Raw genomic sequence first — 72089 nt, forward strand, 5'->3', positions numbered from 1 at the left:
GCAATACGCGGACGACACTATATTTTTTGGTGAATGGGATAGGCGTAATGTGCAAAATCTTACTAAAATTCTTAAGTGCTTTGAATTGACATCGGGACTAAAAATCAATTTTCATAAGAGCTGTGTTTATGGACTCGGGGTCTCAAAAGTTGAAACGGAAAATATGGCGGCCTGGCTTGGGTGCGCAGCAGGTACACTCCCTATTACCTACCTTGGGCTTCCACTTGGATCGTCGATGAAACTCTCGAAGTCATGGGATCCGGTATTTGACAAGTTTGGTAAGAGGCTGGCGGATTGGAAAGCTAGATCCCTCTCGTATGGTGGTAGACTTACATTAATTAAATCGGTATTATCTAGTCTACCTCTTTATTTCTTTTCGCTTTACATATCCCCGTCTTGTGTTATTGATAAACTTGAGGGGTTGAGACGTCGGTTTTTTTGGGGCGGATCTTCCGAGGTCTCAAAAATGGCATGGGTTAAATGGGATACTTGTCTTAAGCCTCGTGAATTTGGTGGGTTAGATATTGCCCCTCTTGCGTTTAAAAATCGTGCCTTACTTGCAAAATGGTGGTGGCGGTTTAAACATGAGAATGACTCACTTTGGGTGTCTATTATTAAAAATATTTACGGGGAGGACGGGGGCCTTAACATTTCTTTTTCTCCCCCTTCCTCACGAGCTTCTTCTACTTGGGCGGGTATCCTTAAGGTGGGTAAAAATATCTTTAATGCAAACTCCGCTTTCGCTAATTCTTTCAAAAAAAGAGTCGTAGATGGGTCTAGTACATGTTTTTGGGATGAATTATGGCTTGGGAAAATGGTTCTTAAAGACAAATTTAATAGGCTTTATAGACTAGACACAAATAAATTTGGGGGGATGATTCTCACACACTGTTTTTTGATTCTCACACACCAATTTACTTGAACTCCTCCCTAATAATAGGGTAAAAGGGTGTGTGAGGATTAAAAAACAGTGTGTGAGAATCATCCCCCATAAATTTGCCACAATTCTTGACCGGGCGAGATGGGAGGGCGGGAACTTTCATGCCACGTGGTGTTGGTCCCGCGATATCTCGGGGAGATTGGCCGGGGACCTCACCACTCTTACTAATCTTTTATCTAGTTTTGTCCCGTGTAGCTCAGGTAAAGAAGAATGGTCATGGTCTTGGAGTAAGGATGGCTCGTTTTCGGTTCACAAGCTTACGGATATTCTGGTCCGGAGCAGCCCTGACATCGCAACCGTGAGCATAAAGTCGCTCCGCAACAAACTGGTCCCCCTCAAAGTTGAGTTGTTTATTTGGCGTACTCGACACAAAAGGTTACCTACAAGAGTTGAACTTGACAAGAGAGGTATGGACTTGGGTACGGTACGTTGTCCGGTTTGTGACAATGGTTTGGAATCAGTAGAGCACTCCATCATCTTATGCACTTTCGCTTTTGACATTTGGAATCGTGTCTATGATTGGTGGAAGCTCGGCCCTTTTACAAACTTGGGTATAAATGAATCTTTCCTTGGAAATGGATATAACTTCACCTCCGACTTGGGAAAACTGTTGTGGCAAGCTACGGAATGGGTTACGGGATACATGATTTGGAAAAGTAGGAACGCTTTCACTTTCACTAAGATAAAACCGACATGCGCAATGGTATTCAAAGACATCCAACTTAAATGCTTCGAATGGATCTCTAATAGGATCAAAGGCACCAATATTGAATGGGATGTCTGGCTTGCAAATCCACGAGGTTATGATTCGCTAGCTTTATCGTCTAGGAGATCCGGGATAGGTTAATTAATTGTTCTCCACGCAGGTTTTTTGCCCCACTCCTGGAGTAGTCGTTTTGGTCGAGAGAATTTGAGGTGGATCAGGGGGCTTTGTCGTTGAATTGCCAACACTGTGCTCTGTCCCCACTCCAGCTTGTTTAGTTAATTCTTCTCAAGTCCAATCTCGACCTTAATGATAATGAACGGACTACGGCGTTTTCCTGCACACTTGTAGAGTCTTACTATCTCGGTTATATATTTGTCGTTTTGTTTTCCTAGATGTAGTTCCGTTTTTGTAAGCGTGACATTATTGTAATTATTTCGTGTTGATATATATAATACATACTTCCTTTGCCGTTAAAAAAAAAATAAAAAATAAAAATAAAAATTAGAAAATAGCAGCTAGTGGATGACAAAAGATTTTGACCGTATCACTCCCCGTGTTTGATCCTTATATTTTCCATCACTGGCAAAACGAAGCCGATAAAAAACAGCCGCCCAAATTTTTTCACTCACGGGCTTGATTTACAAAAAACACCTTCTATTTATCTCGATTGTACATTTACTCCCTTTACTAGTTTACTTTACTTATGTTAAATATTCCACCTAGATATCATATTCCATAAGTTGACATCATAATCAAATCACGCACGAAAACCCAATTGAGACCTTTTTAAACCTTTTACGCTTTCTTAAGAAAAGTCAAGATCTTACATGCTTTATTCGCATATATAAGATTTTGTGATGTAAATAGATGTATGTGTTACATTTTCTGTTTTGTTGGTTGAATATTGCCAAAAATGATCCAAACATTGTTCTCAAAGTGTAATTGACAAGTATATAGTTAAAAGTCTTCTTTGGATCGCTATTAAAGGGCACTATTCACACGTTTATTTTGTTGTTCACTTGCAAGTTACAACCCTTTATACTTGATTAACAATGAATACGGAGTAGTAGAGAAGTATATGACGAATGAGTCATACTAGTGGGGTGCCGTCACGTGAGTCGGAAATGTTTGTTAAATTCGATTGTTAAAAGGAAAGGAAAATATAGAAGCTATTGGAAAAATTAAAGTCACCAAAAAATCAAACTTAAATAAGAAATTATACAAATATATTAGTTTGATAACTATTCACCATATTTGACTTTTCAAAATAGATAATAATAATAATAATAATAATAATAATAATAATAATAATAATAATAATAATTTCTGCTGCTCATATTTTTACTAGGATAGGTTTTGCTATTGCTAGAGGTGTGGGGGCCCAGATTGTCTCTAGGCTTCCCACTAATTTTTTGTAAGTTTTAAAACTTTTAAGTTTATTATTATTATTATTATTATAATAATAATAATAATAATAATAATAATAATAATAATAATAATAATAATAAAAGATTGGGAAGAGACAAAGTAGTAAATAGTGGTTCTGGAGTTGACTGTAAGAGATGTTTTTGAGTGTACAACTATGTAAGCAAGGGGTACAAATAGGTAAAGCATGTTAGAGGTTACTATTCATCATTTTCATATTTAATTAAAAGAGGTAATTATTGTTATAATTCAGTAGGCTTATAACTACCTTTAATGGTTATAAGAACAAAGAGAGAAAAAGAGAGAAGAAGGAGAGAAGAAATATTGATATTGATATTTCAAGAGAAATTGTACACCTTAAATGGCTACCATACATGTCTATTTATAGCATAAAATATTACTATGCAAGAAATATAATAATAATAAAATTAACATCCAATCTAGATATTTTATAACACTCCCCCTTGGATGACAATTTTATTAGAGAATAACTAGTACTGCCTCGTTAAAAACCTTGCTAAAGAAAACCCATTGGGATAAAACTTTAGCTAAGGGAAAAAGAGTGCAGCATAGAGTTGACTCCCCCTCAAGTAGGCAACGTCTGAGTTGTTACATCTTCTGAACATGCCTCATGTCAATATTATGAACGTGTGTTCTGAAAATAGCAGTTGGCAGTGCTTTGGTATAAAGATCAGCAGAGTTGTTGATTGAACGTATCTCATTTTAATCTGGTTGTCTTTTACGAGATCTTGAGTATATGAGAAGAATCTGAGGTTTTCATCTGAAACTGTATCATCTAAATCTTTTATGTACAAGTTTAGCCCCTGTGATTTGTCTACAGTCTCCTTCATGGTTTGCTCAAACCCTTGTTTCAATTCCTATTCCCTTGTAGTCTTTTTCTGAGCCTTACCAATATACCATTCTTTTCCATCAAACTTATGACCGTTAAGACCGTTTATAGCTTTAGCGCCTCGTCAGCATTTATGTTTTGTTCTGTCATTTTTGATACTCTTCTTTCATTTGTATTATGTAAGCTGTATTATCTTCATAGATAGTTGTTACGCTTTTATAGCGTTCTAGTCCACAAGAATCAATAATGATTTGTATCATTGATCTTAACTAAAATCATTCCCGAGTAGCTTCATGTAATGCAATCACTTCGGCATGATTTGATGATGTTGCAACAAGTGTTTGTTTTGAGAACGTCATGATATTGTGGTGCCTCCATTTAGGAATACATATCCAGTTTGAGATTTAGCTTTATGTAGATCGGATAAATAATCTGCATCTGTATAACCAAACAAATCTTGTTTCGAGTTGTTAGAATAAAATAATTATAAATCAGTAGTTCCCCGAAGGTATCAAACTATTTGTTTGATCCCATTCCAATGTCTTTTGGTAGGGGCTGAGCTGAACCTTGTCAACAAATTAACTGCAAAAGAAATGTCAGATCTTGTATAATCTATAAGATACATAAGAACCTCAATTGCACTAAAATATAGAACTTCCGATCTGTTAAAATTTTCATGATCTTCGCAGGGATGAAATAGATCAGTGTCAATATTGAGTGATCTAACAACAATGAGTTTGTCTTTAAAAAAAAATGTTTTAAAATCTTTTCGATATAAGTTGTTTGATGTACAAGTAAACCATTAGGCATATGCTCAATTTGCAATCCAAGGTAATACTTGGTTTTTTCAAGATCTTTCATTTCAAAATAATTCTTTAGAAGTTGAATGATTTCATAGATCTCTTTATTTGTTCATATGATGTTAAGAACATTGACATAAACAACTACGATCTCATATCCGAACATTGTTTTTATAAAACATACGTGCAAAATAAGTTTATATTTATACCCTTTTTTTATCAAGTAGTCATTTAATCGGTTATACCACATACGTCCCGTTTGTATAAACCCACTTAGAAATCTTTGTGATTTAATGGAATATATTCCCTTGGGTTTTAAATTAGATGCTTATGATACCTTAACCCTTTAGGTATATTCATATATATCACTATTAAGTGATCCATACAGATAAGTAGTAACAACATTCATGAGATGCATTTAAATAACTACCAGGTTGATTAAGTATCTAATAAGTAATTGTATCCATTACAGGAGGATAATTTTTCCTCCTAATTCATTTCTGGTCTTTGTGGAAAATATTGAGTTACAAGTCTAGTTTTGCCTTGTAACTTCATTTGCACATTTCTTTTCGGATAAAAATTCATTTGTATCCCATACGTTTCACATCTTTAAAAGTGATAACGATTGATCCGAAAACTTTTCTTTTATCGAGCGATTCTAATTCAGCTCGTATTGCTCCTTTCCATTGAGCTCAATCATGTCCATTTTGTATATTCAATGACAGATTTTAGTTCCAGATCATCATCTTTATTCATGATGTCATTGTAACATTATATGAAAATATCTCATAGAGATTTTAATTTCATTTCGGTTCCATAATATTGCATAGTTTATCGCAATTTTAGTATTTACATTTATCAATATCCTCTGCAGAAGGAATATTGATTTGTGGTTCTTCTTGGACACTTTCTTTTACCTCATTATCAGCTGATTTTCTTTTTCGAGGATTTTTATCTTCGGAACCAATTGATCTTCCACGTTTGATGCGTGGCAAAGACTCAACAGTGACATTATTGCCAGCTTTTGGAATTTCAGTTCGAGCTGGAGCATTTATCGCTGGTATATATGATTTAGTCACTTTTTTTATATCTGTAAATGCATAAAGTAATTAATTTGCAAGTTCTTGCATATGCATTATTTTTGAACTTTCGTTTCACATTCTTTTGTGCGAGTTCAATATACCTTAATTGATGTTCACATCATGAAGCATCATTTTATTTTTTAATTTTTTTTCTCCCCCTAATCTAGGGAACAATGTTTTATTAAAATGACAATCAGCAAAACGTGCTGTAAAAACATCACCCATCATGGGTTCAATATATCTTATGATTGAAGATGTTTTATATCCAAAATATATTATCATCTTTCTTTGAAGAACCATTTTATTGTGTTGTGGTGATACAATTGGAACATACACTGCACAACCAATGTTTTAAGGTAGAAAATATTTGGCTCTTGGCCAAAATCAAGTATTAAGTGAAAATATTTACGACTTCCACATGGTATAATGCGAATTAATGTCGCAGCATGTAAATTTACATGTCCACATATAAATATTGAGAGATTTGTACTCATTATCAATTGTCTAGTTATTAGCTGTAAGCGTTTATCTATTGATTCAGCTAAACCAATTTTGTGTATGCACATGAGCAACTGGATGTTCAACAATAATCCCTGTAGATATATAATGATCATTAAATGCTTGAGATGTTAACTCACCAGCATTATCAAGTCTCATCCTTTTAATGGTGTAATCAGAATAATGTGTTCTCAATTTAATAATTTGTGCAAGAAACTTTGCAAATGCCATATTACGGCTTGATAACATACAAATATGAGACCATCCGCTAGATGCGTCTATTAGAACCATGAAATATCAAAATGGTTCACATGATGGATGAATTGGTTCATATATCTTACCTTGAATTCTTTCAAGAAACATTTGTGATTCTTTTTCACAATATACTTTTCATTAATCACCATATGTGCTTTCCATTAATCACCATATGTGTTTTTTTTTTTTTTTTTTTATAAATCACCATATGTGTTTTTTTTTTATCATATATCCTTTTCACCATATACGCTTTTAATCATATGCGCTGTGTTTTTCACCATATGCGCTTTTAATCATATGCGATTTTCATCATATGCGTTGTGCTTTTCATCATATTCGCTTTTTATCATATGCTCTTATCATATGCGATGCGCTTTTTATCATATGCGCTTTTTTATGTAAATAGTAAATTAATTAATTTCGTTTTACTATTCATATGAATTAATTTAGATTTACTATTTTGTTAATTGAGTAATATATATATACATCATATACTTGTGACTCCGAAGGCTCAAATGAATTTGACTATATAGTTATACGTTGTACCTTGCACATTAATTTTCAGTAGAAGCTTTAGATGCATATTATTTTCAGTAGAAGCTTTAGATGCACTTTTTTTTAAGACAAAATTACTCCCGTCGTCCTTGAACATATAGTAAAATCATACGCGTTGAAATGTCCCGTTCTTATTGATTAAAAACGTTCCATATTAATTGATTTCGTTGCGAGGTTTTGACCTCTATATGAGACGTTTTTCAAAGACTGCATTCATTTTAAAACAAACCATAACCTTTATTTCATCAATAAAGGTTTAAAAGTTTTACGTAGATTATCAAATAATGATAATCTAAAATATCCTGTTTACACACGACCATTACATAATGGTTTACAATACAAATATGTTACAACAAAATAAGTTTCTTGAATGCAGTTTTTACACAATATCATACAAGCATGGACTCCAAATCTCGTCCTTATTTAAGTATGCGACAGCGGAAGCTCTTAATAATCACCTGAGAATAAACATGCTTTAAAACGTCAACAAAAATGTTGGTGAGTTATAGGTTTAACCTATATATATCAAATCATAATAATAGACCACAAGATTTCATATTTCAATACATATCCCATACATAGAGATAAAAATCATTCATATGGTGAACACCTGGTAACCGACATTAACAAGATGCATATATAAGAATATCCCCATCATTCCGGGACACCCTTCGGATATGATATAAATTTCGAAGTACTAAAGCATCCGGTACTTTGGATGGGGTTTGTTAAGCCCAATAGATCTATCTTTAGGATTCGCGTCAATTAGGGTGTCTGTTCCCTAATTCTTAGATTACCAGACTTAATAAAAAGGGGCATATTCGATTTCGATAATTCAACCATAGAATGTAGTTTCACATACTTGTGTCTATTTTGTAAATCATTTATAAAACCTGCATGTATTCTCATCCCAAAAATATTAGATTTTAAAAGTGGGACTATAACTCACTTTCACAGATTTTTACTTCGTCGGGAAGTAAGACTTGGCCACTGGTTGATTCACGAACCTATAACAATATATACATATATATCAAAGTATGTTTAAAATATATTTACAACACTTTTAATATATTTTGATGTTTTAAGTTTATTAAGTCAGCTGTCCTCGTTAGTAACCTACAACTAGTTGTCCACAGTTAGATGTACAGAAATAAATCGATAAATATTATCTTGAATCAATCCACGACCCAGTGTATACGTATCTCAGTATTGATCACAACTCAAACTATATATATTTTGGAATCAACCTCAACCCTGTATAGCTAACTCCAACATTCACATATAGAGTGTCTATGGTTGTTCCGAAATATATATAGATGTGTCGAAATGATAGGTCGAAACATTGTATACGTGTCTATGGTATCTCAAGATTACATAATATACAATACAAGTTGATTAAGTTATGGTTGGAATAGATTTGTTACCAATTTTCACGTAGCTAAAATGAGAAAAATTATCCAATCTTGTTTTACCCATAACTTCTTCATTTTAAATCCGTTTTGAGTGAATCAAATTGCTATGGTTTCATATTGAACTCTATTTTATGAATCTAAACAGAAAAGTATAGGTTTATAGTCGGAAAAATAAGTTACAAGTCGTTTTTGTAAAGGTAGTCATTTCAGTCGAAAGAACGACGTCTAGATGACCATTTTAGAAAACATACTTCCACTTTGAGTTTAACCATAATTTTTGGATATAGTTTCATGTTCATAATAAAAATCATTTTCTCAGAATAACAACTTTTAAATCAAAGTTTATCATAGTTTTTAATTAACTAACCCAAAACAGCCCGCGGTGTTACTACGACGGCGTAAATCCGGTTTTACGGTGTTTTTCGTGTTTCCAGGTTTTAAATCATTAAGTTAGCATATCATATAGATATAGAACATGTGTTTAGTTAATTTTAAAAGTCAAGTTAGAAGGATTAACTTTTATTTGCGAACAAGTTTAGAATTAACTAAACTATGTTCTAGTGATTACGAGTTTAAACCTTCGAATAAGATAGTTTTATATATATGAATCGAATGATGTTATGAACATCATTACTACCTCAAGTTTAGTAGGTAAACCTACTGGAAGTGACAAGAAATGATCTAGCTTCAAAGGATCTTGGATGGCTTGAAAGTTCTTGAAGTAGGATCATGACACAAAAACAAGTTCAAGTAAGATTTTTACTCGAATTAAGATAGTTTATAGTTATAGAAATTGAATCAAAGTTTGAATATGAATATTACCTTGAATAAGAAAGATAACCTACTGTATATAACAAAGGTTTCTTGATCTTAGATGATTACTTGGAATGGATTAGAAAGCTTGGAAGTAAATTAGTAAACTTAAAGGGATTTTTGAAGTGTTCTTGAAGTGTTCTTCCTATGATGATTATAGCTTGATTCTTGAAGTTATTTTTGATGAAGATGATGATTAACTACTGGAAAAATACGTTCATAATAGTGTGGGTGTGTTGAGAGAGAATTAGAAAGAGAATTGGAAGTGAAATGGAGTGAATGATGAGTGGTAATTGGTGAGTGTTGAGTGGGGTTAAAAGGAGTTCTAGTTAGTTGACTAGCTCATGGTAGAAGTTAAAATTGATTAGTCATACATGACATAATCAAGAGTGGAATCCCATGCTAGTTCCTATTGGTATATACTCATAGTAAGTACGTTTTGAAGCTGTGTATAATACGGGTAAGAATACGACTAGAATTCTTGATGAAAGAAAAGAATGAAAAAGTAACGGTAACCATTTTCGTTAAGTATGAGTGTTTTGATATATGTCTTGAAGTCTTCCAAAAGTATTTTAATACATCTAAATACACTACATGTATATACATTTTAACTGAGTCGTTAAGTCATCGTTAGTCGTTACATGTAAGTGTTGTTTTGAAACCTTTAAGTTAACGATCTCAATTAATGTTGTTAACCCATTGTTTATTATATCTAATGAGATGTTAAATTATTATATTATCATGATATTATGATATATTAATATATCTTAATATGATATATATACATTTAAATGTCGTTACAACGATAATCGTTACATATATGTCTCGTTTCGAAATCCTTAAGTTAGTAGTCTTGTTTATATGTATATAACTCATTGTTAATATATTTATGGAGATACTTACTTATTATAATCTCATGTTAACCATATGTATATCCATATATATATTGTCATGTCGTTTTTACAAGTTTTAACGTTCGTGAATCGCCAGTCAACTTGGGTGGTCAATTGTCTATATGAAACATATTTCAATTAATCAAGTCTTAACAATTTTGATTGCTTAACATGTTGGAAACATTTAATCATGTAAATATCAATCTCAATTAATATATATAAACATGGAAAAGTTCGGGTCACTACAGTACCTACCCGTTAAATAAATTTCGTCCCGAAATTTTAAGCTGTTGAAGGTGTTGACGAATCTTCTGGAAATAGATGCGGGTATTTCTTCTTCATCTGATCTTCACGCTCCCAGGTGAACTCGGGTCCTCTACGAGCATTCCATCGAACCTTAACAATTGGTATCTTGTTTTGCTTAAGTCTTTTAACCTCACGATCCATTATTTCGACGGGTTCTTCGATGAATTGGAGTTTTTCGTTGATTTGGATTTCATCTAACGGAATAGTGAGATCTTCTTTAGCAAAACATTTCTTCAAATTCGAGACGTGGAAAGTGTTATGTACAGCCGCGAGTTGTTGAGGTAACTCAAGTCGGTAAGCTACTGGTCCGACACGATCAATAATCTTGAATGGTCCAATATACCTTGGATTTAATTTCCCTCGTTTACCAAATCGAACAACGCCTTTCCAAGGTGCAACTTTAAGCATGACCATCTCTCCAATTTCAAATTCTATATCTTTTCTTTTAATGTCAGCGTAGCTCTTTTGTCGACTTTGGGCGGTTTTCAACCGTTGTTGAATTTGGATGATCTTCTCGGTAGTTTCTTGTATAATCTCTGGACCCGTAATCTGTCTATCCCCCACTTCACTCCAACAAATCGGAGACCTGCACTTTCTACCATAAAGTGCTTCAAACGGCGCCATCTCAATGCTTGAATGGTAGCTGTTGTTGTAGGAAAATTCTGCTAACGGTAGATGTCGATCCCAACTGTTTCCGAAATCAATAACACATGCTCGTAGCATGTCTTCAAGCGTTTGTATCGTCCTTTCGCTCTGCCCATCAGTTTGTGGATGATAGGCAGTACTCATGTCTAGACGAGTTCCTAATGCTTGCTGTAATGTCTGCCAGAATCTTGAAATAAATCTGCCATCCCTATCAGAGATAATAGAGATTGGTATTCCATGTCTGGAGATGACTTCCTTCAAATACAGTCGTGCTAACTTCTCCATCTTGTCATCTTCTCTTATTGGCAAGAAGTGTGCTGATTTGGTGAGACGGTCAACTATTACCCAAATAGTATCAAAACCACTTGCAGTCCTTGGCAATTTAGTGATGAAATCCATGGTAATGTTTTCCCATTTCCATTCCGGGATTTCGGGTTGTTGAAGTAGACCTGATGGTTTCTGATGCTCAGCTTTGACCTTAGAACACGTCAAACATTCTCCTACGTATTTAGCAACATCGGCTTTCATACCCGGCCACCAAAAATGTTTCTTGAGATCCTTGTACATCTTCCCCGTTCCAGGATGTATTGAGTATCTGGTTTTATGAGCTTCTCTAAGTACCATTTCTCTCATATCTCCAAATCTTGGTACCCAAATCCTTTCAGCCCTATACCGGGTTCCGTCTTCCCGAATATTAAGATGTTTCTCCGATCCTTTGGGTATTTCATCCTTTAAATTTCCCCCTTTTAAAACTCCTTGTTGCGCCTCCTTTATTTGAGTAGTAAGGTTATTATGAATCATTATATTCATAGATTTTACTCGAATGGGTTCTCTGTCCTTCCTGCTCAAGGCATCGGCTACCACATTTGCCTTCCCCGGGTGGTAACGAATCTCAAAGTCGTAATCATTCAACAATTCAATCCACCTACGCTGCCTCATATTCAGTTGTTTCTGATTAAATATGTGTTGAAGACTTTTGTGGTCGGTATATATAATACTTTTGACCCCATATAAGTAGTGCCTCCAAGTCTTTAATGCAAAAACAACCGCGCCTAATTCCAAATCATGCGTCGTATAATTTTGCTCGTGAATCTTCAATTGTCTAGACGCATAAGCAATCACCTTCATTCGTTGCATTAATACACAACCGAGACCTTGCTTTGATGCGTCACAATAAATCACAAAATCATCATTCCCTTCAGGCAATGACAATATAGGTGCCGTAGTTAGCTTTTTCTTCAATAACTGAAACGCTTTCTCTTGTTCATCCTTCCATTCAAATTTCTTCCCTTTATGCGTTAATGCAGTCAAGGGTTTTGCTATTCTGGAAAAGTCTTGGATGAACCTTCTGTAGTAACCAGCTAGTCCTAAAAACTGGCGTATGTGTTTCGGAGTTTTCGGGGTTTCCCACTTTTCAACAGTTTCTATCTTTGCCGGATCCACCTTAATACCTTCTTTGTTCACTATGTGACCGAGGAATTGAACTTCTTCCAACCAAAATGCACACTTTGAAAACTTAGCGTACAATTCTTCCTTCCTCAATACTTCTAACACCTTTCTCAAATGTTCACCGTGTTCTTGGTCATTCTTTGAGTAAATAAGTATGTCATCAATGAAAACAATGACAAACTTGTCAAGGTATGGTCCACACACTCGGTTCATAAGGTCCATGAACACAGCTGGTGCATTAGTTAAACCAAACGGCATGACCATAAACTCGTAATGACCGTAACGTGTTCTGAAAGCAGTCTTTGGAATATCATCTTCTTTCACCCGCATTTGATGATACCCGGAACGTAAGTCAATCTTTGAATAAACAGACGAGCCTTGTAGTTGATCAAATAAGTCGTCGATTCTCGGTAGTGGGTAGCGGTTCTTGATGGTAAGTTTGTTCAACTCTCGGTAGTCGATACACAACCTGAATGTACTATCTTTCTTCTTGACAAACAAAACAGGAGCTCCCCACGGTGATGTGCTTGGTCGAATGAAACCACGCTCTAAAAGTTCTTGTAATTGGCTTTGCAGTTCTTTCATCTCGCTGGGTGCGAGTCTGTAAGGAGCACGAGCTATTGGTGCAGCTCCTGGTACAAGATCTATTTGAAATTCAACGGATCGCTGTGGGGGTAATCCCGGTAATTCTTTCGGAAATACATCGGGAAATTCTTTTGCAATGGGAACATCATTGATGCTCTTTTCTTCAGTTTGTACTTTCTCGACGTGTGCTAGAACAGCATAGCAACCTTTTCTTATTAGTTTTTGTGCCTTCAAATTACTAATAAGATGTAGCTTCGTGTTGCCCTTTTCTCCGTACACCATTAAGGGTTTTCCTTTTTCTCGTATAATGCGAATTGCATTTTTGTAACAAACGATCTCTGCTTTCACTTCTTTCAACCAGTCCATACCGATTATCACATCAAAACTCCCTAACTCTACTGGTATCAAATCAATCTTAAATGTTTCGCTAACCAGTTTAATTTCTCGATTCCGACATATATTATCTGCTGAAATTAATTTACCATTTGCTAATTCGAGTAAAAATTTACTATCCAAAGGCGTCAATGGACAACTTAATTTAGCACAAAAATCTCTACTCATATAGCTTCTATCCGCACCCGAATCAAATAAAACGTAAGCAGATTTATTGTCAATAAGAAACGTACCCGTAACAAGCTCCGGGTCTTCCTGTGCCTCTGCCGCATTAATATTGAAAACTCTTCCGCGGCCTTGTCCATTCGTGTTCTCCTGGTTCGGGCAATTTCTAATAATGTGGCCCGGTTTTCCACATTTATAACAAACTACATTGGCATAACTTGCTCCGACACTACTTGCTCCGCCATTACTTGTTTCGACACCATTTGTTCCTTTCGTTCTGTTAACCCCTGGTCCGTAGACATCACACTTCGCCGCGCTATGACCATTTCTTTTACACTTGTTGCAAAATTTGGTGCAGAACCCCGAGTGATACTTTTCACACCTTTGGCATAGCTGCTTCTGATTGTTGTTGTTGTTGCGGTTATTATTGTTGTTAAGATGATTGTTGTGGTTGCTGTTGTTGTTGTTGTTGTTGTTGTTGTTGTTGTTGTTGTTGGGCCGTTTGTTGTAGTTGCGATTGATGTTGCGATTGTTAGGATAGTTGTTGCGATTATTGTTATAATTGCTGTTGTTATTGTATTGGTGATTCTTATCACCGTTTTCCTCCCACTTTCTTTTGACTTGCTTCACATTGGCCTCTTCAGCAGTCTGTTCTTTAATTCTTTCTTCAATCTGGTTCACTAGTTTGTGAGCCATTCTACATGCCTGTTGTATGGAGGCGGGCTCGTGTGAACTTATATCTTCTTGGATTCTTTCTGGTAATCCTTTCACAAACGCGTCGATCTTCTCTTCCTCATCTTCGAATGCTCCCGGACACAATAGGCACAATTCTGTGAATCGTCTTTCATACGTGGTAATATCAAATCCTTGGGTTCGTAACCCTCTAAGTTCTGTCTTGAGCTTATTGACCTCGGTTCTGGGACGGTACTTCTCGTTCATCAAGTGCTTGAATGCTGACCACGATAGTGCGTACGCATCATCTTGTCCCACTTGCTCTAGATAGGTATTCCACCATGTTAACGCAGAACCTGTAAAGGTATGCGTAGCGTACTTCACTTTGTCCTCTTCAGTACACTTACTTATGGCAAACACCGATTCGACCTTCTCGGTCCACCGTTTCAATCCGATCGGTCCTTCAGTTCCATCAAATTCCAAAGGTTTGCAGGCAGTGAATTCTTTGTAGGTGCATCCTACACGATTTCCTGTACTGCCAGATCCAAGGTTATTGTTGGTATATAGCGCAGCCTGTACTGCGGCTATGTTTGAAGCTAGAAAAGTACGGAATTCCTCTTCATTCATATTCACGGTGTGTCGAGTAGTCGGTGCCATTTCCTTCAAAATAGTTAAATGGAACAAGTTAATCATACAGAATATTAAGAGTAGTTAATAGTATTTCGTAGCATAATATGAACTCATTTATAAAAGCTTTTTCTTCATATTAGCGTTTTATAAGTTTAAATTCGGGTAGTACCTACCCGTTAAGTTCATACTTAGTAGCTAATATACAATTCAACTACTACAATTCTATATGAAAAACTGATTATAATAATATTTCGCGTTCAAACTTTTACACAATATTTTACAAACTTACAATACCGCTTATTTTACATATAGCATGAAATATAGCACACAATAAATTTGATACAAGATGGTTGTGAAGATAATTCTAGCTAGTACACAAGTCGTTCAGCAAAGGCAATAAAGACACGTAATTCATACGTCCAGAAACAAGTCATGCATTCTGGTTTTACTAGGATTACTTCCCATCCTTGGTCTTGTGGAACATAACCTTTATGGCCGTTGATAAGACAGCGTGTTGTAACGTCGTCAAAGGGACGAGGGTTACGTAATGACCAACAGTCTCGTAATAACCTAAAAACCTCATTTCTTACCCCAATTACCGACTCCGTCACTTGAGGGAACGTTTTGTTTAATAGTTGTAGCCCGATGTTCTTATTCTCACTTTGGTGAGAAGCGAACATTACTAACCCGTAAGCATAACATGCTTCTTTATGTTGCATGTTAGCTGCTTTTTCTAAATCACGAAGTCCTATATTTGGATATACTGAGTCAAAATAATTTCTTAACCCGTTGCGTAAAATAGCATTTGGGTTCCCCGCAATATATGCGTCAAAGTAAACACATCGTAACTTATGGATTTCCCAATGTGATATCCCCCATCTTCCGAACGAAAGCCTTTTATAAACCAAATCATTCTTGGAACGTTCTTCGAATGTCTTACAAACTGATCTCGCCTTAAATAGTTGTGCCGAGGAATTCTGACCGACTCTAGACAAGATTTCATCAATCATGTCTCCGGGTAGGTCTCTTAAAATATTGGGTTGTCTATCCATTTTGTGTTTTTATACTGTAAAATAGACAAGAGTTAGATTCATAAAAAAAATACTTATTAATACAAGCAATTTTTACATATATCATAAAGCATAAGCACACTATATTACATATATTACACCACACGAATACAACTATCTTATTCCGACTCGCTTGTTTCTTATTCTTTGGTTTTGGTTCGTTTTCCCAAGTTTCTAGGGATATATGATGTTCCCCTAATACGAGCCGTTATTTTCCACATTGGTTTAGAAAAACCTGGTGGTTTAGAGGTTCCCGGGTCATTGTTACAACTTAAGGACTTCGGGGGTTGACGATACATATAAAGTTCATCGGGGTTGGAATTAGATTTCTCTATTTTTATGCCCTTTCCCTTATTATTTTCTTTTGCCTTTTTAAATTCAGTTGGGGTAATTTCTATAACATCATCGGAATTCTCGTCGGAATCTGATTCATCGGAGAATTGGTAGTCCTCCCAATATTTTGCTTCCTTAGCGGAAACACCATTGACCATAATTAACCTTGGTCGGTTGGTTGAGGATTTTCTTTTACTTAACCGTTTTATTATTTCCCCCACCGGTTCTATTTCTTCATCCGGTTCCGATTCTTCTTCCGGTTCCGATTCTTCTTCTGGTTCCGACTCTTCTTCCGGTTCCTCTTCGGGAACTTGTGAATCAGTCCACGAATCATTCCAATTTACATTTGACTCTTCATTATTATTAGGTGAGTCAATGGGACTTGTTCTAGAGGTAGACATCTATCACATAATATCAAACGCGTTAAGAGATTAATATATCACATAATATTCACATGTTAAAAATATATAGTTTCCAACAAAATTTGTTAAGCAATCATTTTTCAAGTAAACACGGTCGAAGTCCAGACTTACTAATGCATTCTAACAAACTACATAAGACACACTAATGCAAAATTCTGGTTCTCTAAGACCAACGCTCTGATACCAACTGAAATGTCCCGTTCTTATTGATTAAAAACGTTCCATATTAATTGATTTCGTTGCGAGGTTTTGACCTCTATATGAGACGTTTTTCAAAGACTGCATTCATTTTAAAACAAACCATAACCTTTATTTCATCAATAAAGGTTTAAAAGTTTTACGTAGATTATCAAATAATGATAATCTAAAATATCCTGTTTACACACGACCATTACATAATGGTTTACAATACAAATATGTTACAACAAAATAAGTTTCTTGAATGCAGTTTTTACACAATATCATACAAGCATGGACTCCAAATCTCGTCCTTATTTAAGTATGCGACAGCGGAAGCTCTTAATAATCACCTGAGAATAAACATGCTTTAAAACGTCAACAAAAATGTTGGTGAGTTATAGGTTTAACCTATATATATCAAATCATAATAATAGACCACAAGATTTCATATTTCAATACATATCCCATACATAGAGATAAAAATCATTCATATGGTGAACACCTGGTAACCGACATTAACAAGATGCATATATAAGAATATCCCCATCATTCCGGGACACCCTTCGGATATGATATAAATTTCGAAGTACTAAAGCATCCGGTACTTTGGATGGGGTTTGTTAAGCCCAATAGATCTATCTTTAGGATTCGCGTCAATTAGGGTGTCTGTTCCCTAATTCTTAGATTACCAGACTTAATAAAAAGGGGCATATTCGATTTCGATAATTCAACCATAGAATGTAGTTTCACATACTTGTGTCTATTTTGTAAATCATTTATAAAACCTGCATGTATTCTCATCCCAAAAATATTAGATTTTAAAAGTGGGACTATAACTCACTTTCACAGATTTTTACTTCGTCGGGAAGTAAGACTTGGCCACTGGTTGATTCACGAACCTATAACAATATATACATATATATCAAAGTATGTTTAAAATATATTTACAACACTTTTAATATATTTTGATGTTTTAAGTTTATTAAGTCAGCTGTCCTCGTTAGTAACCTACAACTAGTTGTCCACAGTTAGATGTACAGAAATAAATCGATAAATATTATCTTGAATCAATCCACGACCCAGTGTATACGTATCTCAGTATTGATCACAACTCAAACTATATATATTTTGGAATCAACCTCAACCCTGTATAGCTAACTCCAACATTCACATATAGAGTGTCTATGGTTGTTCCGAAATATATATAGATGTGTCGAAATGATAGGTCGAAACATTGTATACGTGTCTATGGTATCTCAAGATTACATAATATACAATACAAGTTGATTAAGTTATGGTTGGAATAGATTTGTTACCAATTTTCACGTAGCTAAAATGAGAAAAATTATCCAATCTTGTTTTACCCATAACTTCTTCATTTTAAATCCGTTTTGAGTGAATCAAATTGCTATGGTTTCATATTGAACTCTATTTTATGAATCTAAACAGAAAAGTATAGGTTTATAGTCGGAAAAATAAGTTACAAGTCGTTTTTGTAAAGGTAGTCATTTCAGTCGAAAGAACGACGTCTAGATGACCATTTTAGAAAACATACTTCCACTTTGAGTTTAACCATAATTTTTGGATATAGTTTCATGTTCATAATAAAAATCATTTTCTCAGAATGAGAACTTTTAAATCAAAGTTTATCATAGTTTTTAATTAACTAACCCAAAACAGCCCGCGGTGTTACTACGACGGCGTAAATCCGGTTTTACGGTGTTTTTCGTGTTTCCAGGTTTTAAATCATTAAGTTAGCATATCATATAGATATAGAACATGTGTTTAGTTAATTTTAAAAGTCAAGTTAGAAGGATTAACTTTTATTTGCGAACAAGTTTAGAATTAACTAAACTATGTTCTAGTGATTACGAGTTTAAACCTTCGAATAAGATAGTTTTATATATATGAATCGAATGATGTTATGAACATCATTACTACCTCAAGTTTAGTAGGTAAACCTACTGGAAGTGACAAGAAATGATCTAGCTTCAAAGGATCTTGGATGGCTTGAAAGTTCTTGAAGTAGGATCATGACACAAAAACAAGTTCAAGTAAGATTTTTACTCGAATTAAGATAGTTTATAGTTATAGAAATTGAATCAAAGTTTGAATATGAATATTACCTTGAATAAGAAAGATAACCTACTGTATATAACAAAGGTTTCTTGATCTTAGATGATTACTTGGAATGGATTAGAAAGCTTGGAAGTAAATTAGTAAACTTGAAGGGATTTTTGAAGTGTTCTTGAAGTGTTCTTCCTATGATGATTATAGCTTGATTCTTGAAGTTATTTTTGATGAAGATGATGATTAACTACTGGAAAAATACGTTCATAATAGTGTGGGTGTGTTGAGAGAGAATTAGAAAGAGAATTGGAAGTGAAATGGAGTGAATGATGAGTGGTAATTGGTGAGTGTTGAGTGGGGTTAAAAGGAGTTCTAGTTAGTTGACTAGCTCATGGTAGAAGTTAAAATTGATTAGTCATACATGACATAATCAAGAGTGGAATCCCATGCTAGTTCCTATTGGTATATACTCATAGTAAGTACGTTTTGAAGCTGTGTATAATACGGGTAAGAATACGACTAGAATTCTTGATGAAAGAAAAGAATGAAAAAGTAACGGTAACCATTTTCGTTAAGTATGAGTGTTTTGATATATGTCTTGAAGTCTTCCAAAAGTATTTTAATACATCTAAATACACTACATGTATATACATTTTAACTGAGTCGTTAAGTCATCGTTAGTCGTTACATGTAAGTGTTGTTTTGAAACCTTTAAGTTAACGATCTCAATTAATGTTGTTAACCCATTGTTTATTATATCTAATGAGATGTTAAATTATTATATTATCATGATATTATGATATATTAATATATCTTAATATGATATATATACATTTAAATGTCGTTACAACGATAATCGTTACATATATGTCTCGTTTCGAAATCCTTAAGTTAGTAGTCTTGTTTATATGTATATAACTCATTGTTAATATATTTATGGAGATACTTACTTATTATAATCTCATGTTAACCATATGTATATCCATATATATATTGTCATGTCGTTTTTACAAGTTTTAACGTTCGTGAATCGCCAGTCAACTTGGGTGGTCAATTGTCTATATGAAACATATTTCAATTAATCAAGTCTTAACAATTTTGATTGCTTAACATGTTGGAAACATTTAATCATGTAAATATCAATCTCAATTAATATATATAAACATGGAAAAGTTCGGGTCACTACACGCGTCGTCCTCAAAGTTTTTTTTTTGCGTTCATCGTCACTGAACTTGCATTTTATAACTTGTGTCGTCCTTCTGTTAACTGTCCGTCTCTTTTCTCCGTTAACCTCTAGCATGTGCCAAACATATGAGGGCAATTCTGTCATTCACTATATGTTTAAGGACGACCAGTGTAATTTTGTCTTTCCTCCTTTCTTCCATTATCTTCATCCCCAATCCCCAATATTTTACAAACCCTAGTTTCATCTTCACAAGCTTCTCATTTTTTTCATTATAAAAATTATAAATATAAATCAATAAGCAATTTCATCTTGAAAATACCTATATACAAAATCAACAAATAATAATCAGTACTATATATTTTTCAGCAATTTCTTTTTTCAGCTGATGAACACGTACCAAATGAATTCCAAACTCCAAATCGAACAAACTGAAGCCTAAAATTCATTGTATGAGTCTCTAACGGTAGCGACTAACATAAAATATGAAGAATCAATGACTAAAACTACAACAAATTTGCAGAATTCGTGATGAACAAGCACAGTGAACTTGAAATTCACAAACGAAATCCGTTGCGTTTTAGTACGCGATTCCTTTACAAAATATGCTTCAAATCGAACGTCTAACAATCATTGATCAAAATCAGAAGCTGAAACATATCATACATCACGAATTTTATCATGATCGATACAGTTGACTTTTTGAGATGAAGTTTGACTTCATGAATTCATCCTTGATTTGGAGAATTAGGATTTGAGACTTTCCAGGTAGTTTCACCGTATGAATTCACACAACTTTGCACTTTTACATTTCGTTCTATCATTTTGATTTGGAGAATTAGGATTTGAGACGACGATGATGATGTTGAATCCATATCTGTAACCCCAAAATCGAAATAGCAACCAGATCTGTGACCCCATCAATTTGTTGATAGAAGAATCGAAGTGAAACTTTTTCATTTTCTGATAGTTGATTTACAGTACAAATTTTTTTTGTATAAATCATATTTAAATAAAGATTTAATTTTTTTTTTGTACAGAGTATTTTTTTTGTTGAAGTTGTGGATTTCACCATCTGGAAAATAAAAAGGAAAAAGGAAAAAAGAAAATGAGTTTTAAAATAGAAAAGAGAAAAGAAAAAATAAAAAATAAAAAAGAAAAGAAAATATCTAAATTATTTACGCCGGTAGTCCTTGAACTATAAAAGATATAAAATGACAGAATTGCCCTCACATGTGCCAGGTTAACGGAGAAAAGAGACGGACAGTTAACAGAAGGACGACACAAGTTATAAAATGCAAGTTCAGTGACGACGAACGCAAAAAAAAAACTTTGAGGACGACGCGTATGATTTCACTATATGTTCAAGGACGACGGGAGTAATTTTGTATTTTTTTAATCACCAAATACCACAAACACTTTGTTTGCGTTTGTTCATAGTCATCAATGAAAACCATTTTCTTTAATTTTATTTTATACAATAAAATTAACGCATCATTATTCTTTTAAAAAAAACAATAATCTATTGTTATTGTTCACTTGTGCCATGTTTAACAACAAAGGTCAACAACCTCTGTCTTGTTTGTTGTGGCAACCAAAAACAACCTTTGTTTTTGTTACCGAGAATCCAAGACCAAAAAAACAATTAATTTTCAATTAATCTTTTATCAAAACCATAAATGATTTTGTTGATCTACGTTGATATGGCCATAAAGAATTGACGGCTGACCTACTTTTGTAAGTGTATTTCGGCTATTATCCAGAAAACGCACGACGACCTTTTTTTTTTTTTTTTTTTTGATGAACTATTTGTTTCATATCTAGCTTAGGCAATTATTGTGAACATTTGGTCCCTATAAGAGCATTTATCTTTTAGACTTTTAGTTGATTTGTACTCGTCACAATTAGGGATGGCACCCGCGGGTCGTGGATGCGGATCCATTGGATCCATCACCCGTACCCGCGGATTTTTTTTTAAATCAAATAACTGGAAATTTGGAATTTTTTTTTAAGAAACATCCAATTGAACCCTTGTTCGTTGAAACAATTTGACTATATTTTTACTCCCCATTATTAAACGGGCCATTTTGATGCACACTCTTAAAAAAAATAATTTGTTTTTTAAGTTTTATTATTCAACCTCCTTTTTTCAACGGTCACGTTTTTAACAAAACATTTGACAAGTTTTGAAAAAAAAGTTTTTTTTTTTACTTTGCTTTCCCCCTTTCTGTAAAACTCATTTAAACACTTTCTTTGTTTTTTAAAAAAAAACTTCCTTTTTTTTTACGTTACCTGTAAATTATAAATATATAAAAACTTTTTGTTTAAAAAAAAAACTTTCTAGTTTTTTAAAAGGCCACTTGACTAATTTTTTTTAATTCTTTCACAACACCCGATATCGTGATCGTGACCTTTCACCAAATCAAGAGATATTCTTGATAAACTAAACACTGACTCGTGTTTGGAATTGTCGGCCACAAAAAAAAATTCATTTGATGAAAGTATATTTTTTTTTAATTATAGAAGGAGACCACTTCATTTTCAATACTTCATTTTTGACAAAAAGCTACTCCATTTTACCATTACTTTTTTTCTTATTTTAACTTTTAAGATTTACTTTTAATAAAAATACAAACTACTTTTTTATTTTAACTTTTAAGATTTACTTTTAATAAAAATACAAACTACTTTTTGTATTTTAACTTTTAAGATTTACTTTTAATAAAAATACAAACTACTTTTTCTTATTTTAACTTTTAAGATTCACTTTTAATAAAAGTACAAACTACTTTTTCTTATTTTAACTTTTAAGATTTACTTTTAATAAAAATACAAACTATTTTTTTATTTTAACTTTTAAAATTATAAATTTAAGAATAAACATTAGTATGCATGAAATAAATAATGATTAATTGCATAAGTAATCATAAATGTTAGATAACATATAAAGACCCCGTCGTATTCGTATTGATCGAAATTAATCTCGACCCATGGTACCGTGTTGTCAAATGACGTGTTGCGTACATAAAGTACCGTGTTGTCAAATGACGTGTTGCGTACAATCATGAGGTCTTATTAACATAAATATAAATGTTAGTGAAGTTAATAAGAGTTAGATTACATAAAATATAATTCAGGCGGTATAACCGACCATATATAACTTAAATAACATAAATATAAATGTTAGTGAAGTTAATAAAAGTTAGATTACATAAAATATAATTCAGGTGGTAGAACCGACCATATATAACTTAAATAACATAAATATAAATGTTAGTGGAGTTAATAAAAGTTAAACAATTTCTTACCTAGATTAGTGACGTGTGCTTGCTTAGATAAACCTTGATTATACAGAGCACTTCGTGCTGATAACGTGTTATAATTCAGTAGGCTTATAACTACCTTTAATGGTTATAAGAACAAAGAGAGAAAAAGAGAGAAGAATGAGAGAAGAAATATTGATATTGATATTTCAAGAGAAATTGTACACCTTAAATGGCTACCATACATGTCTATTTATAGCATAAAATATTACTATGCAAGAAATATAATAATAATAAAATTAACATCCAATCTAGATATTTTATAACAATTATATGTTTTTACTTATTCATAATTAGATAATTTGATAGCCATTATGGTAATTATAGTACAAGCATATTAATTTATAATTATAATCTTCAACGTTTTTGTAAAAGCAAATCTTAGGTTTTTGAAAAGTACTAAAAACTCAATTTTACTTTCAAGGGACCAATGTTGTAACTTATTTCAAGGAAAAAAATAAACTTCACGGGCGTATGTCTTTTCCTTTAAAAAAGCCCTCCAACTTGATTCGATCCATCTCTTACACACACAAACACACACACACACACACACACACACTTAAACACACACAAATACACACACTCATCGTCTTTATGTACTCGAATAAATAATCACGGGTTACTACAAAACAACGTGTATTTCAAACCCCAATCCCTATAAAATAGGTCCAAACTCACATTTCCTTCACACCAAAAAATGACATCCAAAAACAGAGCATCCTCTGTTTTTGCCATTCTTTTATTCATCAAAATCTTTTTAACCAATGTTTCAGCCCAAAATAACCCGGTTTTCGCCTGCGATATCCACAAGAACACGGGTTTAAAGAACTATTCTTTTTGTGACCCTTCATTAAATGTTAAAACTAGAGTTGATGATTTAGTTAAAAGACTCACATTGCAAGAAAAGATTGTGAATTTAGTTGATAATGCCGGTAGCATTGACCGGCTGGGTATACCGAAATATGAGTGGTGGTCGGAAGCGTTGCACGGTGTTTCTTATGTGGGCCCGGGAACCCATTTCTCCGGGCTGGTCCCGGGAGCCACTAGCTTCCCTCAAGTCATCCTCACAGCTGCCTCATTCAATGTAACTTTGTTTAAAGCCATTGGAAAGGTATGTGCATTACAACATTACTTAAATGATAATTTATTACACAATTGGCATCAAATTTGCTAATAATAATCCTAAAAAATGTTCGTTAAGAAATTTTGTTATATATAACAATTAAAACTAGTGGTGTAAACGAGTTGCGTCGAGCTCAAGCTCAAGCTCAGCCCGTTTAAAACGTAAATAGTCCAACCTCGAGCTCAGCTTGTTTGAAATTATACAAGTTCGATTTCGACTCGTTTATATATGTGTATGTATGATAGTTATTATTATATGGTTTTATTTGGTAAAAATATTACGAGTAATAATAATTAATGTATGTAAATGAAATGTTGGCTTAGGAATGTGAGCTTGTTCGAGTTTGATGTAAGAAACTCGAGCTCGAACTTGTCAATAAACAAGTTCCGAAATATGTTTGCTCGGACTCCGACTCGTTTAGACTCAGCTCAAATCGTACTTATAACGAGTCGAGGTCCAGCTAGCGAGTAGCAAGGCTTATTTACACTTTATTTAAAACTGTAATAATCTTTTTGTATGTTACTAGTAAAACTGTTGCATGATAAATTTATAATGTTACTTTGGTAACATTATAGTATTGAACCACTATTGACTTATCCTGTATGTCGGATCTCAAAAAACAGTTTGGGTAAACAAGGTTTGTGTTTTTTGCTTTGGATTTCAAGAACTTGAGTTGGGTATACCTATATTATTTAAATATCTAATAATATAAAGAAAAAAGTGTTTCATTGAAGTTATCAAAAACCAAAATGCTTTTGATGAAAGATATTATTATCAAAAAAAGTAGGTCAAAATCCATAAAAAGGTAACATATTATACCATTTTTCCTATTTTCGGTAATCTATTTCGTTTCAATATAAAAAAAGGAGTCCTTTTTCTAAAGTTAAACAAATAAAGGGGTGTCGTTAACTTTCTCTGTTAAACTGTATCATGTGCCATACATGTGAGGGTATTTTTGTCTTTTTGCATAAAGCTTCAAGTACACATAGAATCAGATTCAGTTCATATTCATATTTGTTCAATTGTTCTTCATGTTCTTCAAAAAAAAAAAAAAATTGAGATTTTTTGACAAATTTAAACACCAACACATAAATCTTATTATTATTATTAAACTATAATCCTTCTCACACAAATATTCCTTTATGCCACCACTTCGTTATTATTGTTGCTTGGCTATACAAGATATTCTTAGAATCAATTGCTTTTGTCCCTACAATTCAAAGTAATTTTTTTCACTGCCAATTTAAACTCGTCATTCGAGTTTGTATCTAGCACCATATCTAAAGATTCCAAAGTTTATCACTTGCTGCCATTTCTTTTCAGCCTAGGTTCAATTCTAACCTTCAACACAAAACAATGGCAACCAACTCTGTTCATCATGAGATTTGCCAAACGTATCAATTGTTTGGATTGACGCCTGAAATCAGTCGTAATGTATTCCTGAAGCATCGATTAACACTCTATGTGAACGATTGAGGATCAAAACAGCACCAACCTTCATAATCGATGATGAACAGTAAGGGTTTTCTTCATGAACTTCAAATCGTAATTCGTGATTCAGGCCACTTCAGTTGGTGATTTTAGCACGAAAGTTGCTCGATATTAATATACTAACACTCGACAACCAATATTAATAACTGAAACTCACAGATTCGTCTCAATTGATTTGTTGACCATATGAGCATAAAGTTTGACCTCAGATCTGAGAAAATTCTGCAATTGTTAAACGGATCTGATTGTTGACGAGAATTATAATAATGTTTAGGAGTTTAAATCTGGTCTCAGAACTCGTTTTACTTAACAAAATCAAAAACCCTCAAATTTCATTTGAAGAAGATGAAGAACAAAGATGAATATGAACTAAATCTGATTTTGGATTTGTTTGTGTGCTTGAAGCTTTATGTGAAAAGACGAAAATACCCTCACATGTATGACACATGATACAGCTTAACAGAGAAAGTTAACGACACCCCTTTATTTGATTAACTTTAGAAAAAGGACTCCTTTTTTTATATCGAAACGAAATATATTACCGAAAATAGGAAAAATGGTATAATATGTTACCTTTTTATGGATTTTGCCCAAAAAAGTAACTAAACATGCAAATTAGCAATAAACTAATTATTGTTGTTTGATAGTGTAAGGGATCAGTTTCTTGTATCTCCTTTATTAAGTTAGCCATATATTTACCTTTATTTGATATATTTTCTGTATTTGATTGCTTTTAGGAATATATTATTTATAACCAATCAATCAATAAATCTAGATTGCAAAAGGGATATTCTTCTTTTTAATATAATGGGTATCAGTCTTTTTCATAGAAATTGCAAAAGGATAAGTTATTTCAGGCTCCAGCCTGCTAAGAGTTAGCAACCACTACATCTGAATTATATTATATTTTATTAATTGTCAATTCAAGAAGTAATCTGTTATATCACATTGCAAATACAACATGAAATTATGTAGTTGTTAAAATGATTCAAGATGTATTGTAATGAATTAACAATAAAAGATTGCTTAAAGATGAATTTACATAAAGTACTTGGTGAATTTAAGTACAACCTAACTAATTATTCAATGAAAACTAAATGAATTGTCCTACAATACCATTTAAATGACTCTCTACTCATTTTTTTTTTTTTTGAAAGACAAGTAAGTTTTATTAAAATAAAAAGAACACGAAACAAACTAGCAAGGAGCTAGACAAGACATGAGGCTACAAGCGACCGCACCAAAAAACGCACAAACAAACAACAACACCAACACGAAGCTATATGAAACACACAATCACGAGGATATTAAAGAACACGACACGACAGCTAATTAGACTATGATTCCGAATCCGATGACGCGCAGGAAGAGCAACATGAGCAGCAATCAGTATCCTCTTCCGAAACATTCATCATGTTCTCGATAAGATATCTACTCATTTTAGATGACTCAGTATTCAAAAAGGACATGAATTAAATGACTATAAAAAAAATCTTGATTTCAAAAGTCTAACTGCTATTTGCATGGTTGTAAGGTGTTTTATGACTTTAGCATTGTGTAATAAAGATTATACACTATTTTGGATATGGGAATAATAGAAAGGTGGTAAAAATATAAAAGAGACTAACATTAGAAGTTTCCATATTTATATATACATTTTTACAAGTATGATAAAGTACCTGGACTGCCTTTAGTTCATTTATGATTCTGTTACATTATGCAGACATATAAGGGTACACCCATTAACTATAGCAACTTTAAGTTTAATCTAAAGTTAGTTATTCTTTAATGAATATAGGTGGTTTCTACTGAAGCTAGAGCAATGTACAATGTTGGTTTGGCAGGACTAACATATTGGTCACCAAATATAAATATTTTCCGTGATCCGAGGTGGGGTCGAGGTCAAGAAACCCCGGGTGAGGACCCGTTCCTAACAAGTAAATATGGAGCGGCGTACGTTCAAGGCTTACAAGAGAGCGATGATGGTGATAAAGATCGGCTTAAAGTTGGGGCTTGTTGCAAACATTACACAGCATATGATGTGGATAACTGGAAAGGCATTGATAGATACCATTTTAACGCCGTGGTACATATATTTTCATACCTAAAAATGATACAGATTAGAGGTTACAATTCAACCCCATGTATCGGTTGTTTCGGGTTTATTCCATGGGTCAGTTCGGGTATCTGACTCGCTTTGCGAACCGACTAATCCCAGGTTGACTACCAGCTTTGCGAGCAGAATAGATTAAAATAATTTAGCTTCTCTAACAATATTTGACATACAATTGGTTTATAACATATTATATAGTTTTGGGCAAAAAGTGTTTTCGAAGAACTGTACATGTATCAAGAAGTTATCCATTTTTGACCCATTACACAACCCATTTTGCCACCTCTAAAAGAACTTGCGATACAAGTACATTATAATAAATAGTTAAACAGTTTTTGTTTGTTTAAGGTTACTAAACAAGATATGGATGATACTTATCAACCACCATTCAAGAGCTGTGTTTTGGATGGCAATGTAGCAAGCGTTATGTGTTCTTACAATCAAGTGAACGGAAAGCCGACTTGCGGTGATCAGGATCTTCTAACCGGAGTTATTCGTGGCGAATGGAAATTAAACGGGTAAAAATAAAAAATGATTTAACTTGCATATAATACTTGCATAAAATTAAAATTGTGTATTCTTAAACATTTACACAAGACTGTTGTTTGTGCAGATATATAAGTTCGGATTGTGATTCGCTAGACGTGATGCTCAACTCACAGCACTGGGAAACAACACCTGAAAAAGTTGCAGCTGATGCATTAAATGCAGGTAATGTGAATTGTCTCGTTATACATAATACGCTGCGTAAAGTTGGTTTACTGAGTGTTTGAAAAAAATGCAGGGTTGGATCTCAATTGTGGGAACTTTTTAGGCCAACATACGGAAGCTGCGATTAAAGCAGGGCTGGTGAAAGAAACGGAGGTCGATCGGGCTGTTTCTAACAACTTTGCAACACTTATGAGACTCGGGTTCTTTGATGGTAACCCAAGAAACCATTTATATGGTAAACTAGGCCCGAAAGACGTGTGCACTCCGGCTAACCAGGAGCTAGCGCGCGAAGCAGCACGACAAGGGATTGTGCTGCTTAAGAATACTGCTGGATCGTTGCCACTTTCTCCAGCTGCGATCAAGTCATTAGCCGTGATTGGGCCTAATGCCAACGTCACAAAAACCATGATCGGAAACTATGAAGGTAAATTTCCCGACTAGTATTATGGCAGGTTAATACAGAGTAAATTTTTTTAGTTTAAGTCAAAATCGGATCAAGTTGGTTTGGGCCATAACTGCTTCTATTCTATGTAGTAAACTGTGATTAGAAAAAACCATATTGTTACAGTAATACTCCCTCCGTCTAATTATAAGTGTCCTGTTTTTGCTTCTGAAAGTTTTTATTTTTCAACTTTGACTTAAAATATTTTTGTTTGTTATATAATATTTGATAAAAATTGTATGAATAGATGAGGTTTTATATTTATTTTCATTGGTATAATTTTCATCAAGTATTACATAGCACAAACAAAAACATGTAAAGTCAAAGTTGAGAAAGAAAGACTGAAAGTCAAAACATGACACCTATACTGGATGAGAGAGTAGTTTCAATAAGCTATTTATACATTAAATATACACTTTGGATGATAACCAACTAGTTTGGCCTGTTTATTCAGCTATTTCCTTATTTGACCCGTTTGAGATTAACACAACCCGAATCAAACCATTCACAAGTACCTGGCCCAAATTTTCTCTAGATTTGTTTCTGCAAAATTCTTAACTTTTTTTTTTTTTTTTTTTTTTTTTTTTTGTAAATGCAGGTACCCCTTGCAAGTATACAACTCCACTTCAAGGACTAACAGCCACAGTGGCAACCGTATACCAGGCAGGGTGTACGAATGTAGGGTGTGGTACTGCGCAAGTCGATGAAGCTAAAAAAGTTGCAGCTGCTGCTGATGCTGTGGTTCTAGTAATGGGTACTGATCAGTCTATAGAGGCCGAAAGTCGAGACCGAATTGATATTACTCTTCCTGGTCAACAAAACCTTTTGATTAAAGAGGTTGCGAGTGTATCTAAAGGCCCGGTGATTCTTGTTATAATGTCGGGTGGAGGAATGGATGTCCAGTTTGCTAAAGATGACCCAAAAATCACCAGCATTTTATGGGTCGGGTTCCCTGGTGAAGCAGGTGGTGCTGCGCTTGCTGATATCATTTTTGGGCTGTATAACCCAAGTAAGCTTCTTCTTTTTTTCTTTCTTTTTTTTTTTCTTTTTTTTTTTTATAAATATTCTGCAAAGTAAAATACAATGCTAGATGTAGTAACAGGTCAAAATGGGTACTTTTAAATATGAGTCAAAACAGGTCAAATTAAGGCCTATTATCGGGTTAAGCCTTTACCCATACTCAGAGGCAGATCCACTAGGAGGAAGGGGGGGCAGATGCCCCTTCAATAAATTTCAATATTTGTAAAAAGGAAATTTTGAAGCTTATTTGTGACATTATTTTAGTTTTGGCCCCAAAAAAGATAGATAAGAAAGAAAAAACAGAATTCTTGCCCCCTTCAATAAAATTATTCTAGCTCGAGGGCTCATTTTTTTATATAATATTTTGTATTCACAGTTAATGAATGCATAAGTACTTTATCCTAAAAGTTCATTATTCATGTTGTATGTTACTATATCAGGTGGAAGACTACCAATGTCATGGTACCCAGAATCCTATACACAAAAGGTGAACATGACCAACATGAACATGAGATCAGACCCAGCCACAGGCTACCCAGGTCGAACCTACCGGTTCTACACAGGCGACACAGTTTACACATTTGGTGATGGGCTAAGTTACTCTGAGTTTAATCACCACTTAATTCAAGCACCAAAGCTAGTATCCGTGCCACTACAAGAAGGACACGTTTGTCGATCATCTGCTTGCAAATCAATTGACACAGTTGAAGAAACATGCAAGAATTTAGCATTTAACATTCATTTAAGGGTGACAAATAGTGGAGCAATGGGTGGGAGCCACACTGTGTTCTTGTTTTCGTCACCGCCTTCGGTTCATGGCGCACCACAAAAGCATTTGTTGGGGTTTCAAAAGGTGAAGTTGGCATCAAGAGAACAAAATGTGGTTAGTTTTAATGTGGATGTTTGTAAGGATTTGAGTTTGGTTGATGAAGTTGGTAATAGGAAAGTTGCATTGGGTCAACATATTCTTCATGTGGGAAACTTGAAACACTCCTTAAATGTAAGGATATGATGCGGGGGTGTTTTTGTAATTTCCCACAAGCAAAAGACTTTTTTTAGTGGGTGTGTTGTTTGTTGGCAAAATTCGTCAAGAAAATGAATTAAAAGTCATCGCAAGATGCAATTTTTATTTATTTAATAAAATAGGTTTGGTAATAACAAGGTTTTCATTATTTCATTTTATTATTGTGAGTATACATATACGCAAGGTTGTAAAAGACGCGAGTCGGGAACGCGTCGGTCGGGATCTTGGAGGGACAAGTCGGTCGAGACGGGGACGCAACGGAAACACGTCGGACGTTGACCTACGTTGACTTTTTAATATAGTTTTATTAAATATATTTTTATATATAATATTATATACAAATCGAAATTTTAAAATATAAACTATATTTACAATAAACATTAACAACTATCAATTATCAATTCAATTATCAATTATTAACAATAAAACAAAATATAAATATAATTTTTTTTTACTTTGACTGACTTTGACCACCTTTGACCGAATTTGACCGAATTTGTACCGTTGACCGCTTTTTTAGCCATGACGCGTCAACCATGCCTAGAAAACGACGCGTCGGTCAAGTCGGCCGACTTTTTCAACACTACATATACGACTAAATATCACTATTTATTTATTACTAAATGAAAATAAGAAAGTTAAATTTAAATAGCAATATTGTTTTTTTTATCGAGTAATATTGTTATCGATTTTTCGAACAACATTTAAGATTGTCAGTAAAATGTTGTACACTTCATTGACACTTTATAAATAATATATAATCGATACGTATGTTTTTAGGTTGTGCACTAAACTACGTCATATTTGATCGATTTTTGACCTCTTTTAACCGAATTTTTGACTTTTGACCGGCGTTAACTCGACTTTTTCCGCATTTGACATGACTTTTGACCGTTGACCGATTTATTAGAAGATGGGATGAGGTCGAGACGGGCTAGTCATCAAACGCCACAACGTGTATTGACACAGCTGAACAACTGACGTCGTTTACAACATTGATTGATATTACTATTCTTTATTTCTTTTTTCTTTTTCTTTTTTCATTAAGATTTTTCTTTTTTTCTATTTCTACTATCTATATCTACTATCTATATCTACTAACTGTACTACATTAGAAAAGGGGTTTGGTAAATTGGTCAATAACGGGAAGGCAACCACAGCCCGCGTTCTGGTTTTCAATTTGCTCTCTAATCGTACCAAAACACCATCATGGCCGGGGATCCGGCCACCTTCGTTCGACTTCCGGCCACCCTCCTCCTTCTAGCCATCTTGAATTCCGTCTGTTTCGTTATCTCCGGCGAGTTACCTTCTCTATGTAAGTTATCTTTTTCCATTTTCGAACTTTCACTATATGTACATATTATTATAATATTCCCGTACGTATTCCCCTTAAATATACACTTCTCTTTATAATAACTAGGAATCAGGATCAAAACTGTACAAAATTTCAGTCATTTTTTTAGATTAGGAACCTATTACTTATGGATTTCAAGTGTTTATCTCCATGTCTTTTAATTTTAGTTGAATTAGGGTTTAAAAATTAGGTTTTTAAACAGCATAAGGTTTTGCTACCTATAGGTTGATTTTTCCCCCAAATTTGTCGTTGGCTGCAACAATTGTTGCTGCAACTCTCGTTGCTGCAAGCTAAAATAACAAATTCATGTATTACAAACTTAAAGCTGGCAATTTTGACCCATTTACCTAAAATGGGTTTATAGCCTGAAAGTGTACTCGAAGGCGTACACCTCATTGATTTATTTATATGTTTAAATGATATATTAATTTTAAGATTAAATTATATCCAGATCGTTGATACTTATCTAACTTTTTGGAACCTACACAATAAACTTGTCGTAAGTGTACATTATAAAGTGCAAACCATTTAGTCTTAACAAAAAGCATACACAGAAGTGTTTTTTTACGTTACTAGTTGACTTATATTACATGATCTTCATCATGATGTAGAAACAAAGATACTATTTTCTAGTCATATGGTAGAACTTGTTTATAAAACTTCAGTAAAATTGTTTGAAAATGTGAAATGAAATTGTTCTTTTAGTGAAATTGTTTGTTTAATATTATCTTTCTTCATTTGTAGCTGTTGCGGAGTATGCTTCGTTGCAGGTATCTCCAAATTTAGTAGTGGAAAAGTCTCCAGGTTCAAGACCTGGATCTCAAGTGGTTTGCGAACGAGTAGAAATTAATGGCTTGTCGAGAATCAGCAATCTCACTAGCTTCTTCTCTTCGGTGAAAGTAAAGGTTTCTACTGGTCATTATGCAAACATAAGTGTTTGTTTTCATAGGTGAGCTGTAATTTTTAATGAGTTAAAAGTGATTTACAACTAGATAACGATCATGAGGACACGTCAATCCTGTTTTATATGCGTTATGCCTGGCAATTGAGGCCCATACTCTCAAATTTGGATCAATTGGGTCAAGCTTTAGGGTCAAATGGGTCTTGAAAAAATTTAGGTCTGACAATGTAAGCAAAAACTTAAAAAAAGGTTCAATGGATTTTCCTCCAACCTATTGGGTCTTATACTAAATATAAAAGAACATGTCAAGTGGGTATCAATTCCCAAAGCTCGAGAAAAATGGTTCTTGTGAATGGGTCAAATGAGTCGAGCATAATGATCATAACACCTTTCATCCGTCAAACGTAATCATAAATGTAAAAATCAAATGTTAAAATATAAATGTAAAACGTAAATATAAATGTAAAACGTAACCATAAATATAAAAAGTATATAGACCGTTTGGACCCATTTTACCTATGACCTATTTCAACCCATTACCCAACCTAACCCATTTGGACCCGTTTAAAAAATCTGACCCATTTGACCCATGACCCATTTCAACCCAAAACCGTTTTGACCCGTTACCCAAACCAACCTAACCCAACCCAACCCGTTTGCCAGGTAACAAATCTACACGAATGTGAAAGTATTTAAAACTTTTATTATGTCAATGTTTGACTTGTAGGAATGCATCACTTGGGGTTGGGATGTGCCCTAACGGTCAGTGGGAAAAACTTACCAAAGGGTCATGGGTCAGATCCATGTCTCCTTTTGATCACAAGCTATTGGATGTACGGATTGTGGGCTTTCCAGTAGGAACTGTTGAGGTCGAACTGAATGAAGGTTAGATGTTCATATTATTATTTTCTTAAGGAATTAAGTAAACCTTCTTCATGTTGTTATGCTGACTCTGAACTAAATATTTGTAGAAAGATATTTGTATCGGGTTATATTTCTGGTACTGGGAATACTACTGATGACATTTGCATCATTTTTGAGCAACTCTTTAGCAGTCTATTATGGTGGTGCAATGACATTAGGGGTTATGCTGGTTGTGCTGGTTATCTTATTTCAGGTTAAGCAAACAGTCTTCTATTTGAATTGACTTGCTAAATGTTCAATCTAGGTTTTAAAATTGTTCAAGTGAATATTATTTAATTTATTGTTTGGCTCAGAGAATGCTTCAAGTATAGTTGGATGACTTTTGTTGAATGTGATAGTTTTCTGTAATGCAGGGAATGAAGATTCTCCCAACTGGTCGAAAGAGTTCACTTGGATTATTTCTATATGGATCCATTGTGAGTGTTGTATTAATCTTTTGTTCAGTTAGTTTTTTCAGTTACACTTGCGTAGTTTAACTTTTTGTAAAATTGGTACATGTTTAGGTTGGAGTTGGATCCTTTCTGTTTAGCTATGTACCAACTTTATTGCGCTCACTACTTGCTGAGATGGGAATTGGTGAAGATGCGTACAGTCCTGTATGTAAGTTTAATATTGTTTTCTTCTTCTTTTTTTTCAAAAGAATATATTAAAGTTGGTGCGTGTTTGCATTTGATTGGAATGATTTACATCCTTTTAACTTTTGTGCGGTTCTTTTTTTAGCTTGCCTTAGTGGGCTTATGGTTTGAAGAAATCAGTGCATAAGTTGACATATTATAACATTTACTTTTTTATGTAATGATTATGATACAAGAAGCATATAATATTTTAAAGGGTTTATCTGCAGCTAGCAGTATTCCTACTAGCTTTTGTTGGTTTAACTGGAGCGTGGTTAGGCTTCTGGGCTGTTCGTAAACTTGTCCTTACAGAAGACGGATCGATTGATAGTGGTGTGGCTCACTTTGTTGCATGGTCTTTCCGAATTCTGGCCGCTAGTATGATTCTTCAGGTACCTTTAGATCTTTTCTTTTATAGTATTAGGTGAAATTTCAGATATTACCAAGTATTTAGCAAGTATTTTACCTCATTTATTTATTTTTATTAAAATAAGGAAAGGGATAAACGTAGCCCTTAGGGCTACGTTTAAGCATTCCATATATAAATCAATTCCATATTTATAACTAACTGTTGCCATGAATAACAGTAATACCAAAATTAATATGTAGCCAACGGGAGTCGAATTCCTGACCTCCCCTAAAGGAGGCAGGCCACCAACCGCTGGACCACATCACAACTTCATAAGGAAAGTTGATATTAAAAAAGGAATATTTTTTTTTTTGTTTTTTTGTTTTGCAATTAATTCAACAGAGTTTTAAAACTTAAATATGGTATTAGCTTTCTCTTTTTTGAATTGAAATTTGCAGAGAGTAATTTAAATCTTAGATGGTTTTGAAAGTTTTAATCTGACTTGTGTTTGTTGAGGTGTGCAAGTGAAAAAGACGCGATGGTAATAACATTATATGTTTTGCGTAGATGTATTCAAATGTTTGTTTATTTTTTAATTTTCTATATTATTTATTTTAAATAAATAATATTTACCGGGTAAAACTCTTTACCCAAAAATACCAGAGTTCGGTGGATCCTTTATTAGCAGTCGGAGCGTTGATAGGAGGAGTTGTCATTCCACTAGCATTGAAGGGGTTCATCATAAATGTTCACAGCAAGTAAGTCTGTATGCTACTCGTATTATTTATCAACCATAGCTAATATAATCTTATACATACTTGATTTTTAAGTCAGACTTCCATTTTATAATCAATGGTTTTGATTTAATATAATGATAATGATGTCTAATAATACACATAAGTGTTTTGACTTTAATTAAATAGGTTGACTCATTAATGTTTGTCAAATTCGAGGTGGCGAAATGGACTGGTGAGGCAGGTCACTTTCCTAACAGTTCTGATTGGGTTGACACTTATTATTTCTGACTTGTAAATTTTATATATGTTTTAACATGTCAACTCTGGTTTTAAACTTATATAATTCTTTAACAAGCAAATTATTTTTCTTTCTGTTAAAATGATTTAGGAGTATTATGCATATTATTTACACATCGAACAATATCTAATCCGTTTAACCAGTGTAACTTGTTTCCTTTCAAGCTATTTTTATTTTGCTTGTTTGAATCCTTAGAGATGAAATATAACCTGAGAGTCTGAGACGACCATTATTATGAAAATATAGTTTGAATTGCCTGCAGTTAAAGTATATGAACGCCTGCTTGTATATATTTGTTATAATGGTAGTTAGCCGATAAACGTATGAACTAATTAGCATAGAGCATTTAATGTTATTTCATTTTCTATATCCAGAATGTCTTTTAGAAAGAACAAGGGAAAGCGCGTAAGTAAACCTGTTTATTCACCCGTTGAAGACTCTTACGAAGATAAACCTAAATTTCACAAGCTATCAGATTCAAACACATTCGTCTCTACCTTCCACGACACAACTGAAAGAAAACACTACTCGAAAGAAGAATGGGACGAGTTCACAAAAAAGTCAACCAAGAAAGCACTAGAAAGTCTTGTACGGTCAGCAGATTTCAATAGCTGGGCTGTCGCTAACACGGATAAACTCACTTTACGTCCCAAGAAAGACACTGAAACAAGAAAACAAAGTTGGCTTCCATGGTCTTGATTAGCCGTGGCTGTAGTTAAGGAAATTAATGCCAACAGTTTGTTGTATACATTCTTAGTAAGCTTATTCTATTCAAGTTTCATTGTGATTGTAGAAATTTGTAACTGCTATTTGTTCTAGTTCCATTGGACTTGACACATTGACTATAAATTAAAGATGTGTATTTTGATGGAATGTTGATGACTTGATGCTATTATACTACTGTAATGCTTACGTCACATACATCTGAATTTGAACATGAAAAACCTTATGCGTTTACGTTATGTAGTGTCAAGAATTTGTAATGCTTAAATGTTGACTACTGTGACTGAATCATTATGACACTATCTAAATGATGTAGTTTAAATTTTAAACCGCCTTTGCAATTAGCAGGATTGTCTTACTCTGTCCATAATCAGTGGGTGTATACTGTACAGTAGAGTTTAGTCATCACTAATAAACCAAATCTGCTCAATAAATATCAAATGACATAACAGAAACTCAAGAAAACAGAAAGCTACCAATCCAATCCAATCCAAACCTTCATGAAACAAAACCATAAACGGTAAAACCATGTCATACCAAACAATAAACAAAAGCCTAAATGTTCTCAATGTTTAATAAAAATAATCTAAAGCTAAATCAGTAGTTTGCAAACAAACTTTAGGTGAACCATCTTGAGTTCAAGCTCAGACAAAGGGGCATCATGGTTGTCCTTAAGCCACTTGGTTGTATCAACAATCGCTTTCTCCATATCCTTCAACTTCTTAGCCGACACCTTCATCTTAACTTTGCCATCGTTGAGTTTATTCCTCATCTGGTATAAGTAATCTTCTAATTCATTATGAGCATCCGCTTTCTTCTTGAACTCAATGTCGTCATATTTGTACTCCTCTGCCTCTCTTATCATCTTCTCAATATCGTCATTAGATAGCCTTCTTCGTTCATTGTTTATTGTAATTTTCTCCGTCTTACCAGTAGCTTCTATCCCAGCAGTAACAGTAAGGATACCATTAGCATCTATCTCAAAGTATACCTTACCATTAGAGACTCCTTTAGGAGCAGGTGGTATTCCTTCAATTCTTAACTTGCCCAAAAAGTGATTATCTGTAGATTTCGATCTTTCGCCTTGATATATGTCAATACTTGCGGAAATTTGGTTGTCAACGGTCGTACGGAAAATATGAGCATTACTTGTAGGAAATGGTGTGTTTCGTGGAATCAAAATAGAAAATTTTGTTCCCAGTGTATTAAAACCAAGCGATAAAGGAGTTACATCTGATAACACCACATTTTGAGCACTTTAATTACCCGTACCACTTAACTTTGCAGCCATAACGGCTGCACCATACGCAACAGCTTCATCAGGGTTCACAGTTTTGCATAGCTGCTTACCGTCAAAAACGTCATGCAACATTTGTTGGACTTTCGGTATCCTAGTTGACCCACCAACGAGAATTATCTCATCTACACACGACTTCTCCATCTTTGCATCGTTTAAACAATTCTCAACAGTATTTATGCACTTTTTAAAGAAGCTACTATTCAGCTCTTCAAATTTCGCTCTAGAAAATTTCATAGAAAAATCAGTCCCCTCGTGTAAACAATCCAAATCGATTGATGTTTGAGTAGTAGACGAAAGAATCCTTTTAGCCTTCTCACAAGCGAATCTCAACCTCCCCAATGCTTTTTCATTACCCGTTAAATCCATATTCGATTTTCTTTTGAATTCCTCAACACAATGTTCCACCATTCGGTTATCGAAATCCTCACCTCCTAAATGAGTGTCACCAGCAACAGCTTTCACCTCAAAAATATCACCTCTCTCAACGGTCATTACGGAAACATCAAAAGTACCACCACCCAAATCAAACACGAGCACATTTATCTTCCCATGAATAGAAGACTTATTATTTAAACCATACGCAATTGCAGCTGCTGTTGGCTCATTGATCATACGAACAACGTTTAATCCAGCAATCATGCCTGCATCTTTAGTAGCCTGACGTTGTGAATCATTAAAATAAGCAGGGACAGTTATCACAGCATTTTTGACATCAGATCCAAGATAAGCCTCGGCACTTTCTTTCATCTTTGCAAGAATCATTGACGAAATTTCTTCAGCAGAAAATTCCTTCTTTTTGACCTTTGTATGAGACGGCAATTGTAGGTGTGTCGCCTAACCCTCCTGTAACCTTAAAAGGCCACAACTTTAAGTCTTCTTGCACCTGGGGATCATTGAAACTTCTTCCAATCACTACAACAAATGAGCCCTTTCCAGACAACATTTTGCGACGACATGTCGTCTGGAAAGCCCTATTCCGACGACATGTCGTCGCTTTTGTGTCGTCCCTAAAGCCTCGTCGCGAAAAGGTTTTCCCGACGCCTATTTTGCGTCTATCCCGACGACTGTGGGGCCCACTTTGACTGACACAGTCAAAGATTAAGTGGCTCCTTTCGCGACGACTTTTTGCGACGACATGTCGTCAGACATGAAAAAGTCAATTGTTGACTGATTTTGACATTTTTGGTCAAAGTCACCTTTTGCGACGACCCTTTTGCGACGACATGTCGTCTAGAAAGCCTGTATTAATTTTTTTTACAGCAGCTTCAAAACAGCTGCTGTCCAACCGAATTGGTCACACAAAATACAATTTCTGCCCAGATGTTCAAAACAAAAGACATACCATAATATAATAAATATAAATAAATAAATGATAAACATTTAATATAACATCACAAATATTAACATCATTCAAAAGATTACAAATCGTTCAAAATTCTAATACAATCCTAAACAATACGGAGTAACATTTAGTGTAGCTAATAAGCTGCATCTTTATAGCATTCTATTTCAAGAGTACAAACTAACAAGCCGCATCTTTATTAACTATTAGTGTAACTAATAACCATCTTAGTCAAACTATTGTATAAACATCATTATTGTAACTGCATCTCCCTGCAACAAATGAATAAACATTAAAAACGATCAAAACAAAGCATATCTATTTTATATTTATGAACTCGAAAACATAATAATTAACAATCAAGTTATTAACATGTTTACCATGTCCTTTTCCGAGTCTTCTTAATTGAGCAACGTATTTAGAAATGAGTTAGGGCATCAAGCACTCAAAATAATTATAAAAGGAGAAGAGATAACTCCAAATATCAAACTCACAAATACAATGGATGTTGAGAAAATCTCCACGTGAATGGTAGAAATGGGAAAAACAGTTATGCCCAAAATTCATCTCTTCAGATAATGCACTTGACCTTGTTGTCAAACTCATTATTTTATACAAAAATGTTACTTCTCTCGTTCCTATATTATTGCCAAACTAAATTTTTTACAATGTCCCAAGTTACTTGGTTATATTCATAAATAAAGAAGTTGATAATGAAGTCATACGATCAACACACCTCTACTGTCAACAACAGCGTTTTCAAATACTACATCATTCATATGACAACTACCAATACAACAACAACAACAACAATACCCAATCTCGCACATGCGAGGTATGGGGGAGGTGAGATGTAGACAATACTTGCTCTACCCTAGAATATAAGAGAAGTTGTCTCTCTAACCACGAGTTGAGAAAAATGGCAAAATGAGTTATCTATTCACCATTTCTTTTTTTAGCTATGTTTTTATACTTAACGTTTATATGACTGGATATAAACATTTATCAAAGTCATTGTGTTCTTAAGTATATAGTCAACATTTATATGACTGGATATAAACATTTATCAAAGTCATTGTGTTCTTAAGTATATAGTCAACATTGCCATATTTGCTAGATTATATCCCCTTCAGAGTAGTCGACATTGCTACTCTTGAAATATCTTAGTAAACAACATGTGTCAAAGAATAACTAAAGGGAATCTATAAAAAAGTTAGACGATAGGTTTGGACTTTAGACAATCATAGATACAGCAAATCTAACAATATTACATTCTAGTCTAATATGAACAAGAAATTTTCAAACCAAATAAGACAGATTTGTGAAGTCTACAAAGCAAAGAAGAATGTACCTGTCTTTCAAGAAGTTGATTTTGAGTTCATGTCGAAGGCATATCCAATCCCATTTTACCGTGAGCAGAAGCTTTACGAATTCCTAACATGATGATAATGATGATGATAATTACTTAATTGAATGTTCATATGACAACTACCAATATTTTAACAAATACTAACTAACAATCTTTTATCAAATTAACCAACACTTTTAACAAATTAACTAAACACAAACCCTAACTTCACAAATCTAACAATTAAACACCAACTCTAACTTTAATCTTTAATAAATTAACTAAATAAAAACCTAACATCGTAAATCTAACAATTAAACACAAACCTTAACTTTAATCTATAATAAATTAACTAAACTCAAACCCTAACTTCACAAATCATCACAAAATCGCAAGAAAAGAGTTAAAGCATCCGGATTAAAACCTTAAATCCAAAAAAAAATCAGATTGAGTAACAATATCTCGAAAATAAAAAAGGAAAAGAAAAGAAAGAGATAGATAAATCATACCTTTGAGCGGGTTTGAGGAGAAATTGGTTGGGAAAGCTAAAACAATGAAGAAATCTTCTAATTTTGTTGAAAACCGTCGGTGTGCTTAAGAGGAATTTTGTGGGATTTAGTTTCTAAAAAGTGAAGTAGCAGAAGGCACAGAAGGGGATTTGATTCCAGTTCTTTTCCCGGCGAACCTTTCCCGACGACATGTCGTCTGGATAAAAAATTTAATGAATTAAATTTCCATCCGGAGGGAAACGAAAATTAGCTGGAGGGAAACGAAAATTTATTGTACCTTCTATCCCGACGACATGTCGTCGGGATAGAGCTAACTAATTATAAATTAATTTTAAATAATAAAAATTAAAGATATACTTCGTATAAAATATAAATAATATATAAATATAAATTAAATATTTTTAAAATTATTTTAAACTAATTATATTCAAAATTATATAATTATATATTATTCTAAATAATCAGTAATATAAATATTATATATATATATATACACACACGCGCGCGCGCGCCCGCACACACACACACACACACACACACACACACACACACACACACACACACACACACACACATATATATATATATATATATATATATATATATATATATATATATATATATATATATATATATTTGTGGTTAAAATTTTCATATATTTCGTCGTACAATTTCCCATTACATCGTCGTTGTAGTTAAATTTTGTCGACATCTCGTCATTATATTACACCATCACATGTCATCATTACATCGGGATTACGTATAGGCAAGGTTGAAGAATTCGGATCTCGGGGAGATCTCGTTTGAACTTTTTTAGGGAGATCTCGGCATCTCGGAATAATCTCGGGGAGATCTCGGACGTTGAATTTATAGTTTTTTTAATAAAAAATATACATACAAACATAAATATATGTATATTTATATACGTTTTTAAGAGATTTTACAAAAATATACGAGAAATGAGCGAAAAAAATCTTAGAAATTATGAGTTTTACAAGAAAATCTTACAAATTAGCAAGAAAATCCGAGAAATCGTGGCTTTGACTAAGTTTGACCCCATTGACCGAGAAATCTCAGGAGATGAACATCTAGTCTCGGTTGCCTTCTAAAAACGAGATTGTAACATCCCGTTTTTTCCGCACATATTGAAAGGTACATACTTAATCATTTGTACGTTTGTAACTCGCTAGATTATGCGTAATTGTATAGATGTATGTGTAGATATATATAAATATGTACTTGATAATGTGTGCGCATACAAGTTTATACATGGGCTTTGATAGTGTTAAGTCTTGTGAGACTATTGTTGAAGGTTAGGCGAATGTAGGAAGCGGGATTTAGGTGTACGAATCAAATGAAATCAAAATGTGTTTTAGATTGTCAAACTGTTCAGGCTTAGGCTAATGCCGCGCCGCGGCGATCTGGGCCGCGACGCGACAAACAAAGGAAATCTCGATCAGAAGTTGAGTTAAGAAGGGTCTTTTTTCCTTTTATACGCGGCGCCGCGAGAATTGGGTCGCGCCGCGACATTTCTGCTGGACAGATTCCGGACTTAGCTCATTTTAAGAGATTTTAAGGGGCAAAATGGTAAATTGACATGTGAATCTAATTGGAGCATTAAATCTCCACCACATATCCATTTAATTCATTTTCCTTTTATCTTTTCTTTCCATTTTCTCTCCCAAAACACAAAACCAACTTAGTTTAATCTTGAGATTTGAAGGTGAAGATTTGTGAATCAAACCTAGGAGCAAGAATTAAAGTTGTTCTCCTTGTTGTTAGCTACAAGAGGATAGTCTTGGTAAGTTCTAACTTTATGTTTTAAGTTTTAATTGGTTAATGGCTAGGGTTTTGGTTACTAGAGATTTGTGTGACCCATTTGAGGGTAAAATGGGTGAATTTGGGTTGTGTTGTTGTAATGAAACCCTAATAGCCACAATCTAGGGTTTTGGCATTATGATTTGAGGTTGTAAGTGTCAAATGGTGTTGTTAGTCACTAATGCACTTTAAGATTAATGAAAGAAGTGTTAATGTATAAGTTTGACTTGATTGTGAGTCTAAGTAATATAAAATGGGTCAAAATGTACTAGTTGACCTAATTAGATGAAATGGGTATGGATTACCCTAAGTTTTGTGTTAATTGAAGTTAGTAGACTTTAATTCACTAGCCTTAGTGATTAAAGTCGAGTCTTGGCCATTTATGGGCGGTTGTGTGTAGTTGAGTCATTTAATGCAAATTGGGTCATTAAATGCTCAAGTGGGAGTATTGTGGTTAATCCCACTAGTTGTGAAATTGAATGTGCACTTAATGATTTAGGTACATTGCGTTGAAGCTCGGAAGTGCTAAATCATCATCCTTGTGACAAGGTGAGTGGAGTAATTATACCTATGTGTATATAGCGTATTTATTTGTGAATTTTATGGTATGAACCACCGAGCCGGTAGTGCCATAACATGTGTGGGTTAGGATGTGAACCACGAGCCGGTAGCATCGAGTGTGAACCATGAGCCGGTAGCACTATAAACTAAGATGTGAACCACGAGCCGGTAGCATCGAGTTTGAACCACGAGCCGGTAGCACTATAAACGAGTATGACTCAAACGCGTATGGTGTGAGCCACGAGCCGGTAGCACCATAGCGATGTTGGTTAACCATATTGAGATTGTTGTTTTGTTTAGCATATAATATATATTGAGTTGAGTATATGCTAATGAAGTGGTGTGATAATGTACGACTTGTTAGTGTTATGGGTATGTTGACATGCTATTTGAGTTACAAGTTCGTATGAGGTATTTGGTATTGTGATTGCAAATGGATAGGTTATATATATGTATGTATAATTGTTGCACTCACTAAGCATTGCTTACCCTCTCGTTGTTTACCATTTTATAGGTTCCAGCTTGGACAAGGGTAAGGGCATACGGTTGGACTAGTTGTCTCCCGTTTGTGTTGACAGGGGGTGCTTTTGGGATAGCTTTTGAAGTGGCCTAACGTTTTGGGTAGTTTAGCCCCAAACCATGCTCGAGTGTCGTTTGGGTTATAAACTATCATTGTAGTAGGTCGAACTTGTATTAAACTTAATTAATGGCCTTCGTGCCTTTTTGTAAACATTTAAATTGTCGTACGTTTAAATGGAAATTGTGGAATGGTTTGCATATTTAATTGGCGCGTAAATGTGTATTATATAAAAAAAAATTTATCGTATGGAATACGGGTTGGGATGTTTCAAGTGGTATCAGAGCATGGTCTAAGGGATTTAGGCGACTCGAGATAGGTGCCTAGACTTAGACTTTATTGTGTGAGCGCTTTATGCGGGACTTGTAGGATTTTGGGTCTAATCGGGAATTGTTAGTGCTTTGGTTTATGTGAACTAACCTTGTGCTAATTATTTTGTGTTGTGTTTAGCAATCATCAAGCAAGACGGACGTTGTACTAGCAAGTTAATGCGATGTGCTCGCGTAACAACGATTAGCTACTGTTGTTACGGGTGCGAATCGTGTCAAACGAGTAATGTACGACGATTGTTGAGCAAGATGGGGTAGTGTGGTACGCATGTATATACTTACGTGTTATGCCTTTCGTTCATGGTTTAACCCTTTCCGTTTTATAGAATGAAGACGAGAAACGGACACGATAATGATATCGGTGGTACAAGCGAGGACCCCGATTTCACGGCCAAAGTTGAGGCCATCTTGAAGAACTACAAGGAGGATTTTCTTGTTAGCGTGAGAAAGGTTTTCAAGGAATCGGTTGACGAGCAAATAACCGATTTAATTAATGAACGAATGAAGGCCACTGTCGATGAGGCTCTTGAAGCTAGAAACATTTATCCTCGTGGTGAAGGAGGTGAAGGAAGACGGGACTTCCACTACAAAAATTTCAAGGATACTCAACCTCCGATGTTTAATGGGGTGAGGGATCCATTGAAAAGCACTTGTTGGATTTCCGATATCGAGGGGGCGTTCCGTACCGCGGAGTGTCCTCCCGAGAAGAAGACGAGGTATGGGTCTAGCATGTTACGTGAAGAAGGCAAGTTGTGATGGGACGATAAAATCAATTTATATGGTGAAGAGCAATGCATGAGCTTGACATGGGAGGAGTTTAAGAAGGAATTCTTCCAAGAATACCAAACTTCTACCGACCTTGATAGAATCCGGGACGAGTTGCATCATTTGCAACAAGGTTCAATGGACTTGGTTACTCTCAAGTCTACCTTTTTGGCAGAGACTCGTTTTTGCCCGGAATATGTTGGTGACGATCACAAGCTAATGAAAGATTTCTACCGTACCTTGAACGATGAGTTAAAGGGTAAGATTAGTTGGGGTATGGCTAAGTCTTTTGAGGAGTTGTTTGAGTTGGCTCGGGGTTTCGAGCCAGAGGTTCCAAGGAAAAGCGATTTCACTTTTTCTAAAAGAAAGTTTGAAGGTTCGAGTCATTCAAACTTTTCCAATAAAAAGAACAAGAAAGGCTCCGAAAGCGTTAATAGTGTGAAGAAGGGTGCTTCCGGGGGTTTCAGGCCCACATGTTATAATTGTAATCAAAGAGGACACATGGCCCGTGATTGCACCAAGGCGTCGACCAAAGTCACTTGCTTTAATTGTGGTAAAGAGGGGCATAAGAGGCCGGAATGCCCCGATTTGAATAATGATCATGCTAAGAAGTTCAAGAAGGAAGCGGGCACGGCTAGGGGTCGCAACTATTTGATGACCAATGACGAAGCCAAACAATCAAACGAAGTAGTCTCAGGTACTTTCATGGTTAATTCTAATCTGGCAAGGATACTTTTTGATAGTGGTGCTAACTTGTCGTTCGTGTCACCAAAATTTGTGCCTAAACTTAATAAACCATTAGCTAAGTTGAGTCGTTCGGTAGAAGTAGAAATAGCGGACGGCAAGACGGTGTTAGTGGTTGATGTGTGTAATAATTGTGATGTTGTTTTTGGTGCCGAAAACTTTAAGATTGATCTTATCCCGATGACTTTGGGAGATTTTGATATCGTTGTTGGTATGGATTGGCTCGATCATAATAGAGCCGATATTGCATGCCATGAAAAATCTATTCTTGTGAAAACCCCAAGTGGGGGAGAGCTAATTATTCATGGCGATAAGCGAAGAAGACTTGTGCCGATATGTTCTTTTGCGCGGGCACGTCGTTTTCTTGTTAGTGGTGGCATGGCTTTTCTTGCCCATGTTGTTGATACTCGTGACGAGCCACCACCTATTCGTGAAATTCTGGTGGTTAGTGAATTCGAAGACGTTTTTTCGGATGAGTTACCGGGTGTTCCGGCGGAAAGACAAGTTGAATTTCGCATTGAGTTGGTTCCGGGAGCTACTCCCATTGCTAAGACTCCTTATCGTTTAGCGCCGACAGAAATGCAAGAGTTGTTAAATCAAACCCAAGAGTTGCTTGAGAAGGGTTTTATTCGACCGAGTGCTTCGCAATGGGGCGCACCGGTTTTATTCGTGAAAAAGAAGGATGGTAGTATGCGGATGTGCATCGATTACCGGGAGTTGAATAAAGTGACGATCAAGAATCTTTATCCATTGCCTCGGATTGACGATTTGTTTGACCAACTTCAAGGTGCGACGTATTTCTCTAAGATCGACCTACGGTCCGGCTATCACCAAATGCGGGTTCGTGAGGAAGATATTGAGAAAACGGCTTTTCGAACACGTTATGGGCATTTTGAGTTTGTAGTTATGCTTTTTGGCCTTACGAATGCACCGGCGGCATTCATGGATCTTATGAACCGGGTGTGCCAACCCATGTTGGACAAGTCGGTGATTGTGTTCATTGACGACATACTAGTCTACTCGAAAAGTATGAACGAGCATGAACGTCATTTGTGTCAAGTATTGAAGACGTTACGAAAGGAGAAGTTGTATGCTAAGTTCTCCAAATGTGAATTTTAGCTAAGGAAGGTTCAATTCCTTGGTCACATTGTGAACAAAGACGGCATTCAAGTAGATCCGGGGAAGATAGAGACGGTGAAGAGTTGGAGACAACCGACTACGCATAAGGAAATCTGGAGTTTTCTCGGATTGGCCGGTTATTATCATCGATTTATCCAAGACTTTTCTAAGATCGCTTCTTCATTGACGAAATTGACGAGGAAGAACGCGAGGTTTGTTTGGGAGAACGAGCAAGAAATTGCTTTTCAATTGTTAAAGGAGAAGTTATGTCAAGCTCCGGTGTTAGTTTTACCGGAAGGGGTGGAATACATGACGGTTTATTGTGATGCCTCGTTAATTGGACTCGGGTGTGTTCTAATGCAAAGAGGTAAAGTCATCGCTTATGCCTCTCGACAATTAAAGGAACACGAGATGAGATATCCGACTCATAATCTTGAGTTGGCGACGGTTGTGCATGCGTTGAAACTTTGGCGCCATTACTTATATGGTGTCAAGAGTACGATTTATTCGGATCATAAGAGTTTGAAACATCTCTTTAATCAACAAGATTTGAATTATCGTCAACGTAGGTGGATGGATGTGGTGAAAGATTATGATTGTGAAATACTCTATCATCCGGGCAAGGCAAATGTGGTCGCGGATGCGTTAAGTCGAAAGAGTCATCACCCGGCGTTACGATTAGGATTGTTACGTATTATTATTATTAACGATTTCCTTGAAAAACTTGGTGTGATTCAAATAGAGGCTTACGTGCACAACAAGCATGCGGAACGAATTGTGGGGCAATCGGAATTCATTACAATGGGTTCGCGTGGTTTGTTATCTTTTCAAGGAAGAGTGTGGGCGCCTAAGATGGGTGATTATCGACAAGTGTTACTTGATGAAGCACATAAGTCAAAGTATTCCATTCACCCGGGCCCGATGAAAATGTATCTTGATTTAAGGAAAGATTATTGGTGGCCGGGCATGAAACGTGATGTTGTGAAGTATGTTGAGCAATGCGTCACATGTTTGCAAGTTAAAGCCGAGCACCAAAAGCCGTATGGTAAGTTACAACCGTTAGAAATCCCGAAATGGAAATGGGAGCACATTACCATGGATTTCATCACAAAGTTACCTAAAACGGCGAGAACCCAGTTTGATTCGATTTGGGTTATAGTTGATCGACTGACGAAGAGTGCTTTGTTTCTTCCCATTAAGGAAGCGATATCGTCGGAGACCTTGGCTAAGTTGTTTATCAAGGAAGTCATCTCTCGACACGGTGTTCCTATATCTATTATTTCGGATCGAGATACTCGTTTTACATCTCGGTTTTGGGAAAAGTTTCATGAAGATGTGGGTACGCAATTGAAGTTGAGCATGGCGTATCATCCTCAAACGGATGGTCAAACCGAACGTACGAATCAAACTTTGGAAGATATGTTACGAGCGTGCATTATTGATTTCGGTGGTAGTTGGGATGAGCATTTGCCTTTGGTGGAATTCTAGTACAATAATAGTTATCATACTAGTATCGGGATGCCGCCATATGAGATGCTTTATGGGCGTAGATGTCGAATCCCGATTTGTTGGGGTGAAGTGGGACAAAAGGAAATCGGGAGTACCGATTTTGTTTTAGAGACGAATAGTAAGATTGATATGATTCGAGAGCATTTGAAGAAGGCTCAAGATAGGCAAAAGTCGTATGCCGACAAGCGTAGACGAACGATCGAATTTCAAGAAGGTGACATGGTGATGCTTAAGGTTTCACCATGGAAAGGTATTATTCGATTTCGAAAACGAGGAAAGTTATCTCCTCGGTTTATTGGACCATTTAAAGTTGTAGCTCGTGTTGGTGAAGTCGCTTATCGTTTGGAATTACCCGAAGAGCTTGTGGGGATCCATAATACATTTCATGTTTTCCATCTCCGTAAGTGTCTTGCGGATGATTCATCTTGGGTGCCATTAGACGAGATTGAACTAAATAATAAGTTAGAGTATATCGAGGAACCGATTGCCATACTTGATGAGAAGGTCAAAAGGTTAAGACATAAAGAGGTTAGGACTTTTAAAGTTCAATGGTGTCGTAGTAAGGGTTCTGAGTTTACTTGGGAGCCCGAAGAGTTTGTGCTGGTTTATCTTCCCTCTTGTCATGCGGCTTGGATCGCGAGGACGCGCTCCGATTCAAGTGGGGGGAGTTGTAACATCCTGTTTTTCCCGCACATATTGAAAGGTACATACTTAATCATTTGTACGTTTGTAACTCGCCAGATTATGCGTAATTGTATAGATGTATGTGTAGATATATATAAATATATACTTGATAATGTGTGCGCATACAAGTTTATACATGGGCTTTGATAGCATTAAGTCTTGTGAGACTATTGTTGAAGGTTAGGCGAATGTAGGAAGCTGGATTTAGGTGTACGAATCAAATGAAATCTAAATGTGTTTTAGATTGTCAAACTGTTCAGGCTTAGGCTAATGCCGCGCCGTGGCGATCTGGGCCGCGACGCGACAAACAAAGGAAATCTGGATCAGAAGTTGAGTTAAGAAGGGTCTTTTTTCCTTTTATACGCCGCGCCGCGAGAATTGGGTCGCGCCGCGACATTTCTGCTGGACAGATTCCGGACTTAGCTCATTTTAAGAGATTTTAAGGGGCAAAATGGTAAATTGACATGTGAATCTGATGGGAGCATTAAATCTCCACCACATATCCATTTAATTCATTTTCCTTTTATCTTTTCTTTCCATTTTCTCTCCCAAAACACAAAACCAACTTAGTTTAATCTTGAGATTTGAAGGTGAAGATTTGTGAATCAAACCTAGGAGCAAGAATTAAAGTTGTTCTCCTTGTTGTTAGCTACAAGAGGATAGTCTTGGTAAGTTCTAACTTTATGTTTTAAGTTTTAATTGGTTAATGGCTAGGGTTTTGGTTACTAGAGATTTGTGTGACCCATTTGAGGGTAAAATGGGTGAATTTAGGTTGTGTTGTTGTAATGAAACCCTAATAGCCACAATCTAGGGTTTTGGCATTATGATTTGAGGTTGTAAGTGTCAAATGGTGTTGTTAGTCACTAATGCACTTTAAGATTAATGAAAGAAGTGTTAATGTGTAAGTTTGACTTGATTGTGAGTCTAAGTAATATAAAATGGGTCAAAATGTACTAGTTGACCTAATTAGATGAAATGGGTATGGATTACCCTAAGTTTTGTGTTAATTGAAGTTAGTAGAATTTAATTCACTAGCCTTAGTGATTAAAGTCGAGTCTTGGCCATTTATGGGCGGTTGTGTGTAGTTGAGTCATTTAATGCAAATTGGGTCATTAAATGCTCAAGTGGGAGTATTGTGGTTAATCCCACTAGTTGTGAAATTGAATGTGCACTTAATGATTTAGGTACATTGCGTTGAAGCTCGGAAGTGCTAAATCATCATCCTTGTGACAAGGTGAGTGGAGTAATTATACGTATGTGTATATAGCGTATTTATTTGTGAATGTTATGGTATGAACCACCGAGCCGGTAGTGCCATAACATGTGTGGGTTAGGATGTGAACCACGAGCCGGTAGCATCGAGTGTGAACCACGAGCCGGTAGCACTATAAACTAAGATGTGAACCACGAGCCGGTAGCATCGAGTGTGAACCACGAGCCGGTAACACTATAAACGAGTATGACTCAAACGCGTATGGTGTGAACCACGAGCCGGTAGCACCATAGCGATGTTGGTTAACCATATTGAGATTGTTGTTTTGTTTAGCATATAATATATATTGAGTTGAGTATATGCTAATGAAGTGGTGTGATAATGTACGACTTGTTAGTGTTACGGGTATGTTGACATGCTATTTGAGTTACAAGTTCGTATGAGGTATTTGGTATTGTGATTGCAAATGGATAGGTTATATATATGTATGTATAATTGTTGCACTCACTAAGCATTGCTTACCCTCTCGTTGCTTACCCTCTCGTTGCAAATGGACCTGTTGATGTTATATATATGGAATACGGGTTGGGATGTTTCAGAGATCTCAGGGGAGATCTCGGGAGATTTACAACACTGCGTATAGGGTTTAGGGATCACTACTAAATTACACCATCACTTTCCACTGTTGCATTACACCATCAACAGGTCCAAGTAAGTCAACCAAAGTCAAATCTTGGTCAAATGGGTCAACCTAAGTTAACCACATCAGTCTTTCATGAATTTCAAGTCAACACGTTAATCCTAAGTCAACTAACATATTATAGCTCGCAGATTGTTCAGTACACAATCACATTTCATCGAACAGTATAATATTCACGCGCACCTTGCAAACAATGAACATAAATCATAGCACATAAATCATGTAAGTATGAAAAACTCCAGATCATAAGTTAACTCATAAACGTTTCTAACGAGCCTTGCCATGCTCTCATACGATTCCTATAAGTCATGTTTCAGATAAGGTTTTCCCAAAACAGATTCAGCATGCACAACAGAATCTTAATCCAAGATTTCAACAGATTTTAGCATACAAGTCAGTTTAAATGCACGACCATATGGCCCATTTAGGGTGTTTCTGGGCTTGTTTCATCTAAAAGCTTGTACGCGCGTGGTCCGTTTCGAGTGGCGTTAAATACAAGTAATCAACTAAGGATCAAGTAAGCATTTAAATACATTAAATACGTAAGGTTTCATATAAACACCGTTAAATAATTAACAGTCAAGTAACGAAGGTAACGAAAAAAGTAGGGTTGTTACAATTACACTCTGATGTGCAAAACATGGTATATGAATTGTTGTATGAAATATTATGGAAAAATACCGATTAAAGATTGTTACACACTAACGGGCAGTGTACCCGATCGTGTAGTAGTATAATAAATGATAAATTCCGTGTATCGTTCCAAAGACAGTTGTATTAGTCAAACTAGAGTTAGAAACTATATTATGATTAAATAAGTAAATGAAACTTAAAGGTACAAGATATTATGTTTTTGTAGCTATTTAACGATTAACCAAATCAGAGAAGATTAAAAGTAAAAACAATATTTTTGGTCTTTTAAGTTTATATAATGAAAACAAGTGCAAAGAAAGCAAATAAGATAGTTTGATTTAGATCAAAGAGATGAAATGTTCATCTAGATATTTTACTCTTGGTATTGGATGTAAGTTATATTGTTAAGACCCGATTGAATGAATATTTGTGTAAGTTATCTAATAGGTTCACCAAGAGTTCTCTTTAGTAAACACGCACACACAATTACAAGATCAAGAGTTCCCTTTTCACTATAGTGTAAGACCCGAGTATTTTTTCCTTGTACATACGTGTTTTTAAGATTCTTAAAGTGGAAGTTTGTTGTACATAATTAAAATGCAAAAGAAGCTGAACTGGGCATTTGGCGCGCCGAGCGGCCTTATGGTGCGCCGTGCCATTTCGGGCTGACAGATTCTTCCTTCTTTTTAGATTAGATATTTTGGGGGCAATTTGGTAAAATCACTTTGGGGTCCGACTTTAAGGCCCCAAATCAGTTGTTGGAGTCTCCTTTACTCCATTTCCATCTACCTTATCACTTTCCATTAAATCCTATAGAGAGAGGAAGTTCTAGAGTGAGAGAGCTCCATTAAAGGAAGAAGGAAGTTGAATCGGGTCTTAGTGCGAGTTCTAAAGTCGTTCATCTAGTCGCTAGCTACGTGGTGATTGTGTTGGTAAGTTATAAAACCTAATTTCTTACTTTAATTGTATTAAGGGTTGGGGTTTGGGTTATTTGCACATAAAAACCCATTTGTTAATGAATTAGGGGTTTTTGGGTGAATTTGGGTCATGTAGACTCAAAGTTGACTAACTAGGGTTTTCTAAGTACTAATCTATGTTTATGAGCTTAAATTAGTTAGTTAAATCACTAGCACACTTAAATATATGTAAAGGGGTGTTAAGTGGGTTAGTGGATGACCCGAAATGGAGGTGTTGACCTTAAATTGGTCAAATGGGTCAAAATGGACCTAAGTTAGTTAATGATTGAGTTTAATGCTTAAACCTAATGTTAAAAGGTGTTTTAAGACCTAACTTGGCTAATGCTAGGGTTTTTGGTGTGAGTTGACCCAATTTTAGGGTTAGGTGTCCAAATGGGTCGAAATGACCTAGTAATGGTGAGTGTTGTGAGTTTGACCAAATTGAACGGAAAATTGATTATATATACTTTGTAATAGGTGCGTTACCTTGAAGTTTCAAGCTTGGTTTATTGATTCACCGAAGGCGTAAGGTGAGTGGAATAATTATATGTGTAGGTATATAATGTATCTATTTGTTGTAGCATGAAATGTGTAGTGTCGAGGTGCTAAGACACCACATTTCACGTGATGAGTGAAGCATCGAGGTGTTAAGATGCCATTCAGGGTGAAGCATCGAGGTGTTAAGATGCCACTTAGGGGTGTAGTGTCGAGGTGTTAAGACACCACTCCGTAAAATAATGAGTGAAGCATCGAGGTGTTAAGATGCCACTCGGGGTGAAGTGCCGAGGTGTTAAGGTGCCACCCTAGGGGTTAGTGATACGAGGTGTTAAGTACCCTAACGGATGTTATGAACACCGACGGCGTTTTCGCGAGCGCCATTCCCTTGTACGATTGGTTAACCATGGTTATTTGTGTTGTAAGTGTAAGCATAATATATTATTCGAATTATATTACATGGGTTGCATATGCTAGCTTGTGGTATTGGAGATTTCTAGCTTGTATTCGAGATTATAAGCTAATTGTGTTACTAGCATGTATGCGGAGTTTGAGTAAGTGATTTGCAAGTAGGTGTATTATATATGTATGTGTATAATTATTGCATTCACTAAGCTTTGCTTACCCTCTCGTTGTTTACCTTTTTATAGGTTCGGTTGTGGACAAGGGTAAGGGCATCATCTTGGATTAGAGATCCCGTCGTTGCTAGAGAATGCTTTTGGACTATTTAGCTTTTGGAGTATTGACCGAGACTTGGGTAGTTTAATCCCAAACACCATGCTCGTAGTGTAGTTTGGTACTTAAACTTTTGATGGTCGAAACTCATATTTTGAATTAAACTCGTAAAACGACCGATGTGGGCCCCGCTTCGTAAAACTCATTTTTATTAATGGAATGTGTTAGTTTTACATATTTGAATATGTTGTTAAAAGCGTTTTGTCTAATTATGTCGGGAAATGGCCAATCTTTTTAGCATTTTAAGACTTTTTGGACAGACCAGAATGCCGCGCCGCGCACCCTTCTGGCGCGCCGCGCCATATGCTGTTCCAGCAAAAAAAAAAATTTATTTGTTATTTTTACGCGGGTTGTTCGTGTTTTGGTTTGGGTTGTTACAAGTGGTATCAGAGCATGGTCTAAGGGATTTAGGTGACTTGAGATAGGCGCCTAGACTTAGACTTTTTGTATGCGCATTATGCGGGACTTGTAGGACTTTGGGTCGGATCGGGTTTTGGTTAGTGCATAGGTTTATGTGAACTAATCATGCGCTATTGTTTTGTGTGGTATTTAAAATCGTCAAGCGAGATAGACGTGGTACTAGTGAGTTAATGCGATGTGCTCGCGTAACAATGATTAGCTACCATTGTTACGGGTTCAAATTGTGTCAAACAAGCGATGTACGACGATTGTTGAGCAAGACGGGGTAGTGTGGTGTATATGTAAATACATATGGGTTAAGTCCTTTCGTTATGTTGCTTAATTTACTTCGTTTTATGGAATGAAGATGAGAAATGGACACGACACCAATGACGGAGGTACGAGTGAGGACGTTGAACTCACGGCCAAGGTTGAGGGCATCTTTAAAAGGCTAAAGAGGGATTTTCTTGACGACGTTCGAAAGGTCTTCCAAGAGTCGATCGATGGACAAGTGACCGAAATGATCAATGATTGAATGAAAGCCGCAATAGAGGAGGCTTTAGAGGCTAGAAACATTTATCCTCGAGGCGAAGGGGGTGAAGGTAATGGTGGGGGTGGAAGGCGGGACTTTCACTACAAAAATTTTAAGGATACTCAACCTCCGATGTTTAATGGGGTGCGAGATCGTTGAAAAGCACGTGTTGAATTTCCGATATCGAGGGGGCTTTCCGTACCGCGGAGTGTCCTCCTAAAAGGAAGGCGAGGTATGGTTCTAGTATGTTGAGGGAAGAAGCCAAGTTGTGGTGGGACGACAAAATCAACTTATATGGTGAAGAGCAATGCATGAACTTGACATGGGAGGAGTTTAAGAAGGAATTCTTCAAAGAATACCGAACTTCTTCCGATCTTGATAGAATTCGTGACGAGTTGCACCATTTGCAACAAGGTTCAATGGACTTGGTCACACTCAAGTCTACCTTTTTGGCAAAAACTCGTTTTTGTCCGGAATATGTGGGTGACGATCACAAGCTAATGAAAGATTTCTACTTTGAATGATGAGTTCAAGGGCAAGATTAGTCGAGGAATGGCTAAGTCTTTTGATGAGTTATTTGAATTGGCCCGGGGTTTTGTGCCGGATGTTCCAAGAAAAAGCGATTTCATGTTTTTCAAAAGAAAGTTTGAAGGTTCTAGTCATTCTAACTTTTCAAACAAGAAGAACAAGAACAAGAAGGGTTCCGAGAGTGTTAATATCAAGGATAATTGGTGTAATTGTTAACAAAGTATTAACACCTTGGATTACACACAGTTGATAACCTGGTGTATTCATTAAACAAAGTATTAAGACCTTGTTACAGTTCGAATCCCCAATTAGTTGGAATATTTGACTTCGGGTATAAGGTTAATTTGGCGAAGACCCTCGCACTTTATAATTATGACCGATGGACTATTATGGACAAAACCAGATGGACTTATCGAATAATCCAGGACAAAGGACAATTAACCCAGGGTAATAAATTAAAATCAAAACGTCAAACATCATGAGTACGGAAATTTGAATAAGCATAATATATTTTATTTTATATTTTCTCGTACTTTTATTTATTTTGTCATTTTAATTATTGTTATTTATTTTATCATTGGTTAAATATCGTCATTTACTTTACGCTTCACTTAAAATATAAAATCGACAAACCGGTCATTAAACGGTAAACCCCCTTTTATATATTATTACTATATATAATATATTTTGTACAAATATAATTTTTTAAAAATATAGTGTAAAATAAGTCGTCTCCCTGTGGAACGAACCGGACTTACTAAAAACTATACTACTCTACGATTAGGTACACTGCCTATAGTGTTGTAGCAAGGTTTAAGTATATCCCATTTGTAAATAAATAATTAAAACTTGTGTTATTTGTAACGTATTTCGTAATAAAAATATATAACTATCTCGTACCCCCACGCTACATCATCAAGTTTTTGGCGCCGCTGCCGGGGAACTCGGCGAAACGCTATATTTTTAATATATATTTGTATAAATATATTTGTATATAATTTTTAGAAAAACAATATAAAAAAAAAACGAGTTTAAATTGAACCTGCATACTCCGAGATCGCGGAGCTACAAAGCAAAATCCTACGAGATCGTGTAGGAGGACCTGACAGGTCAACCCTAGCATTAATTACGGTTTTTGTAGCGACCCGACAAAATCGTCATTGACGGCGCCGTCTACTTAGGTCCCGTTACGTGGTCATAAGTCTTTAAAACAACGTTTGACCAAAAGATATGTCGCATTCACTTCAAATGTAAAGATTGTTCAAAGTTTACGAGAATAGTTCCACCACAAGTTACGTTACAAAGTTATAAGTACAAATGAAACTTATGCGACACAATTTAAAAGTAGCCAAAAGACGCTCTGTGTATGCATATATACTCGACATCCAATGCAAGTATCAAAATAATGAGCGGAAGCATGTATCATGTATCGTTCAAGGACCTGAGAAAAACATAGAAATCTGTCAACGAAAACGTTGGTGAAATCATAGGTTTAAGTAAGTAAGTACAAGTGAACCACAAGATTTGCATCAATGAAATAATAGTAATACATTCCAAAAGTTTGTTTCACGAGCACCCAATTATCAATGCTTAACATTCCTTCCATAGAACCCCATCACTTAGTGCTAGAACATACACTGTTTCTCGAAAATATATTTCATTCGTAAACGGTAGCGAACCGTTTGAATGAGGGTTTGTCAAACCCATATGGATCCATACAACATAAGTTCTCGCTTACACCCGGCAAGTGTAACTAATGATAATCGAATTGAGGATTTTGTTCTAAACTCGTATGTAGAATGTTTGTTTTCCTGTACTTGTGTTCACTTAGTAAAGAAATGTTTATGTTTTCTCATCCCAAATGTAAGTTCAAAAAGAGTAAAAGTGGGACTATGATCTCACCTTGAGTGCACGAGTAGTAAAGTACTTCAACAAGTAAACGTGTGCAAAGAACAATGCTAGTCTTGACCTAAACAATAGGTTGTATCAATAACGGTAAACACGATAGGTCAAAGATGTTCAATTAGTCCTATGGCTCGTTAAGACTCGATCATAATAGCATGTGAATCAAATTGTCATGTTTCATGCAAGGTACAAGTATAAAAACATGTTAGAACGATTGCACAAACATTTGGTTAAGTTTGATTAAAAGTCAACTTGGTCGGGTCAAAGTCAACGAAAAAGTCAACATGTTCGGGTCGGGTCCCGAACTATTTTTCTGAGGTTTTTAATCATATATGAGCATGTTAGAACAAGTTTCATGTGAATCGGAGGTCCGTAGTATGTGAAAGGACCCGTTCATATACATTATAAACGATTCACAATAGTTGATTACATCGCAAGGTATTTGACCTCTATATGATACATTTTACAAACATTGCATTCGTTTTTAAAAGACAAACTTTCTTTACAACGAAAGTTGACGGCATGCACACCATTTCATAATACATCCAACTATAATTGGCTTAATAATAATCTTGATGAACTCAATGACTCGAATGCAACGTCTTTCAAAATATGCCATGAATGACTCCAAGTAATATCCTTAAAATGAGCTAATGCACAGCGGAAGATTTCTTTAATACCTGAGAATAAACATGCTTTAAAGTGTCAACCAAAAGGTTGGTGAGTTCATAGGTTTATCATAACAATCATTTCAATATATTAATAGACCACAAGATTTCCGTTTATAAATATATGTACACTCGCAAGTATATAAAAGTATTCTATAAGTTGTAGGCACCCGGTAACAAGCCTTAACGTTCATGTTTTACCCTCTGAAGTACACCAGATCAGGTGTGTTTAAAATAACCTCGAAGTACTAAAGCATCCCATAGTCAGGATGGGGTTTGTCAGGCCCAATAGATCTATCTTTAGGATTCGCGCCTACCGTACATAGACAAGTAGTTTAATGTTACCAAGCTAAGGGTATATTTCTGGTTTAAACCCACATAGAATTAGTTTTAGTACTTGTGCCTACTTCGTAAAACATTTATAAAACAGCACATGTATTCTCAGCCCAAAAATATATATTGCAAAAGCAATTAAAAAGGGAGCAAATGAAACTCACAATACTGTATTTCGTAGTAAAAATACATATAACGTCATTTAACAAGTGCAAGGTTGGACTCGGATTCACGAACGTATCAATATTGAGATTCAATATTGCAGGAAAGTACGTAGACGCAACGGAGATGATAAACACTAGATTGACCTTACGAGCATACCCATGAACCATACCCATCACCTCCATAGCTATAACCCATAATTTCCTTAGCTTCGACTCATTCAAAAAAACTATTTTGAAATCACTCGGACAGCACTCCGTCGTAATATTTTATGTATACTAATAATATCTTGAAATAATACAGAGCAAATATGTATATATATATATAAATCGATTGAGAGAGTTTAGAAAAATATATTTTCAAGTTTCTATGAAAAAATGAAACCTATTGAATTCTATTTATAATAGATTTTTGAATTATTAAAGTGAATTATTAAAGTATGAATTATTAAAGTGAATTATTAAAGTGAATTATTAAAGTATGAATTATTAAAGTATAAATTATTAAAGTGAATTATTAAAGTGAATTATTAAAGTATGAATTATTAAAGTATAAATTATTAAAGTGAATTATTAAAGTGAATTATTAAAGTATGAATTATTAAAGTGAATTATTAAAGTGAATTATTAAAGTGAATTATTAAAGTATGAATTATTAAAGTGGATTATTAAAGTATGAATTATTAAAGTGAATTATTAAAGTATGAATTATTAAAGTTAAAGTAAAGTAAAAGTAAAGTAAAGGTAAAGTTAAAGTATAGTAAAAGTATAAAAACTATGTATGTATAATACGCGTATAAATATATATAAAATTAATTTAAATCGTTATATATATTTAATAAAATAAAATATAAATATCATTATCTTTATCATACTGGTTAAGTAATGAGTTGTCAAAAGTAATTCTAGATATTTATAAAAGTTATATACGTTTTAATAATAAAGTTCTTTTTAAATTGAAAACGTCTTTGTACATTTGAAAATAGATTAATAGAATATTATGGAAACCAATTCTCCACTAACTTTTGTCTAACTTTCGTAAATGACACTTTATGTTTTTATTTATAAATAGCTTTACAAATTATTCTGAATATCGTTAAGAGGAATAGATCTTCTCAAATCATAGTGGACCTCTCAATAGAGACTTGTAATCATAATTCAATGTTTCTGATAATTCAATCATTTAATATATTTTTTTTAATTTCGTCAAAAATCATATTGAAACAAATACGTTCGGGTAAAGTATTATACGTTTAATACTTTATTAATATTCTCAAGTTATAATATATATATACATATACATATCAATTTATATATAACGGTTCGTGAATCGTCGGAATTTGGTCGAGGTTATAATGAATGTATGAACACAGTTTAAAATTCTTGAGATTTAACTTAACAAACTTTGCTTATCGTGTCGGAATAATATAAAGATTAAAGTTTAAATTTGGTCGGAAATTTTCGGGTTGTCACAGTACCTACCCGTTAAAGAAATTTCGTCCCGAAATTTGATCGAGGTTGTCATGGCTAACAATAAGAATGTTATTATGATGAATATAAGTTGATTCATAGGGTTTTATCATGATTGAGAAATATGGATAAAATAATTCGATTACTCGAAACGTATGAGTGAAGCTATCGTAAAAGAGTGAAATGAGAAAATAGGAATTCGTCTTATCTTTTGACATCATCACGGTTGATCTCCGGATTAAAGAAAATCTTTGTAATCTATATAGGATTTGATTCTTCGGTGATTAAGGAAATTATGATCCTCTTCGATTTAATGCGATGATTCATCTCGATTTTTCTGTCGGATATTTCACTATAAATCCACCTCCTTCATTTCCTTTTAATTCACACCTTCTATTCTTTCTCCCTCAATTCTTACTTTAAAATTATTTGTCAATACGCTTCATCCAGTGCTGATTCTTGATATACTCCTCACTTTCATATATGTCGCTCTTCTTTTTCATCTGCCTCTGGAAGAATCTATTTACTTCTACTATACTCTTAGTTTTATAGTATTTTTAGTTCTCCCGTGTCTTTATATTGCTATATGCATTGATATATACGGTTTGTGATTTCTGGGTTGTTGTTGGGTTTTATATCTTCCCTTATATTTCAAAGTCCTTGCTTCTTCTATAATCATTGTCATCCACAGTTAATGCTCTCTTCTATTTGCTATGATTTATACTCCCATTTCTAGTTCGGAGCTTTGTCCTTTCGTTTCTTCTTCTTGCTATTAAGCACCGCTTGTAATGGTCCAGAATTCGCAAATATAAATTTCGGAATGAACATTGTTAATGTTCTAGGAAGGAAATTGTAATGGCAAGATCTTGACTTGTCAAATTACCAGAATACCTCGGAAAAGGCCGAATCATCAAGAAATATTTTCTTGATATTTAGAGATCAAAGAGAATACAAGAGTCGTGTAACATAGCACATGATGACGTTATGATCTGTGAATCGTCATGTTCCATTTAGAAACTCAGCATGAATTACTGTAATATAATCACGTTGATCAAGTGTCATTATATTATACTAGTTCATGCTTCAGTTCCCAACACTACTTCAAAAATATTCATTTTTTAAATTCGAAAGTTTCAGAATATAGAAACTAAAATAGTTTCTTTTATGATGTAATACAGACAGCACGAAGAGGTAAATGATTTCAGATAAGAATAATTATGGAAATATCTTCAGAAATATGGAGGATATTTATAATGAAAGATACGATGATATCTTAGAATGTCTAATATCAGAGGATGATAAAGGATATTGTCCGCAGGGGTTTAGAGTCAGGAGCAAGGTATTCGTTAATGACTTCAGCAAGTACTGAATCATTTGGATTCTTTGAAGGCAGGTTCAGCCTTTGTGATTTGTCCACAGCCTCCTTCATACTTTGCTCAATCCGTTTTCCAGTTCCAAGCTTCTCTTTTTCTGAGCTTTGCCAATATACTATCCTTTATCATCCAACTTTTTACTGTTAAGGTCATTTACAGTTTTTGCTGCTTCATCGGCATTTTTCAAAATTTCGAGAACTGGTTCGCAGTTTAGGGTGTTTTTCAGAAACTTCACATTCAAAGTATATAAGTCCAGAAGATAGACACATATAATTGTTGGCGTAGACATGCTGCGAGACTTCAAAATACTGATTGCTAATTTCCGATGATTCGTATGGCAATTCTCGTTACAAGATGCAGATGAGTAAATGATGGGGTTTTGATAAATATAAAGATTTTTCGGAAATTCAAAGATCAATGAAGTTGTTAATAAGTTTACTGCTAATGTGGCGAGATATGAAAGGTTCCCCGGTAATAATGATGAAGGGGTAATCATTATAATAAGGCTTATTCGAATGAATAATTGAAGTTGGTTTGCTGGAGCTGTGACAAAACTGTCTATTTTTAGAAGGGATTGAAAAGTTATTTTAGCTAGTAAATGCCAAAAGGTCTGACATGGATACATGTTAAATTATGACTTTGGTTTCAAGAGTTTTTCAGGTACGTAACTGTGGATAACATGTGGTTGGATCATCATCTCGATTGTTCATTATTTGAAGTGTCTTCAGGTATTTCGAAGGATTTGAGCACATATTGTAATCGTTAATACATATGATGTTCGAACACAGTTTTGAAGTCAAAGTATAGCTTTGAAAGATATAGGAATCTAAGAGTGATGATACCAGTTATAACTTGAATTGAATTCGGCGATTTCAAAATCAGAATATGTAATTGAATTTGAATGAGTATGATTGTTTTGATTTATATGAAAGAATGGATATTGTTGTGAAAGTAGGGAGTATAGTTGATGATTTGCTGAATCAGATTCGTAGAATGTAATGTATTAATTGCGAATTTATATATCTCTCGGGTATTACCTACCCGTTAAAAAAATATCACAATTAATATTTTGTACAAAAGAATTTTATTACAGTCTTTATGGAAATATATGTGTATATTTCTTCAGATGTAATATAGATTTAATGAGTTAATATTAAATTAAACTCACTTGATTTATGGTTAAAGCTAGGATAGATAATTTCTAAACTTTAGAAATTACATAATCGCCGTAGAATGTTTTCCCAATGAAGTTATGAATCAATACTTCATCGTTGTGGTATTCCTTAGTATCTACAGGGCGTATGACGTCGATGCTCATGGGACAGATTGTGAAGTTGAGGTTTGCGATGCGGTTGTTGTTGGTGGTGGTAATGGTACTGTTGATGTTGTTGATGGTGGTACTGGTTATGTTGTTGGTGCTGCTGCTGGTGTTTGTAACCTTTGCACCATATTCTCCAAAGCCACTACCCGAGCGTGAAGCTTCGTTGACTTCTTCTATTACACCGGGGTGATTGTCGGTTCGGATGAGCGGATAAATAAGATCTAGAATTTGGTGTAGTATATAATCATGACGAGATACTCTAGAAATGAGAGAGAAAATGGTGTTTCGAACAGGTTCGCCGGTAAGTGCTTTAGGTTCTTCGCCAAGAGGGCAATGTGGTGGATGGAAAGGATCACCTTCTTCTTGTCTCCAATGATTAAGGAGGCTACGAACCCATCCCCAATTCATCCAGAATAGATGATGACTAATTGGTTGATCCATTCCGGTCACACTGCTTTCGGAAATTGAGTGGGATTCCATTTTGAAATCCGAGGAACTTGAACTGATGACGAATTTCATTTCGTACGATTTGATAAAGGATTTTTCGATATGAAATGATTTTCCGGCTATCGGGTGGTATTCTAATTATATAGAGCAAAAGGTTTCGTAGATTACGAAGGAATTTACGGAATATGTCAGGCAAAGTTTACGGTAATAGATACGATAAGATATGATTTAGCAGATACGCTAAGATATGAATTTTGTCTATACACTATTCATGCAATCAATGCAGCAAGACGTGTCTAGACTAAGAATGATAAGCAGGTAATTTTCTAAGGATGGTAAGTAGATGATTTCCGACTAAAAATGATAAACAAAACTTTTGACATGCAGACACGGTCGAAGTCCAGACTCACTAATGTATCTTATAAACTATCAGTTAGACACACTAATGCAAGACCTGGTTCGCTAAGACCACCGCTCTGATACCAACTGAAAGGACCCGTTCATATACATTATAAACGATTCACAATAGTTGATTACATCGCAAGGTATTTGACCTCTATATGATACATTTTACAAACATTGCATTCTTTTTTAAAAGACAAACTTTCTTTACAACGAAAGTTGACGGCATGCACACCATTTCATAATACATCCAACTATAATTGGCTTAATAATAATCTTGATGAACTCAATGACTCGAATGCAACGTCTTTCAAAATATGCCATGAATGACTCCAAGTAATATCCTTAAAATGAGCTAATGCACAGCGGAAGATTTCTTTAATACCTGAGAATAAACATGCTTTAAAGTGTCAACCAAAAGGTTGGTGAGTTCATAGGTTTATCATAACAATCATTTCAATATATTAATAGACCACAAGATTTCCGTTTATAAATATATGTACACTCGCAAGTGTATAAAAGTATTCTATAAGTTGTAGGCACCCGGTAACAAGCCTTAACGTTCATGTTTTACCCTCTGAAGTACACCAGATCAGGTGTGTTTAAAATAACCTCGAAGTACTAAAGCATCCCATAGTCAGGATGGGGTTTGTCAGGCCCAATAGATCTATCTTTAGGATTCACGCCTACCGTACATAGACAAGTAGTTTAATGTTACCAAGCTAAGGGTATATTTCTGGTTTAAACCCACATAGAATTAGTTTTAGTACTTGTGCCTACTTCGTAAAACATTTATAAAACAGCACATGTATTCTCAGCCCAAAAATATATATTGCAAAAGCAATTAAAAAGGGAGCAAATGAAACTCACAATACTGTATTTCGTAGTAAAAATACATATAACGTCATTTAACAAGTGCAAGGTTGGACTCGGATTCACGAACGTATCAATATTGAGATTCAATATTGCAGGAAAGTACGTAGACGCAACGGAGATGATAAACACTAGATTGACCTTACGAGCATACCCATGAACCATACCCATCACCTCCATAGCTATAACCCATAATTTCCTTAGCTTCGACTCATTCAAAAAAACTATTTTGAAATCACTCGGACAGCACTCCGTCGTAATATTTTATGTATACTAATAATATCTTGAAATAATACAGAGCAAATATGTATATATATATAAATCGATTGAGAGAGTTTAGAAAAATATATTTTCAAGTTTCTATGAAAAAATGAAACCTATTGAATTCTATTTATAATAGATTTTTGAATTATTAAAGTGAATTATTAAAGTATGAATTATTAAAGTGAATTATTAAAGTATGAATTATTAAAGTGAATTATTAAAGTGAATTATTAAAGTATGAATTATTAAAGTATAAATTATTAAAGTAAATTATTAAAGTGAATTATTAAAGTATGAATTATTAAAGTATAAATTATTAAAGTGAATTATTAAAGTGAATTATTAAAGTATGAATTATTAAAGTGAATTATTAAAGTGAATTATTAAAGTGAATTATTAAAGTATGAATTATTAAAGTGGATTATTAAAGTATGAATTATTAAATTGAATTATTAAAGTATGAATTATTAAAGTTAAAGTAAAGTAAAAGTAAAGTAAAGGTAAAGTTAAAGTATAGTAAAAGTATAAAAACTATGTATGTATAATACGCGTATAAATATATATAAAATTAATTTAAATTGTTATATATATTTAATAAAATAAAATATAAATATCATTATCTTTATCATACTGGTTAAGTAATGAGTTGTCAAAAGTAATTCTAGATATTTATAAAAGTTATATACGTTTTAATAATAAAGTTCTTTTTAAATTGAAAACGTCTTTGTACATTTGAAAATAGATTAATAGAATATTATGGAAACCAATTCTCCACTAACTTTTGTCTAACTTTCGTAAATGACACTTTATGTTTTTATTTATAAATAGCTTTACAAATTATTCTGAATATCGTTAAGAGGAATAGATCTTCTCAAATCATAGTGGACCTCTCAATAGAGACTTGTAATCATAATTCAATGTTTCTGATAATTCAATCATTTAATATATTTTTTTTAATTTCGTCAAAAATCATATTGAAACAAATACGTTCGGGTAAAGTATTATACGTTTAATACTTTATTAATATTCTCAAGTTATAATATATATATACATATACATATCTATTTATATATAACGGTTCGTGAATCGTCGGAATTTGGTCGAGGTTATAATGAATGTATGAACACAGTTTAAAATTCTTGAGATTTAACTTAACAAACTTTGCTTATCGTGTCGGAATAATATAAAGATTAAAGTTTAAATTTGGTCGGAAATTTTCGGGTTGTCACAGTATGCCAAACATTTTTCGTATTTTGGACATGGAGGTCAGAACCTAACCACGGCTTATGTCGCGCCGCGACATAAGCTGGCCGCGCCGCGGCATTGGCCGTGCGCTGGTACCTGGTCAGTCTCAATTGTTCAAGTCCCAAATTAAAACTCTTTCAAGCATAAATTACAAACCGCTAACTCTTAGAACTCGCACCTTATATCGTTGGAAAGGTAATTTGACAAAGAACACAACTAAATATATTTCACCAACCAAAAACATTATTTGTAACAATCGGCTTTCCAAAATAAATGATCGATTAATGCACACATTTAATACTCGAATTTGATAAGTGCACATTTATGATTCGGGCATTTAATGCATACATACAACACGCTGTTTTGTAGGTAATCGAGCATACAATACAACTAACTACTTACTAACAATAATTCATGGCATTCAATGTATCATCTATTCATTTCAAGCTTATCAAACCCTAACCCAAATTCACCAAAAATCACTAATCAAGTTTATGGAATTTTCTCAAGCAACCTACACATCAAATTGAAGCTAGTGATACTAGGAACACAATTAGAACATGAACTTTTAACATCTAACAACATATGATCATCCAAAATTCAAGAACAACACACCAAAATTCAAGTTCATGCTAGTTATACTAAAACAACGAGATCGAGCATACAAATTACATACAGGACATCACAATGAGCCATAGACACTAACTAACACCATTTCAAGTCAAAAACACGAATTTAGAGAAATCTAGAGTTTTAGAAATGTTACCCAAACGAGATGAAGTTGGTACCAAAATGAAGAGGATGAAGAGAGGATCACGAATATGTAATTTATTTTGTTGTAAGCCTCCTAGGTCGAATTTAGATGATGATTGAATGAATTTGGTAAATGTGTGTGTGTTCTTGCTAGAGAGAAAGAGAGAGAGAGAGGGAGATGGTTGAATGGTGGTGATTGGGGTGGACTAGTTGACCTAGTCAACTAGTTTGCCCCGTGTCAATTTTAGTCCCTCGAGTTTGTAGTCAGGTGCGGAAAATACCTAAACGGAATATTTTAAAACGCGTATTAACGGGAGATGTTATAAACATATAACGGAGTTTAAATTAGTATGACAGAAAAGTAAATGGAAAAAGGCGGGATGTTACATTACCTACTCCTTAAAAGAAATTTCGTCCCGAAATTTAAGTAGGCGTAGTAGTCGTTGTTTCTTCCTCGAGATCTTGCGTTTCTGAATTCACGAATAGATGAGGATACTTCCTTTGCATTTGATCTTGTCTTTCCCAAGTAAACTCGGGTCCCCTTTTGGCGTTCTAACGGACTTTAACAATCGGGATTCGGCTTTGTTTCAATGTCTTGACGGAGGTGTCCACAATTTCAACCGGTTCCTCCACAAAATGAAGTTTGTCATCAATAGTAAGTTCCTCGAGAGGGATGACGATATCGGGTTCGGCAAGACACTTTTTCAAGTTAGATACATGGAAGGTAGGATGAACGGAACTCAGTTGAGGCGGAAGATCTAAATGATAAGCAACGTTTCCAATACGCTCCAAGATTTCGAAAGGACCAATATACCGCGGATTTAGCTTCCCGCGTTTCCCAAAACGGGTTACACCTTTCCAAGGTGCAACTTTTAACATTACTCGGTCACCGACTTAAAATTCAAGATCGTTGCGTCGTTTGTCGGTATAGCTCTTTTGACGACTTCGGGCCGTCCTAAGCCTATCTCGGATTTGAACGATTTTCTCGGTGGTTTTGTGAATGAGTTCGGGTCCGGTGATTTGCACGTCGCCTACCTCGGCCCAACAAAGAGGTGAACGACATTTGCGGCCATATAGCGCTTCAAAAGGTGCGGCTTTAATACTCGCGTGATAACTATTGTTATAAGAGAACTCGGCGAGAGGTAAGTGCTTGTCCCAAGCTTTTCCGAAATCAACCACGCAAGCTTGTAACATGTCTTCCAAGGTTTGAATTGTACGTTCGCTTTGTCCATCGGTTTGAGGATGATATGCGGTGCTCATGTCTAAACGCGTTCCCAACGCTTCTTGCAATGTACGCCAAAATCTAGAAACGAAACGGCCATCTCGGTCGGAGATAATCGATAAAGGTACACCGTGTCGGGCTACGATCTCCATAATGTAAAGTTGTGCAAGTTTCTCCATTTTGTCCGTTTCTTTCATGGCAAGGAAGTGTGCAGATTTGGTGAGACGGTCAACAATAACCCAAATGGTATCATAACCGCCCGTCGTTTTTGGTAGTTTGGTGATAAAATCCATCGTTATTCTTTCCCACTTCCATTGCGGGATCTCGGGTTGTTGAAGTAGTCCGGACGGTCTTTGGTGTTCGGCTTTGACTTTGGAACATGTCAAACACTTGGAAACATAAGTAGCTACGTCCCTTTTGATGTTCGGCCACCAATATAGTTGTTTAAGGTCGTGGTACATCTTATTGGCACCGAGGTGAATCGAGTATCGTGACTTATGGGCTTCATCTAAAATAAGGCTTCGTAGGTCCCCATAACTAGGTACCCAAATCCTTCCAGCGTAATATCGGAGTCCGGTCTCCCTAATTTCGAATCGAGAGACGAGAATGTTCAAGAGCTCATGTGAAAGGTTTTCATCCTTGAGGGCCTCATCTTGGGCTACACGAATTTGACTATTGAGGTTGCTGTGAATGGTGATGTTTAAAGCTCGGACACGAAGAGGCACCGCTCTTTCTTTTCGACTTAAGGCATCGGCTACTACGTTTGCCTTCCCGGGATGGTAACGAAGCTCGCAACCGTAATCGTTCAAAGTTTCAATCCACCGTCGTTGTCTCATGTTTAGTTGCTTTTGATCGAAGATGTGTTGGAGACTTTTGTGATCGGTAAAGATAGTACTCTTGGTTCCATAAAGATAGTGTCTCCACATTTTAAGTGCAAAGACAACGGCTCCGAGTTCGAGATCATGTGTCGTGTAGTTTCGTTCATGAATTTTGAGTTGTCGAGAAGCATAAGAAATGACTTTCGTTCGTTGCATCAACACACACCCAAAACCATGTTTCGAGGCGTCGCAATACACAACAAAATCATCGTTGCCTTCGGGAAGTGACAAGATAGGAGCGGTGGTAAGCTTTGTCTTCAAGATTTGGAACGCGGATTCTTGCTCGGTCGCCCAAATGAATTTCTTTCCCTTGTGAGTTAATGCGGTTAGAGGACGTGCAACCAAAGAGAAGTTTTCGATGAATCTACGATAGTACCCGGCGAGACCCAAGAATTGACGAATGTGAGTCAGAGTAGTAGGAGTTTCCCATTTACTAATGGCTTCGATTTTTGATGGATCGACTTTAATACCTTGGTCACTTACAACATGACCAAGAAATTGAACTTCCTTCAACCAAAATTCATACTTGGAGAATTTGGCATAGAGTCTTTCTTGTCTTAAAAGTTCAAGCACAAGTCGGAGGTGTTCCTCGTGTTCTTCTTCGCTTTTTGAATAGACCAAAATATCATCGATGAACACGATAACGAATTTGTCAAGATACGGTTTGCACACGCGGTTCATAAGATCCATGAACACCGCCGGTGCGTTAGTGAGACCAAATGGCATTACAAGAAATTCATAACTACCATAACAAGTTCGGAAAGCAGTTTTGGAGACATCTTCCCCCTTAACCCTTAATTGATGATAACCCGAGCGGAGATCGATTTTTGAATATACGCAAGACCCTTGTAATTGATCAAAGAGGTCATCGATGCGAGGAAGAGGATATCGGTTCTTAACCGTCAATTTGTTTAGTTCACGATAATCAATGCACATTCGTAGGGATCCGTCTTTCTTTTTAACAAACAAAATCGGAGCGCCCCAAGGTGAATGGCTAGGTTGGATAAAACCACGGTCAAGTAGTTCTTGGATTTGACTTTGCAATTCTTGCATTTCGGATGGAGCAAGTCTATACGGTGCACGTGCTACGAGTGCGGCTCCCAGAATAAGATCGATTTGGAATTCAACCGGTCGATGAGGTGGAAGACCCGGCAACTCGTCGGGAAATACATCGGAAAAGTCACTAACAATTGGCACATCATCGATATGCTTCTCATCGGACTCGACTTTCTTAACGTGGGCAAGGATCGCAAAACAACCCTTACGGAGTAGTTTTCTAACTTTAAGGCACGAAACGAGGTTGAGTCTGGTGCAACTCTTATCGCCATAAACAATCAAGGGTTCACCATTCTCGATAGGAATTCGGATTGCGTAAAAGATCACAAAGGATGTGAGATTTCGTTTTGACTAACCAATTCATACCGATTATTACATCAAAGCTTCCTAGTTCCATGGGTATCAAGTCAATTTCAAATTCCTTACCCAAAATGTTTAACGTACACCCCCGGTAATATGTGTCGGCACTTAATAGTTTCCCGTTAGCCACTTCAATGGTATAAGTGGTATCTAATGGAAGAGGTGGAGTGCTAAAAGAATGAGTCAAAGTCTTGGATACAAAGCATTTATCGGCACCCGAATCGAATAAGCAAGAGACATAAGAATTGTTGAGAAGAAACGTACCCGTGACTAGTTCAGTGTCATCCCGGGCTTCCTCGGTGTTGATGTTGAAAGCTCGGCCGCGCGTATTGGGGTTATCTTTCCTCTTCGGGCATGAATTTCTATAATGGCCCGTTTGGCCACATTCGTAACAAGTGCCCGTCTTTGGTGCATTGGGCCACTTTCGAGCGACGGGAGTGGCACTTTTACAATCGTTGGCCTTATGACCACTTCCTTGGCACCGATGGCAAATTAGCTTACTACATTCGCCAAAGTGATGTTTGTTGCATTTGTTGCAAAGAGGTAGAATTCCGGCATAACCCTTCTTGCCGTCAGAGGTGAAAGATTTCTTGGCAAAGTTGTTGTTGCTTGATTGGGGAGCTTCCCATTTTCTTTTGTTGTTACCCGACTTGTCCTCGGCTTTAGGTGCCGGTACTACGATTCCGTCCACTGTCTCTATCAATTTGCGGGCCATGTTCAAAGCTTCTTGATGATTAGGGGGTTTGGATGACATTACTCCGTGTTTGATGCTCTTTGGAAGACCATCCATGTAAAGTTCAACCCTTAAAGCTTCGGGGTTCACAAGATTTGGGCACATCAAGGCTAGTTCGGAAAATCGTTGATTATAAGCCTTGAGATCATTTCCGATCGCCTTTAAAGTTCTTAGCTCTTGTTCGAGCCTTCGGGTTTCTTCACGAGGGAAATATTCAACAATCATCTTTTCCCTCAAGTCGGCCCAAGAGAGGGCGTGAGCTTCATCGGTACCCACCGATTGTACATAAGTATTCCACCATGTAAGAGCGACACCGGCGAAGGTGTGAGTGGAGTATTTGACCTTGTCTT

General features: G+C 35.2%; 2 protein-coding genes and 1 pseudogene across 3 annotated transcripts; 2 read left to right on the plus strand and 1 right to left on the minus strand.

Moving 5' to 3' along the window:
* Nucleotides 1–24298: 24298 nt before the first annotated feature.
* LOC139871823 (beta-xylosidase/alpha-L-arabinofuranosidase 2-like) lies at nucleotides 24299–31673 on the plus strand. Its single transcript, XM_071859567.1, has 7 exons — nucleotides 24299–24766; nucleotides 28068–28355; nucleotides 28731–28900; nucleotides 28996–29093; nucleotides 29167–29517; nucleotides 30134–30544; nucleotides 30996–31673. The coding sequence occupies exons 1-7, from the start codon at nucleotides 24353–24355 to the stop codon at nucleotides 31565–31567; spliced, it is 2304 nt and encodes a 767-aa protein (XP_071715668.1). The 5' UTR covers nucleotides 24299–24352; the 3' UTR covers nucleotides 31568–31673.
* Nucleotides 31674–32698: 1025 nt separating this feature from the next.
* LOC139872549 (uncharacterized) lies at nucleotides 32699–37641 on the plus strand. Of its 2 annotated transcripts, none has more exons than XM_071860441.1 (9): nucleotides 32699–32894; nucleotides 33678–33882; nucleotides 34562–34719; nucleotides 34806–34951; nucleotides 35097–35174; nucleotides 35262–35354; nucleotides 35603–35764; nucleotides 36385–36479; nucleotides 37131–37641. In XM_071860441.1, exons 1-9 carry the CDS (start codon nucleotides 32789–32791, stop codon nucleotides 37453–37455), a joined length of 1368 nt encoding a protein of 455 aa, XP_071716542.1. In that variant the 5' UTR covers nucleotides 32699–32788; the 3' UTR covers nucleotides 37456–37641. The 2 variants fall into 2 exon arrangements, with proteins under 2 accessions (XP_071716542.1, XP_071716543.1); XM_071860442.1 differs by having other exon boundaries at nucleotides 35112–35174.
* Nucleotides 37642–38071: 430 nt separating this feature from the next.
* Nucleotides 38072–39722, minus strand: LOC139871117 (heat shock cognate 70 kDa protein-like; annotated as a pseudogene).
* Between the last annotated feature and the right edge of the window lie 32367 nt (nucleotides 39723–72089).

Source organism: Rutidosis leptorrhynchoides, chromosome 10 (assembly GCF_046630445.1).
Source record: "Rutidosis leptorrhynchoides isolate AG116_Rl617_1_P2 chromosome 10, CSIRO_AGI_Rlap_v1, whole genome shotgun sequence".
Classification (NCBI taxonomy): Eukaryota; Viridiplantae; Streptophyta; class Magnoliopsida; order Asterales; family Asteraceae; genus Rutidosis; species Rutidosis leptorrhynchoides.

Excerpts from the sequence above, each read along its gene's own strand:
- LOC139872549 (XM_071860441.1), top strand. The coding sequence starts at position 32,789 with ATGGCCGGGGATCCGGCCACCTTCGTTCGACTTCCGGCCACCCTCCTC. Across the intron at positions 33,883-34,561 it reads ATAAGTGTTTGTTTTCATAG|GAATGCATCACTTGGGGTTG; the intron begins GTGAGCTGTAAT and ends TTTGACTTGTAG. Across the intron at positions 34,720-34,805 it reads TGAGGTCGAACTGAATGAAG|AAAGATATTTGTATCGGGTT; the intron begins GTTAGATGTTCA and ends AAATATTTGTAG.
- LOC139871823 (XM_071859567.1), top strand. The coding sequence starts at position 24,353 with ATGACATCCAAAAACAGAGCATCCTCTGTTTTTGCCATTCTTTTATTC. Across the intron at positions 28,901-28,995 it reads GGCGAATGGAAATTAAACGG|ATATATAAGTTCGGATTGTG; the intron begins GTAAAAATAAAA and ends TTGTTTGTGCAG. Across the intron at positions 29,518-30,133 it reads CATGATCGGAAACTATGAAG|GTACCCCTTGCAAGTATACA; the intron begins GTAAATTTCCCG and ends TTGTAAATGCAG.